Here is a 72,089-nt window from a genome sequence, read left to right on the forward strand (position 1 = left end):
GTATGGCCTAGCATGATTAGCCTTTTGCTTTTTACATAGGATTACATAGAATATACGGCACAGAAACAAGCCATTCGGCCAAACCGGTCCATGCTGGTGTTTATGCTCCACTCGAGCCTCCTCCCGTCTTTCCTCATCTAAATCTATCAGCATAACCCTCTATTCCCTTCTCCCTCATATGCTTGTCTAACCTCCCCTTAAATGCATCCATACTATTCGCTTCAACCACTCCCTGTGGTAGCGAGTTCCAAATTCTCACCACTCTTTGGGTAAAGAATTTTCTTCTGAATTCCCTATTGGGTTTCTTGGTGACTATCTTATATTGATGGCCTCTAGTTATGCTCTTCCCCACAAGTGGAAACATTCTCACTGTATCCACTCTATCAAAGTTTTTCATAATTTTAAAGACCTCTATTAGGTCACCCCTCAGCCTTCTTTTTTCAAGAGAAAAGAGACCCAGCCTGTTCATCCTTTCCTGATATGTATACCCTTGCCTTTCTGGTATCATCCTTGTAAATCTTCTCTGCACCCTCTCCAGTGCCTCTATATCCTTTTTATAATATGGCGACCAGAAATGTACGCAGTACTCAAAGTGTGGTCTAACCAAGGTTCGATACAAGTTTAGCATAACTTCCCTACTTTTCAATTCTGTCCCTCTAGAAATAAATCCTAGTGCTTGGTTGGCTTTTTTTTATGGCCTTGCTAACCTGTGTCGCAACTTTTAGTGATTTGTGTATTTGTACTCCTAGATCCCTTTGTTCCTCTACCCCACCTAGACTCGCAACCTCCAAGTGATAAGTGACCTCCCTATTCTCCCTACCAAAATGTAATACCTCACATTTATCTGTGTTGAACTTCATTTGCCAATTATATGCCCATTCTGCATGTTTATTAATGTCCTCCTGTAACTCTTTCTCTCAGTGGGCTCTGTGCCTTCCAATGGCAGCATGGTTGAAACTGAGCAGTCAACATGTGGGGACTCACGGGTCCTTTCTCTTTGTGGCTCACGAATTTGGAGTGTCCATTAATACTCATGATACCTTTTTGCCAAGTATTCTTCTCCCAGTTACCCAGGTGTGGCTGTGTAAGGGAAATGGGTGTTGCCTAGGGCAAGGCGTGGCCCTGCTATCCTCCAGCAGCCAATTGCTCTCAGTGATAAATGTTTCTGGCATGTGTTCATAATATCTGAAACAGGACCTGCCCCTAATGTCCTCCTCTTGAATCTATCTCACAGTTACAGAGGATGACACCAGTCTATTCTGACTAATGGTAAACCGGTTTGATCCTTAGCTTTTGTGATCCTTTCCTAATTTAGATGATTTGAAAAGACCATTGTCTCTGGGGCTCTTCTTTTTATTTCCTATATTTCCAGATGTATATTGTAAGCCAGTTTATGGAATCATTTTATAAAAAGAGGAACCAAAGAAAAATTGATTAAACTGTTTCTGGCATTCAGGAAATAAATCTGCCACTGTAAATGAGTGTGCACAGGTTTCCATATTAGATTATCCTCATGGCTCAATCTTACCGAAATAGATGATACCTTCATTGTAAATATAGTCATAAAAGTAGCTGTATATTGACTTTGATTCATTTCACGAATATAAGTAAGCCAAGTTCACACAGTTTTTGATTTAATTTGTATTAAAGGGACTAATTTTTAATAGTCGCAAAAATGGCTTTCTCATCATTGAAACCAAAAGCTCGACAGACCGAATCAATAAGCACATGACCTCACCGTGCTCTGATTTATGAGGGTGTGAGTGATAACATTGGCAAACAGTTTATATTGCAGCTCCCGGATTATGTTGTCACACAAAGGTTTCATTTATTATTGCCAATCCACAGTTCAGAACTGAAGGCAATGAAATTGACCCAGAAAATATGATAATTTTTGAAATACAAAAGTTGTCTCATTATTATTTCATAAAAAGAAAAAAACCTCTCCCCTGCACCTTTGAAAGGTATGTCAGTAAAACAGCAAATGTATTTCTTTCTTTCCCTGTCATTTATGAGAGTGCTCCAATGTCACAGCAGCAGACATTTACAACGCATAATGAATGGTTTAGAACAGATTAGTCATTCTAAACACAATAGATGGAGTGTTAGTGTGCTGGTTAAAAATAAGAGATAAAGGCCGAGAATTTCCACTTTCGGTGCAATTGGTGACCAGGTGCAAATTACGCTGAAAATTACACTAGTTTTGAGAAGTTTTTTTTCCTCCAGTTTCTGTTCCAACTCATTTGCATACTCCCAAATGTAAAATCTGCCATGAACAGCAATCGGGCAGCGTTTTAGAATGTAAGTTAAAAAAAATTGCATTTTAAGTATTACTTGATATATTTAAGAGCAGTAACCTGGTGCAGTTTTATTAATACAGCTGAAAATGGGTTTATCACAGAAAATGAACATTTTAATCACAGTGTCTAGTCCACCACCTGTGAGTAGCCCGATTTTAAATAACTGAAAATGACTTTAAAAAGCTACAGAATCATTTGCTAGTTACATTGGTGTACACTAGTCAGTTTCTTAGTAAATTAGAAAAAGGTTCATGTTTAAAAGATTTAAAAACGTGCATATTTGAGTTCCTGCGCCTAAAAAAAAAGCTTAACGTTAGGAGCCTCAGCGAAGGCCTGAAAATGAGCGCAGTTAGCGGAAACTCACCATGGTGATTAATTCAATCTGGGGCAGGGCCAGTTTTGTGGGCGGGGCCAGCTTCTAGCACGATGTTTTTTTAAACTAGTGCAAAAGATTGCGGAAACTCAACTTGCGCTGAAAGTAATTTGCGCTTAAAATTCCACAAACTTTTGCACTGGCTTAGCCGGTTTTGGGCAAATTGGGCTGAAAAAACCAACGCAACCTAGTGGAACCTCTTGGCTAAAATAAATAGAGAAAATCTTGGGACCAGAACATTTTTCCACCCAAGAATGCCAAAGAGGTAATGGCCTAGAAATGTGATCATGCCGTGCCCATTTCCAGGTACTAAATGGCCGCCAAAATGGCGGGCAGGAAGCGTGCGCTCATTTCGAGCCGGTAGTGTGCTGCCCGATATATTGGATTGGGCTTCTCCAAAAGCGTCCAGAGCGCATGCCAGAACTATTTAAAGCAATGAATAACATATGTAAATAAGGGTCCTATGCTTGTTGGAGGAACCTTTTCTGATTTTGGTACACTCCAGTGCCTGACTTGCCACGTGCTAAACTTGCCCAGCAACTCGTGGCGCTAACTGACAGGAAGAACCCTTCACCAGCAGAATTTAAAAGGATGCTGTAGTACTTACAGGTTTGCTGCTGGTTAACTTCTCGGTGTTTTTTGGCTTGTTATCTGACTCTGGAAAGTTAGGTTTGACTGCTTAGAATAAGATTTTGATCATGTTACATTGTTTTTGGCTACAGACATGGGTGGTCTGGTAGGGCTACTTTCAGGGCTGGAGGACAATGGGGAGTAGCAAGGCAGACAGCAGAGAGCAGCTGCGATAAGAGGGAGGAGGAGGAGGGCACTATGCAGGAGGCCATACTCACAGCGGGTATTCAGGGAGCACTTCTACACGAACTTCACTGAGCAGCAATGTCTGAGGCACCTTCGCTTCACAAAGGGGACTGTCACCGAGCTATGTCATCTGCTGCAGCCAAAACTTGAGCCTTGCACCAGGGAATGGACTGCACTGCCTTACCACCATCTGGGCAGCAAGAAGTGCAGCAGGAGCAGGAGGAGGAGCAGGAAGAGGAGGAAGAGCAGGAAAGGCATCGACCACCAGTGTCCCAACTGGCAGATCTTTCAGAGAGCAGCACATCGAAGAGTGCTTCTCCTGAACCATCCCTTCCATCCCCAATACACCAACAGTCCCATAATCCTTGCCACCATCCTTACTACCACCATCCAATTGCCTTCCTTCAGTCCAGTCTTAAGGGTCTTTCTCTCACTTCACTACAAATATAAACACCAACTCCATATCCAGAACAAAAAAACAAATATATCATGCAACTCAATTTTATCTCCGTCTAACAGTTAACAGAAATATTTATAAATCACCCTTGTGCAAGCCCTTAGTGCCTGTCTTCTGTGCTTGACTATCTATCCTAGTGCTCCTACAAAGTGTTTCCCTATCGTCTACAGCTTGGGAGGTGGAGGGCTGCTGATCTTCCATTGACCACACTTTAGATGGCCATGGTGGGTGACCTTGACGCAGCTCTGGGCTCTCATGGTCCGCTCCAAACTGCAGCATCTCCTCGTGTACTGGAGCAGTCTGGCCTGTCCACTTGGGTGGCACTAACAAGGGCACTGGCGGAGTGGCTGGCGGGGTAGCAGGCATGCTGTTGTCCTGAGAGATGACAGCAGGTGCCTCTCCCATGGAGCCAAGGCCACTCTCCTGGGATTGCACCTTTAGCACTCCTATGATTCTGTGTGAGAACATAGTTCAGGAGAGACATGGCACGCTGGAGGCCCCTGTCAACAGTGGCCCCCAAACCCAAGCTGGCAGCTCTCTGAGCTTCCATGGCAGCTGGAAGAGCTGTCAGGAGAGGTTCCATGATGGTGGGTGCCAGTGTCATGTTGATGGTCCATGTTGGACAGAATGGTTTCCATCCTCTGTGCAAAGCCTTGAGACAAGTTGGAGCTGCACTCCTCCATGCTCTGCGACATTGTGCGAAAGCTCGCTGGCAGGCTGCCCAGTGCACTGACATTTCTTGGTAAATGCCCACCCACCTTCTTTGGTAGGCTGGGCCCTCGAAGTCAGCACCTGTGTCCTCTGCAGCAGAGTTAATATGCAATCATGCCATCCAGTGAGCTGGCATCTATTGCATCCTATTCCCCTGCCCTAGCTCCTGCACACTTGTGCCCAATGATTCGCCATGTGAAGACCCCTGCTCTAGCCTAGCCTCTAAAATACATGTTGTGCCAATATCTGAGCTGGTGCTTGCGAGGATGAGATCAAGTGACGCTGCATCATCAGGAAGGCTGGCCTCCTTTTACTCAAGTGCCAGAGGTATGTTCACATCTGAAATGAAAGAGAGGAACGAGGGTTAACTTTTCGTGTAAAGGGAGAGCAGAGTGAGAGAAGTGTCTGGTGCACGCATCTGCAGTTTCGCATGCAGAGCGTGTCTTATTTTGCACACTTTGTACAAAAGTAATAAATTGCAGGACAACGGAGTATTACAGTTTAAACTCTTTTAATGAAGCATCAGGTCTATGAACTCGCACAGCACCGTGTGGACAATATGGAGTCAGGACCCCTGGGTCTTCTAAACAATAGCAGTCCTTACAGATGCCTGCAGGCCAATGACAACTCAGCATGTGATCACATGTGAATATAATAGGTTTCCTTACAGATGCCTGCGGGCCAATGATAATTCGATATGCAAATGTTACAGAGCGTATAGGGTGAGATAGATGTAATAAGAGAAAAAGAGGATAAGGTGTGAAGAAAGCCCGTTCAACGTCTGCTCCAGTGTTGCTAGTCGCCACAGTCATGACTCTTCCCCATGCTAGTGATAGCCAGCACGTTTTCTTTGAGGGGTGATGAGCTGTGCAGGTGAGCTCGGCTTCCTCCGCTGACTGCTTCCTGTCTCAAGTTATGCACAATCTTCTCCTGCGAGAAAGAAGGAAGTGTTTAGAGAATGTGCCTATCATGGTTGAATATCTGGTATACAGTGTATCAGCTGTGAGGTGTGGAGAAGTGAGGATTGCAATAGTGATGAGTGTGTGAGTCTGGGGAGAAGTAAATGTAGTGAAGTGTGGTGCAGTGCTTGTAGGAAAGTGAAGTGTAGCGTGGGAGGGGAGTAGTGAGGCTGGAGGTGGTGAAGGTGTGAGCAGAGAGTAAGAGAACAATATTCTTAACTTGACAACCCTGGTGAGCTCATTGAATTTTTATGGCATTGCAGCCATGTCCTTGCAGCTAAGCTCCTGGTATTGAACTCCTCAGCAACCTCTTCCCACTGGCAGCGGAGTTTTTGCCTGGAAGGCTTTCTCCTTCATGGGGGGAAGGGCATCTCCCTCCCCCTGTCCACTGCCTGCTCTATGGACTCCAAGGCAGTATTCCAGAACCTGGGAACCCGATCTGCAGGTCTTGCAGCCATTTCTCTCCTTACAAGCTTTCCCGGTTATCTGCAGCCAAAATGCACCTCCCCTTTAAGTGACGACAGAAACACTCGATATCCGACCTCCCAAACATGCGTGCAGCTTGTCGATTGGGCTTATACTCACTGGAGTTTAGAAGATTGAGAGGGGATCTCATCGAAACCTATAAAATTCTGTCAGGCTTGGACAGACTAGATGCTGGAAGGATGTTCCCGATGGTCGGGCAGTCCAGAACCAGGGGTCATAGTCTAAGGATAAGGGGTAGGACATTTAGGACTGAAATGAGGAGGAATTTCTTCACCCAGAGAGTGGTGAACCTGTGGAATTCTTTGCCACAGAGGGCGGTGGAGGCCAGTTCATTAAATATATTCAAGAAAGAGTTGTGTAGTGTCCACGTATCAATAATACACGGACTGCAGGAGAACAATAATAACAGGTATTTATTGAACAGAGGGTAAGCTTAAAACTGAAAGTACAGAAGCCTGCTATGGCTTTATATACAGGTGTGGTCACTGCCGGTACTACAGTATAAAATCAGTTCTCTCTTAAAGGTACATACACAACAATTCCTCCCCTTTTAGATAAACAGTACATAACATTCATTTAACAATTAAATAATAACTAATTACAATTACAATTTTCTCTGTACTATATACATCAACTGAAATAATCATTTATAAGTTCAGTCTTTGAGGAGGCTTCCTGATCCTGACTGGATAGCGCCTTTCTCGAGTATCCTGTTCTTGCGGCGGAGTCGATTCTGGCTCATTGTCATTGGTTGGTTCGTCAGCTTCCAATACCACTGATTCTGAGGTAGACGCAATCTGTACTTCGGGTTCATTACCAGGTGCACATTCTCGTGGTATGGGTTTGGCTTGTTCCTGTGACTCTAGAATCTGGTCAGCATGGCGTCTCACGATGCTCTCTCCAACGTCCACTGTGTACATTAGTGGTCCCTGCTGTGTGCATATCGTTCCTGGCTGCCATTTTTCTGTTCAGTAGTCGTGGGCCAAGACTGGTTGCCCTATCTTGAAGCTCCTGGTTGGCTTCTCATTGATGTGCTGGAATTGCTTATCCTCAACATCTCGTCTTATGTTCGGTTTGAGCAAATCCAGGCGACATCTTAGCCTTCGGTTGAAGAACATTATGGCTGGAGCTTGGTTGGTGACTGCATGTGTCGCATTTCGGTAAGCAAACAAGAAATTATCCATCTTGTGTTGTAGTGGTATGTCGTTGTTATACATCGCCTTTATTGCCTTTTTAAAGGTCGGAACAAACCTCTCAGCCAATCCATTTGTGGCTGGATGATATGGGGCAGATGTGTAATGTTTCACCCCATTATTCCTCAGAAACCTCCGGAAATCCTCGGACACAAACTGTGGTCCATTGTCGGAGCAAATCTGTTCTGGCAAGCCATTCCTGGCAAAGTTGGTCCGTAGGACTGCAATAGTTTTCTCCGTGGTGGTAGAGGACATTTTGATGACCTCTGGCCATTTCGAATGGGCACCCACGGCGATTAAAAACATTGAGTCCATAAATGGACCAGCAAAATCAATGTGTACCCGTTGCCATGGAGATGAGGGCCACTCTCATGGGTGTAGCGGGGCCTGTGGTGGAGCGTTTTGGACCTTCTGGCATCCTGTGCATCTCTTGGTCATATCCTCGATTTCTTTATTGATTCCCGGCCACCACACAAACGCCCTGGCTAGGCTCTTCATTTTTACCCCTCCCAGATGACCCTCATGAAGCTCATTGAGCACTCTATCTCTCAACTTGGGTGGAATTACCACTCGGGATCCACACATCAAGGTCCCCCGGCACACTGACAGCTGTTCTCTCCTTGGCGAGAATGCTGGCAACAGTGAGTCGCCATATGCTGGCCATCCCTTCACCGTCAAATCATAGACCCGAGAGAGTGTCGGGTCATTTCGGGTTTCCTTCTCCATACTTGAGTTTGTAACAGGTAGACATTCGACTATGGTCGCATGGAATATCTCAACAGGGTCCACTGCAGGTGTTTCCTCCACCGTAGGCAATGGTAGGCGCGACAGCCCATCAGCGTTTCCATGCTGTTTCGTACCCTTGTACTCTATGTCGTACTGATGTGCCCCTAGAAAAAGTGACCAACTTTGCAGCCGTTGCGCCGTCATCACCGGAACGCCCTTCTTTGGGTTAAAAATGGAGACCAGAGGCTGATGATCAGTCAGTAGGGTGAATTTCTGCCCGTGCAGATAGTGATTGAACTTCTTCACCCCCCACACCAGGCTGAGGGCCTCCCTGTCAATCTGGGCGTAGTTACGCTCGGCTGAGGTTAACGAGCGCCACGCAAAGCCTATTGGCCTCTCTGAACCGTCAAGGAATTTGTGTGACAGCACCGCTCCAATGCCGTAGGGAGACGCATCACATGCCAACCGAATCGGTAGTGTTGGATTGTAGTGGGCCAATACTTCTTTTGAAGTGATTAGGCATTTACATTTCTGAAAGGCACGCTTACACTCATCACTCCATTTCCATGTTACTCCAGTTTGCAGCAGGGCATTCAGTGGGTGCAGAATTGTAGATAAATTCGGTAAGAACTTATGGTAGTAGTTCACCAACCAGAGGAACGACCTCAGTTGCGACACATTTTCCGGTGCTGGAGCCTTGACTACTGCCTCAATCCTGTCTGGGGACTTATGCAACCCTTCCTCATCAATCATATGGCCACAATACGAGATTTGTCTCCTGAAGAACTCGCATTTGGGGCGGTTGGCTCGTAGCCCATATTCTTGTAATCTAGTGAGCACCTGCTCCAGGTTGGCAAGGTGTTCACTGTCATTTTCGCCCGTAACCAGGACGTCGTCCAAATAACACTGGGTCCCCGGGATCCCTTGCAGGACTTGTTCCATTGCCCTCTGCCAAATAGCCGGGGCTGGTGCTACCCCGAATACCAGTCGGTTGTACTGGTAAAGACCTTTGTGAGTGTTTATCGTGAGGTATTTCCTAGATGCTTCTTCCACCTCCATTTGTAGATATGCTTGGGCCAGATCAATCTTCATAAAGCGTTTCCCTCCAGATAGTGAGGTGAAAATATCTTCTATCCGTGGAAGCGGATATTGTACTGTGTGCAGGACTGGGTTCACAGTTACCTTGAAGTCCCCACAGATGCGAACCTTCTTCGGCTCCCCAGGCGTGTTGCTCAATGATTTCTTCATTACAGGAATGATGGGTGTGGCCCACTCGCTCCAGTCCACCTTGGACAGCACACCCAAACGCTCCAGACTCTCCAGCTCTGCTTCAACGGCTGGGCGGATCACGCACGGTACCAGTCTGGCCTTAAAAAATTTTGTGTTTGCGTTATCTTTGATTTTTATCGTTGCTGTTACTCCTTTTAGAGTCCCAAGTCCTTGTTGGGACACCTTTTTCACGTCAGTTAGAATTTTTGACAGTCGTCCAGGTGTGACGTCGTCATCCTTTTTGTCAGTCTCAGTTAGCGCCTGAATGGAATGCCAATCCAATTGTATTTTTCGGATCCATTCACGTCCCAATAATGGTGGTCCTCCATCTTGTAGTATATATAGATACAGTTTCTGTGTTTCCTTGCCGTTGTATTTAACTGGCACCCTTATTTTTCCTCTGGGGTAGACTTTTTGCCCCGTGTATATCTTCAATACAATGGACGTGTCCTTCATGTGTATGTGCGAGAATAGCCGCTCATAGTCTCGTCGATTCATGACAGTTAGGGCTGATCCTGTGTCCAATTCCATCTTTATTTGGGACCCTGCTATCGTGAGGGTGACCCAAATGGTTCGGTGATCCTCCTTTGCGATCATGTTGTGTAACTTTAGGCAACTTAGCCTCCTGCTCCCGGAGTCATTATCACTCTCCTGATCTTCTGAACTACTGCCTGTCATTTTTTTTACTTTCTTGTACTTTTCCTTAGTAGTTCTTTTAGTGTTGTTTTTTTTTCCCGACCTGCAGACTCTTGCTATGTGTCCCATTTTCCCACATTGCCTGCATACTTTGTCCTTAAACCAGCAGTCCTTCTGATCATGGGTTGTTCTGCCACAGCGATAGCACTTTCCTGCTCCATATGCCATTTCATTAGCGCTGTATTCTTGTGGTTTCTGTTGTATTTCCACAGCTCCCCGTGCTGCTGCTTCGTAGGATACTACCACGCTGAAAGCCTGTTCTAGGTCAGGTCCTTTTCCGAAAGTAGTCGTTTCTGGGTTCCTTCACTCTGGAGCCCGCAGACAAACTGATCCCTTAAGGTGTCTGCCAGTCCTGCTCCGAACTGGCAGTGCTTCGATAACTTGCATAGTTCCGTAAGATAGGCAACATTGCTCTCATCTTTGTGCTGGTTTCTTTTATGGAACTTGAATCTTTCTGCTATCAGCAGCGGTGTAGGGTTTAGGTGTTCCTGTAAGATATTAACAATCTCTTCAAAACTTTTCTCCATTGGTTTAGCTGGGGTAATTAAATTCCGCAATAGGCTGTACGTTCTTGCGCCCATCGAATTTAATAATACCGACGCCTTCTTTCCATCAGCCATCTCATTTGCCTTGCAGTACACTTCAATTCTTTCCACATACGTGGTCCAGTCTTCCAACTCGTTGTCGAAAGCAGTGATACTGCCACTCTTCGGCATCTTGGGTGGCTTAAAATGGCACCTCCCGCGCTTTTTCTTCTTCCCCAATGGATTAAAATGGCGCCTCCCGCGCTTTTCCTTCTTCCCCAATGGAATAAAATGGTGCCTCCCGCGCTTTTCCTTCTTCCCCTTGCTGCCACGCTGCTCCTAGCGTTCTACAGGGGAATGGCGGCGACCCGCGGCTTTGGCGCGTCTCACTTTTCCTTCCCCTCGTTTTATTTTCTCTACGCTGCCCGGTTCTTGAGCACCGACCGCGCCCTGTGTGCTCCACCCTCTCTCTCTCTTTTCCTCCCGACGACGCTGCACGACCCCTTTGCAGAGCTGCTCGATTGAGCTCGAGCCCGCCGCAGTCCGGAAGGGTCAGCGCACTAACTGCTACCAGCACGATTTGCTGGAACACCTTGACTGGGGAGCCAAGCCCAGCTCTCCACAGCCTCCCCTGCAATTCTCCGAACTCCGATGGATCACTGGGCGGTTGCCTGCGGTCGACGCCCGTTGCTCTGACTTCGACCTCCAAGAAGCTTCTTTCCAGGGAAAGATCCCCGTGAGGTGATGCAGTACTGCAGGTGAGTTCGAACCTGCTCGTCGCCAGTGTAGTGTCCGCGTATCAATAATACACGGACTGCAGGAGAACAATAATAACAGGTATTTACTGAACAGAGGGTAAGCTTAAACTGAAAGTACAGAAGCCTGCTATGGCTTTATATACAGGTGTGGTCACTGCCGATACTACAGTATAAAATCAGTTCTCTCTTAAAGGTACATACACAACAAGTTGGATATATTTCTTAAAGCTAAAGGGATCAGGGGATATGGGGAGAAGGCAGGGACAGGGTACTGAATTTGGATGATCAGCCATGATCTCATTGAATGGTAGAGCAGGCTCGAAGGGCCGAATGGCCTACTCCTGCTCCTATCTTCTATGTTTCTATGTTCCTAATGAATAGCACGAGTAGTGCTGCCTGGTCACCAGTAATGGGCATGTGTAGTGCCCCAAATGGCTGCGATCGAATTTCTAGTCCAATATATCGCTGACCACAAAAAAATCCATTTGCACAATATTTCTCATTTATTTGATGAGTGGCACACATACATATTACCGGTCAACCACTAAAGACTAAATTGGACTATGTCTCAGACTGAACGTTGGGGGGCACTGTACACAGATATTATTCCAAGAAACTATAGCAATATCATTAAGCAGCAGCTACCCAACAATGTGAATTATTTTTGTTTGTGCATTCAGCAACAAATGTAATTTTTTTGTGTATGCTCCAATTCACTGCTAATGAAAAAGAAGTTGTAACAGGGAAAGGTTCTGCTTACTGAGTATTATGTGGGATTGAACATGTCTGCAGAATTATAGAATGTCAGTTCATTTTCTATAGATATGTAGTAGGGTTATGTTACAAGTCTTTGAGATATGACAATACAGAAGATCCTCAGAGTCCAATAGACTACACAGAGGAGTAATGAATGGGTGCTTGAAAGGCTAAGGAACATGGGAATGGTGCTCACAAAGATAAAGAAAAGGAAGTTTTTTTGACAAAAAGCAATAGAGGAAGGAGTCCATCCAGGCAAAGCGATCATGCTGGGAGAACTGAAATGAAACGAAAGGTCAAAGTCCAAGAAATAGATAACTGGATGATTTAAAGTACTAGACAGGAATGCTAAGTAGATTGGTAAAAGCAACAACACATGACCGGCAACACTGGTGCAGGATTGTGCACATGGCTGTCTAATCTTCACGAAGGTCACACGTGAAAAAAGATGTAGATCACTGTCTTGTGTCCTTATTACTTCCCCTGCTCCAATGCCCAACTTCACTCCCTCAAGTCAGAAGAGCAGAGATCTGAGTTTACAAGGTGCAGAAATGGCCTGGTCATCAATCACCAGATCTGGTCTATTGTCACCTCCCCAGACTACTACTCTAACATCCTCCTTGCTCACCTCCCAGCCTTTGCCTCCCATCCTCCACAGACTTCAAATTGCCCAACTTCTGTGCAGCAAGTTCCCCTTGTCCAGCACCCATATCCTCACTGAGCTACACTGAGTCCCCATCCCCTAACATGTTAAATTCAAAACCCTTATGCTCGTCAATGAATCCCTCTGTGGCCTTGCTCACCTCTATTGCTGTATACTCCTGCAGCCCTATATTCCCTCCCGAATGTTGTGTTCCTCTGATCCCAGCCTTCGTTCCCACTGTTTCGCTCCACCATCGGTGCCAGAGTTTTAAGTTCCCTCAGTTCTACTCTTTGGAACTTCCCTCCTAAAAGCTTTCCACCTCTCCACTTTTTTAACACCTCCTGAACACCCATTTTATCAATCAAGCTCTCAGTCACTCCTCCGAATCTCTGCCTTCCTGGCTTGGCACCTATTTTCCTTATGCCTATTTGTGAAGTGTCTTAAGACATTTCTTTGCATTTAAGGTGCTATGCAAATGCAAGATGTTGTTACTTATGGTGGGATGATATAGAATGGTGAGAGAAGCCACTATTTTCTTTATAAATCACTAATTCACACTATGATTTTTTTCAGTTTAGATTATTCTAATTAAAAGATACCTCTTAAAATAGAATCTAGGATATTTCTATTTCATTAAAAAATATCTGAATTTGGTGAAAACATGGAAAAAGAAAAGCAATTATGTCCATCAAGCCCAGTCCTTCCACAAGGCTAGTCCAATCTAGCTTTTTTTGGACAGGACACTACCCATTTAATCTGCTAAGGGAAACAGCTGCATGAATACTCCATGATGCCCAGCAAAAGTCCAAAATATTCGTCCGTTCTTGTATCTTCACTATTCAATGCTGACCTGCTACCTTACACAGACAGCACTTCCCCCAGCTCCAGCAACACCGTGTGATGTATGTGATCATCATTGTATACCTCTCCGAACAACAACCTCCTATCTGAAATAACAACAGAAAACGCTGGAAAAACTCAGCAGGCCAGGCAGCATCCGTGGAGAGAGAAACAGAGTTAACGTTTCAGGTCAATGACCCTTCGTCAGAACTGGAAAAAAGCAGGTTTAGGGGCTGGGAAAAGGGGGAGGGGATGAAAGAACAAAAGGGAAGGTCAGTGATAGGATAGAAAGCAAGAGAGATTAAGAGAGATTAAGAGATATTCAAGGCAAGATGAGGTGGTAATGGGACAGGTTAAGGAACAAAGGATGGCTCTAGATGAGGTGTGAATTGCGCTGGCAGAATGAAGGACAGCTGCCATGTGGGAGGGGAAAAAAAAGGGGGCCAAACAAAAAGTGTGGATAACAAAAAGAAGAAAATATATATATGTGATAGGGGCCGAGGTTATGATCTGAAATTGTTGAACTCTATGTTGAGTCCAGAAGGCTGTAAAGTGCCTAATCGAAAGATGAGGTGCTGTTCCTCGAGCTTACGCTGAGCTTCCGTGGAACAATGCATGAGGTCGAGGGCAGTGAGGTCTGAGTGGGAATGGAGCGGTGAATTAAAGTGACAGGCCACCAGGAGCTCGGGGTCCCCCTTACGGACTGAACGGAGTTGTTCCGCAAAGCAGATACCCAATCTGCGTTTGGTCTCCCCAATGTAGAGGAGACCACATCGTGAGCAGCGAATACAGTATACTAAATTGCAAGAAGTACAAGTAAATTGCTGTTTCATCTGGAAGAGGTGTTTGGGACCCTGGACAGTGGGAAGGGGGGAGGTATAAGGGCATGTGTTGCATCTCCTGCGCTTGCACGGGAAGGTGCCGGGTGAAGGGGAAGGGGTGCTAGGGGTGGTAGAGGAGTGGACTAGGGTGTCGCGGAGGGAGCGGTCCCTATGGAATGATAAAAGGGGAGGTGAGGGGAAGATGTGTTTGGTGGTGATATCACACTGGAGGTGGCAGAAATGGCGGAGGATGATCCGTTGAATGTGGAGGCTGGTAGGGTGAAAGGTGAGGACAAGGGGAACTCTATCGTGGTTCCGGGAGGGAGAGGTAGGGGTGAGGGCAAAAGTGCGGGAGATAGAACGGACACGGTCGAGGGCCATGTCAACCACAGTAGAGGGGAATCCTCGGTTGAGGAAAAAGGAAGACATGTCGGAAGCACTGGTATGGAAGGTGGCATCTTCGGAGCAGATGTGGCGGAGACGGAGAAACTGGGAGAATGGAATAGAGTCCTTACAGGAGGCGGGGTGGGAGGAAGTGTAGTCCAAGTAGCTGTGGGAGTCAGTGGGCTTGTAGTGAATGTTTGTCAATAACCTATTCCCAGAGATGGAGACGGCGAAGTCGAGGAAGGGAAGGGAAGAGTCGGAGATGGACCATGTGAAGGTGAGGGAAGGGTGGAAATTGGAAGCAAAGTGAATGAAATTTTCTAGTTCAGGGCGAGAGTAGGATACAGTCATCAATGTACTGGAAAAAGAGGTGAGGGAGGGGACCCAACTAGGACTGGAACAAAGAGTGTTCCATATATCCCACATAAAGGCAGGCATAGCTAGGACCCATGTGGGTACCCATAGCAATACCTTTGATTTGGAGGAAATGAGTGGAGTCAAAGAAGAAGTTGTTCAATGTGAGAACAAGTTCAGCCAGGCAGAGGAGGGTGGTGGTGGATGGGGACTGGTTGGGCCTCTGTTCAAGGAAGAAGCGGAGCGCCCTCAGGCCATCCTGGTGGGGGATGGAGGTGTAGAGGGATTGGACGTCCATAGTGAAAAGGAGGCGGTTGGGACCGAGAAACTGGAAACTGTTAAAATGGCGTCGGGCGTCGGAAGAGTCGCAGATGTAGGTGGGAAGAGACTGGGCAAGGGGAGAAAAAATAGAGTCGAGATAGGAAGAGGTAAATTCCGTGGGGCAAGAACAGGCTGAAACGATGGGTCTACCAGGGCAGTCCTGTTTGTGGATCTTGGGAAGGAGGTAGAAGTGGGCTGTGCGGGGTTGGGGAACTATGAGGTTGGCGGCCGTGGGGGGAAGATCTCCAGAGGAGCTGAGGTCAGTGACAGTCTTGGAAACGGTGGCTTGATGTTTGGTAGTGGGGTCATGGTCCAGGTGGAGGTAGGAGGAGGTGTCGGAGACACTCCTATCTGAACATGTTAATCAAGTCAGCTTTAATTGTTTCTGCATATGGCTGGTCCATGTATGTACGCCTCAGTGAAAAAAGTTTCTTCTAAATCAGTTCGGCTCAGCAGGAGCACTCTCACCTCTAACTCAGAATGGTTGTGGGTTCAAGCCACACTTCAGGGACGAGTAAATAACCCAGGCTAACATTTCAGTGCAATACTGAGGAAGTGATGCCATCCTTCGAATTAGATGCTATGACAAGAACCCATCTTCCTGCTCAGGTGGACATAAGAGATCCCATGGCACTTTTTCAAAGAAAAAGTGTGAAGCCCTGACTAACAGTTATTCCCCCAATCAACACCACAAACAATTTAATGGTCATTCATATAATTGCAGTTTGTAGGACTTTGTTGTGTGCAAAATAGGTACCTCGTTGGTATACAAAACAGCAGTGACTACACTTCAAAAACAACTCATTGGATTTGAAGTGCTTTGGGATGTTCTGAGGACATGAAAAATGCTATATAAATGTAAGATCAGCCAAATAGCGTGCTCATGTGTACATTATTGGTGCCTGTCACTATAAAGACTTGCGTGTCAAAGCAATTCTTCCATATCTGTACAAACATACACAAAAGGGAAAAGTCTTTCAATAAGTTATCACACCATTTAATCCTCAAATTATGAATTTCCAAAATATATGGCTAGTACAATCATGGTATGTTGCATTCAAGCAGAAGGCAAGTATATCATGTGACTAGCAAGCGCCTCTCATGTGGACACAGAAAGCTTTGCATGGACTAGACTGCCACCTAGCACAGTCAGTGCAGAGTTGGATGAATTTTTTTTTAAAGTACAGATTCTTAATTCAACAAGAAATGGAGAGAAGTAGTTTTTGTGCTACGGCTGGAGTGGGATAAAAATGCTGTGTGCACCACTTAAATGTACAGCAAAACAATGAGGTAACTAAATAGTCTTTTCTCATTGATACCTTCTTACCCTTTACCCCATTTGATAATATGAGGAATGACTGATAGAGAATATTGTCTATTATTAGGTTATGCCCAGCAATGAAGAGAATTCCTTAACGGTGGCAAGACAGAGGCCATTGAGATGTAAAAAAATTAAGAAGTGAGTGGATTTCTATTAGGCGCACAGATGTTGGCCAGTTACAGTCTGTACAGATACTTGCCATTGCTAACCTAATCCTCCTTGCCCAATATATCTCATAAATAATGGCTTTAGGGGTTTTCACTCACTGGTAATCAATCATAGCTGCTAAAATTCTGGTAAGGGCACTAACAACATCATAATGACTTTTATATTTAGGTGTTTAAACAAGGCCTCTGGTTTCACTTCATACATATCTTCATTGCCATCACAATTGTTAACTAATGTTTCCCCTGTGTATATAAATAATAAAAAACACACAAATCACTATTAGAAGGACTGCGTCACTGGAATTCGGGGGTGGGGAGAATTGCAATTTTTCTAAGTTTTGTGAGTACATTTATGTGTCTTCTGAGTTGGGGCATTGGAGCTCGTTCAACTTTTTTATTGAAACTTGGGGCTTGCAGAAAGGATTGGTCACCTATGAATCAAACCATCAACACAAGGGAGTAGCCTCATATCAGCATTCATTCACTATATAAGTTTATTTAACAAACCAAGGCAGTGGATATTTGATGTTTCACAACATCTATAAATTTCCTTTCAAAAGTGTTGCTAACTATGAAGCTGCTTCCTCATTTTAATGTACAGCCCCCATCACTTACACCATCCACACTCATGTCGGGCAGTCGCCTATATCGGGCAAATAGCGCTAACCATTTTCCACTGCAGTCAATTACAAAGGCACCGCTTATAACACATTAAGCACATCGGCTATTTCAGACAATTCAATAAGCTTTTCACACCTTGTTAAAGTGCGACTAAGTACTGTTAACTATTCACCTGAGGAGATGAGTGCCTCAGTACTGCAGTGCCATTGTTTGTGTTGGGGGTGTGGTGAAATAGTGGTTGAGTGACAGGATTACATGTATTTACTGGCCATTGCTTAGGCTACAAGATTTAATTGTCTTTTAAAGTACTGTGTGTCATGAATCTTATCATTCATGAAGAAATGACTCATGAAGTACACTGGGCGGCCAGCTGGTGGCGCCGTCCAAGGAGTATAAATACTCGGGCGTGGGCCCAGCTTGCTCAGGACGTTTTTGTAACCAGGAGCTAGTGATGTAACTAGAATCTCATGGTTGTGAAACAGTTGATTAAAGCCTTGTTTTATACTCAAACCAAATGCTCAGTAGTCTTTTTACATCACTGTGTACCTAATTTTACATAGAATTTACAGCACAGAAACAGGCCATTCAGCCCAACTGATCTATGCCAGTGTTTATGCTCCTCCCATCCTACTTCATCTCTAGCATATCTATCTATTCCTTTCTCCCTCATGTACTTATCTAGCTCCACTTAAATGCATCTATGCTATTCACCTCAACTACTCCATGTGGTAGCAAGTTTCACATTCTAACCATTCTTATGGAAATGGAGTTCATAATAATAAGTTTGATAATGTATTACATTGATGGAAGAATGTTGTCACATATTTTAACAACTATTCCTCAATACATAGATGGGGGAAATAAAGACAATTGAAGGTTCCTTTCATCCTGAGTTAAAGCTGTCTACTGCTTTGTGCATTATACTGTAGCTAGATAAGTGAAGATTATTTTTTAATACTTTTCATAGAGTATACATCACAAAAGTGGCTACATTTTTGTTTTAGTTTATGTTGATGCTTGTTGGTACAGATTATTGGATAACTTAAATGAAGCAAGCTGTCCAACTGAAGTAAAATCAGCATTTTTATAATGACTTTATTTACTAATAGGACGTGTAATGTCCAGCATATTGCTTATGTTGCTTTAAGGATGTTCTGTGATGTTTGCAATCTGCCTACCTATTAAATCAGTAATCAAACTAAATTACATAACTAAGGAGGAGAGGATCAAACCAGGTTGTAGAGCAAGTGATGTATTTTTATTGTTATTTTTCTATTATATCTCTATTAAAACTATACATAGAAATTATGAGAACTAGAACTGAATTGGTCAAGACTGGTAACTTGCTTTGCATTTCTATCCCTATTTTCTCTCAAGAACTGTCATTTTCTCTCTTCCGACAACCTCTCTCCCAGTTTTTCTTTCTCTCTCTCCTTTTTCTTTCCACTAAAAGACCATAAGATCTGATAGTGGAGTACTCATGGATAATTAGATTATCAGGAAGTGGGAGAAAACAAAGAATGATGATCTAATTCAGACCATTCTTCCCCTTTCCTAGTGCCCATATAAATGGTGAATTTGATGACAGTTTACTCGCCAATCCTGTCAACCAAAGAATAATGCATAACATAAGAACATAAGAAATAGGAGCAGGAATAGACCACTTGGCCCCTCGAGCCTGCTCCACCATTCAATAAGATCATGGCTGATCTTGGGCTCAAAGCCACTTCCCTGCCCGCTCCCCATAACCCTTCACTCCCTTATCTTGCAAAAATCTGTTTATCTCCACCTTTAATGTATTTAATGACCCAGCCTCCACGGCTCTCTGGGGCAGAGAATTCCACAGATTTACGATCCTCTGAGAGAAGAAATTCCTCCTCATCTCAGTTCTAAAAGGGCGACCCTTTATTCTGAAACTATGCCCCCGAGTTCTAGAATACCCCACAAGGGGAAACATCCACTCTGCATCTACCTTGTCGAGCCCTCTCAGTATCTTATATGTTTTAATAAGATCACTTCTTATTCTTCTAAATTCCAATCGTCTCTGAACTGCCTCCAATGCAAATATATCCTTCCTTAAATAAGGAGACCAAAACTGTATGCAGTACTCAAGGTGTGGTCTCACCAATACCCTGTACAGTTGTAGCAGAACTTCCCTGCTTTTATACTCCAACCCCCTTGCAATAAAGGCCATAACACTGGGAAGGAGAGTGGGGAAAAATTTAGGAGAAAATAACATAATTAATTTAGGGATATAAAAAACCCCACAAGCACAGTGAATATATACTTGTAATTTATTTTGTTTTTGTAACAGAAGCAATTATAAAAGCAAAGGACTAAGAGCTATCTTTAGAAATGCTCTCTATCTAACAGCACATAGGATTTACAGTCACATATATGAAGCAAACAATGTTGACATTTTATAACAAGTGGGATACATTACAGATGTTCGGATGTTCCAGCACTCCTCTGGGTTCTGCTGCTGGAGGAAGAACATTCCTAAGATTCACTGCATCAGCAGCGCATGCTCATTAGCTCCATGAAACGTCCACTTGACGACCAGTTGGCAGTCTTGGTGCTACCAGTTAATATATGGAGATATATATATATATATAAATAACATTATACAATTTACAAGAGACAGGCTTTGCTAGATTACCGCACACACTTCACTAAAAACCTTGTCCACAAAGTTTCTATTAAATATTTAAGTGCACTCATCCATTTTATAAAGTAATTTACAAGTACCTTATATATGCATCAATCTACAACTACGGACCATCAACATGAAACCAATGTCAACCCTTTTATAGCCAAAAATATTCTAATTGCACAGTATATGTAACTAGACAGCTTTATTTGTCCAAACAGGCAACTGGTTTGCAAGACAGTTTATGGTGCACGGTCAGGTCGAGCCCAAATGCTGGAATCTCAGCCACCATGAATCAATTTTAAAATTATTGTAAAATTGTATGATTTGCTTTTCTCACAAATAAACAGGTTGAAAGGCTTTGAAGCTTTTCATGCACAACTAACCTCTGAATAAATTAATTTGAAATGAATTAGCTGTCACGATTTAAGAGCCAACATGTTTTTGAGTAATCATTTCAAATATAAAATCTAATTTATAGCCCACTCATGCTGACCAAGACATGCTGCACCAACAATACTAATATATATTTGATTTTAAATGCACAGATAGTTATAGATTTCATTCTTTAAAATGGTAAAAAGAATGAGGTGTACTACAAAAAGCAACTAGTGTATAAACTTACTTAATTGGATACATCAAGTAATTGAAGACCTACTGACATGTTTTTGACAAGATATTTATTCATTCTCAGTGATGTTGAAATCGTCAGTGTTATTTCTGTCTGAAATAAGCCTGTTTTGACAGTGCTGATGGTGGTTGCAGTTGCCCGGACAGAGCCTGAAATGACTACAGTGTGATGGTCACATCATCACACTACCTGAATATCACAACTTACAAGTCCATTTTCCTTTTAGCCCTATTTGTTCCCATTCATTCCTGTCCATTCTCTCTCATTCTTATTTGTTCCTATTCATTCTGGTGGGAAATGAGGCAGTCACTAGCCATCACTAGTTACCTGTTTTGTTATTTTTCTCCCCATTTCCTTTCTCGGAGGTACCCTGGTCCATGTACCATACTTAACTGAGTGAGCTGGGAAGGTGACTTTTCTCAGTCCTCTGCCAATTCTGCAGTCAACTTACTCACTAGATAAGATGTGCAAGTACGTTCCAGGATAATTCTCACTCTTATTTCCTTGGCCTCCTTGTGGCGAAGCCCCTTACTTTTATTCAATACTTTCCCACAATGACCCAACTGAGTTTAGTTACCTCATGTCATAGCCAAAGAGGTTTCTTTTGAGAATAAAAGACCCAAAGGCGAGAGGACAGATTTTCTTTTCCTTCTCTAATTTTCAAACCTAACCTCGCCTCCTCTTCCTTTTGCTATTCTTCATGTGTGGTTATTCTTCAACCATTAGGGAGTCCTTGACAAAGGCTCCCAATCTTTCCATACCCAATGGTCACTCATACCCATTTCCAATTGGCACCAGAAGATACCAATGACAAGTGGAAGCCCTGGCCAAAGTTTCCCAGTCTAATTATACTGAAGCCCATTTTAGTGGCACATTGTTGCTCCAGCTGAAACTGGCTAATTGCATGCAGACCAGGATTGAACCTCGGACCCCTTCTTGCCTGCATGGTTCAGTACCTCACCATATGGCGGATTCACTCACTGAGTAATCGAAGAAGTCCTGACGGATTGCCTTGTGACCAATTGTGATTAATATCTGTTAAATTCTCGATTTCTTTCTGCTTTAAAAAAAAATTGTATTTTCAGTGAGCTCTGCCATCACCATAAGGAGAGCTGCCTGGTGGAAATTACTGCGCACAAATTGTGCAGAAGTTGGATTAATGTGTCATCGTGTATATAAAAATAACCAGAAGCGCAAAACCTATGCTCATTTCCAAAATTTCTAAAAACGTTGCTCCAATCTGCCTGCAAGCACAACCAGCAGTAGATGGCACAGATACAAGAAAAACAGGCATTACGTTAAAAACAGAAACTACTGTAAACACACAGCATTTGTAAAGAGCAAAGACAGGTTAATGTTTAGGGTATGAACCCTTCAGCAGAACTAAAACTGGAAAATAAATGAGCCTTTTAATAGGATTAAACAGGACAGGGGCAGTACCCATTCTCTCTCCTCCTCCCATTCCCTCCTCTCCATTTTATTTTGTTCAGTTCCATTAAGTATTTCACTTATCTTCCAGTCTCCATTTCTGATGAAGGGTCCACAACAGAAACATTAAGTTGTCTCTTTTCTTTACAGATATTGGTGGACCTACTGTGTTTTTCAGCATTTTCTGTTTTTATTTCAGCTTTCCAGTATTTGCAGTTTCTTTCTTTTTCATTGCCAAGAGTTTTTTGGCTTGCAAGCTAGAAATTCCTGTATAGTGGCCATTTCAGGATATGATAGTGGCAATGCATTCCTCAGCACAGTGCATTTAAGCACAAATACACATGTGTAATAATGATATAAACATCTTCTTTTGAGGTTTGACATTTGCGACTGTTTGGAAATATCATTGTGCAGGATTTTCCACTGAATGGATGGGCTTCCTGTTGATGGTAAATATATGTTTTGGTGCCACATTGGCATTCATGAATGTTGATGTCAAGGACCAGGTTACAATCTGTAAATGTTCAACAGCCAAATGCCACCAGAAACACAGAGACACCAGAAACACAGGGAAGGGAAGTCTAACCCACCGGCTAAGAATAAACTGGATTGAATCAATTATAGAAACTTTGTGACAAGTCCCCCTCAGGCGGTCATTAAGCTGAACTGAGGCAGAATATTTTAATACGAAAGGGGAACTTTAATTAGTCACTGTTGAGTTACAAAACATAAACAGTAGCTGAACGATTATTCAGCTGACCTACCAGTTAATCTACTTCACCCCAAATGACTTTGTCGCAGCATCATCATATGTATGTCAATGGGACAATGTTTTTTGTCTGACAGTCACTATTGTACATTTTCAAATCAGGTGGTGCACTTGCCACCCAGTGGGAAATCCAGCCCACTGTTTTAAAATGTGGTGCCAAAAGAGTATTCCCAGTTCCACCACAGGATCTCAAGAATAATTTATAGTTTGGAAGCCAAACATTCCTGATGACAGTGAATCTTTAAATTAAATTATTATAACTGAAGTGCTCTTTGTTCATTTGTTAAGGAGAGAATTCAATTGACTCATGTTGTAGCTGTGCAAAGGCCCGAACTGTGAGCCTTGACATGCACTCACAGTTTGGATCTTAGTGCAGCCACAGTACTCCTGAAGTATCTGTATAACTGCCTTATCCTACCTTTGTTACATAATAGAGATCATATTTTCATTTTTAATTCTGACTTGTTTTGTTTAGTAAAATGTATTCACATTGTTGGTCTTTTAATCAGCTAGGGAGGCTGAGAATGGTATTGGCATGATAAAAAAAATAAGTAAAATAATGGAAAGCAAAATATGAGCATGCTTAGAGAAGATTAATTTTCATCATCTCTTTAAGATCATCTTGTGATCTCGCCAGTGTTGTGATATGTCCAATAGAGGGCGATCTTGATTTGCATTTTTCTTTATGTTGTACTTTCCAAACTCAAGTATTTATAAAAATATATTGCCTAGTACCATTTGTTTATGCTGTCTGTAACCACGGGACTAAGTATGGATTTGAGATATTGTAGCTGTATTATGCAACACCTTTAAAATATGAAAATTTTGAAGACTGCAATACAATTTCTTACACAATTGGAGGTTCTTCCCCTTGAGATTCGCTCCTAGAGCTGTACAGGTTAGCCATTCACACACAGGCAAGAGTTCAGTGATTACCCCATCAATGAGGAGGTAAAAATCTCTACTTGTGCTTCTAAACACACATAATTATAAATATACATAAAAATCGTCCGTCATTGCCTTTGAACATGTCATCGGGGAAGGAAAGTTAAATCAACCTGTTGCTTTACTTGGGAACTGACTGAAATGCAGTAGGCATTGCCACTGCTGGTGGTTGCCTGGGGTACCAGAACATGGAAACAATTCAAATTTATGGTGTGTTTTCCTTTAATAAAGTTTTATACAATCAATACGGTCTTTTCATGGATGTGAAAATCATTCCTGATTTGTCAGGAGTAATGATCTCATTCATGAGGAAATACGTTATCTTTGAATAATTGTATTACTTTTGTTGGTAAATATATCACACTGTACTTTGGTGAGACAGCACTAAGAGTTGTTTTTTTCCCAGTGTTATTCCTGATTATTGTTTGCACTGAACTGGTTGGTTTATAATTTAGTTGCAAATAAGAAACTGGACACTCATTATTAACCTCTCCTCACCTCCAACAAAGTGTACACAACATAAATTACTTGAATAGGGACAACTTATTTGACTTGACTCCTGGAACACATAGATTGTTACTACATGAGCCTCCATAGCTGGATGGGCAAGCTGAACATGGTTTTCCTGATTTGTATGGAGCTTCTCCAATCCAGTTTCCCCTGTGGTAGAAAAAGTATATAACATTGATCATTTTAATATGCTATAGTTTATACAATTATTGGAAATCATACCATGATCACTGCTCACTTTCATGCATCCTTCCTTCTGCTAAAACAATACCTTAGACAAAGTGCCAGCCCTTCACTGAAGTGAAAAACCTGGCTGTGATCTGATGAAGTGCATCACACAGAACTCTGTAATTTGTAGTATATGTCGAACTTAAGGGAAGAGGTTGCTAGCTGTGCTAATGTAAGTCTGAGTTGATAGTGTCCGTACTGTGCAATTCTAACGTCCAATTCTTAATAAGCCACGCAATTATTGAAGTAATTTTGTATCAATTCCAGAATGGAAATGATTCAGCAGTTTATTTCCAATAATTGACACAGCCTTTCATGCTTTACCATTTCATTTTAAAGTAGCACAGATGACGGTTCGTAGAAGATGCATCTCATTGATATCTAATCAGTTAATGTATAACTATATAAATATCCACATTGATGCTATTTCATTTAGTGACCCCAGGTCAACATTTACATGTAGTACATTATGTGATATTGGTGTTACCAGTCATATGATGGCCTTAAGCAGTTATGTAATACTGTAATGGTTGTTAATTTAGGCATCTGCTGCTAACCACAGGACTTTATATTACCATTTTGCATAACACCTCTGCTCAATTTATTTTTAATGTGTTTTAGACACATGTTTAAATGACCCTGTTGTGTTATGTTTACATCTGCTGTAATGAGCCATTCCTGCACATGCTCATACTGAATATAGTTTAAACTAAAACCGATACCTACTTTATAGAATAGTTGCACACTAGGAATGTAGTGCGACGCCATAAGGATCCCCAGACCTTCATGTTATTGCAGGTGTGGACAGCACACCCTATTCTGTTTGATGCAGCCCAGACCATCTGAAAAATAAGGTACAATCCTAATTTAAATTAATTTTAAAATTAATGCACTGAAAATAGTAACTGAGGTGCACCATTCACACTTCAATCTTTATTACCTTCTGTACAGATTATACGGATATAAGTGATTAAAAATACATATATATTATTAAGAAAATAGGTTCAAAAAATTCTGGTGTTGAAATATAAAAGACATTGGATGTAACTCTTGCCTGGTCCACATATCTTACTAATTCTCTTTAAAAAACTGATCCTATCAGATCAGACTCTTGACATTCCTCAATGCTTACAGCACCATTTATATTTGATCAGCAGAGAGCTAGAGTGGTAAATTTCAGAAATTAGTATCACAAGTCTGAAAAGAACAGCCTTTCAAGCATCATGAACAATGACCCTGAAAACGATATAACGGAATTTTACTGTAACAGGTCGATATTTTAAAAACAGAAAATACTGGAAATACGCAGCAGGCATTCAGCATCTGTAAAAAGAAAAGGCAGGTTAACGTTTCAGATGTGGGCCCTTCATCAGAGCTGGAAACTGAAAGATAAGTGAGATCCTTAATAGGACTGAACAAAGCAAAGGTGAAAGATATTAATTTGGAATTCCGCATCACAAAAAAGAGTTCATGGGCTGAACATCCAGCAAAACTTCTTTTCTAAACAGCTGGAAAGGGATGAAAACTAGTGAATCTCTTGCAATGATGTACCTGCCAAATATTTCCAGCATTTTCTGTTTTTGTTTCAGATTTCCAGCATATTAAAAAACGGTACTTGTTCGATGTCACAGAGGTAAATATTTATACGACTTTGTGACTCACTGATGAATATACAGTAATAGCACTCCATGAATTATTCCCATTGTAGCATTACATGAATTAATTCACTGAGGAGTAATAAGTGTCCTTTATTTAAATAAATTAATTGTATGGTACCTGTGTATAGTGGGAACAAACTGCTCCACTGCATTTATTGGGGCATTTTGGGTTGCATTCTTTAGGATAAGGATAGGAGTAATAGCGCCCTTCATCATACCAGGACCTCACAAGATCTATAATAGATCGATAGCTGAGGAAATAAGAAATGCGTTATTTTTTTACAAGCATAACTAGCACAAGATTCAACAATCCCTTCATTGACATAATTCAGTCTGTATGAATACAATGCCTCCAGAATGTAAACCAATAACATTTCACATCTATAAAGAACACATCAAATGAATAAAGACTTGAACAGAATTACCACATAAATTCAACAGAATAATAAAATTTTCCCCAAATTGGCCTGGGTTTTTTAACCTGGTTTTTCGCCTCTCCCAGGAGATCACATGGTTTTGGGTGGGGCGTAGAGTATTTATTGTGATACACATCACAATTGGGTGGGACAGGCTCGATGGACCAAAGGGTCTTTACCTGTCCATCATTGTTCGTATGTTCATTGTTCGTATTCTTCACCACTGCTGAAGGAGAATGCATGATGCTTTCTTTACTTCAGCTACTGAGGTTTCTTTTCAAAATCTTCTAAACTCAGTGGCAATAACCTGTGCCTGTGGTATTTCTTAATCTTTCCAATGAGCCTAGTGATGCTTACCTACTTCTGATCTGTACTGATGAAGCTGATCTCAGTGATTTCCAATGTTACTTTTGTAATATTAACTTTTAAAAACATGACATGGAAAAAACTGTAACACATTTAACATCATGTGCTTCCTTTTCATTCAGCATTTTACATGGTGAAGGAAAGACCAACATCTTTCCAGTTATCTCTCTATAGTAAATGGGAATATGCTGAGGTCACAGCCAGCTTTTACTGATACCGCATGTGGCTGGTCAGTAAAAGGTCCATCCCTCCAGGTATGAGGGTCATAAAATGCTGTACAAAGGTACAACTTATGTAAGCTTAGCCTATTCTCTTTTTGACAGACTTTGACATGAGCTCACAAAAGATTAGAGGAACAAGATGATATGATTTTTGTGGCTGCACTCCTTGCTGTGGAATCCATTGGTAATTCCTATCCTCAGAGAAGAAATCAAGGTAGCTCTCCACGCATTTTAAAAGTTACAGTTAAATAAGTTCTGAAAGCTTCAGTCTAATCTGAAGTCAGCCGCACAAATAGCCTTGAATTTGACTTGCATCTTATTACTGAAAGATTTCAGATTCAGGAAGTGGGAAAAAATTCCATTGGCATAGGTGAAGTTGATGTGTACTGTAGATGGAGTCCTGCACTGTTTCTGTCTAAGGAAGCCTGCACAATATTGAATCCTGGTAAATGCATAATTCACCAGGAAGCATTATGCCTTTAATTGGGAATTTTATACAAAAGAGTAAAAAGGAAAGGCACACTTAAATTCTATGTTTGAATCAATTGTTTCTGTTATCCTGACTCAACTGTAATGACACTGGGTGTAAACTGAAAGAGGTGTTCCATTTCCCCAATGTCCTCATTATCCTTCACCCTAACAAGCACTCTGAAAGGGGGGCTACAATCCAAATCTGCTCCCAGGCTAGGGAGAGGAAAAAAATCTGACAGTATCTCATCACTGTTCAATGCTGAAAAGTACACAGGTACGAATGCCAGGTGAAGACAGGGTTAAGCTTGAGTTTGATGCTCTCATGGTGAATAGCCTATTGACACTCACTGTTTAAGCTCACAGATAAAGAATGGCCATTTCAGTGAGATACTGGAGAAACCATACCACAAGTCAAGAACCTCATCTGAATTAACTTTAAAAAATGACACACAGAAACATTTAATTGCACAAGACTGTTAATTGGTCACAACATAATATGGGGGAATTCTCACTTTGGGCATGGCTGGAAAACTGACGGTTGTAGACCAGCCACACATTATACACTCTGTCCAATTTTCCTTTCCATTGAGCAAAGGAAACTCGGACGGGGTGTATAACAGGTAGATGATCTGTAACCACCAGTTTTCTGCTTGTGCCCAAACTGAAATGACCTTCCATATGTCCAATTGGTTCTTATTCTTAACTAGGGAATGGGCCTCCTTTACTTACCGGCTTGACTGAATAGACATATTTTGACCTACATATCTCATCAAGCTTGGCGGTCCATGATCCCATATACAATGAGCTGCCCAAGCTTCAGCAGATTTTGCTAGTCTGTCATCCCAGAGCTGTGAGAGAAGCAAAGTGAAATGGTAAACGTCATTTGATATACTGAATAAAGAAAGTATCCTGCCTGATCTAAAGCATAGCAGAACATGCTCCCAATGATCTGTAGTGTTTTCAGGTTTTTTGACTTGTAATACCATTATTGAAAAACCTGCACCAACATTTCCCAAATCCACCACTGAATGATGTTTGAAGTCAATCTCATCTGAACCTAGAGCATTCTAGAAATCCAAATATAGTCAAAACTTGTCAGAAACCTGGGGGAATTATAGAAATAGTTCTCCTCAAATTTCATCTTACTTGGGAGGTGTTCTATGGATTATAATAGAAATTCCTACATGACCGTGGAAACATAAGAACATAAGAATTAGGAGCAGGAGTAGGCCATACGGCCCTTCGAGCCTAAACTTTCCTGTAACAGGAACTTTGTGTAGTAAGTTGCTACTGTGAGTAACCACTATACTACTATAATGCCTCTATTCAGATCAATGTGGATTTTAAGGTGCCTTTGGTTTCCCACATCTCAGAGCTAATAAACATCTATCTTAAGCTCATTGAGAAGATTGCACTGAAATGGTTCATTAAAGTCGCACTTCCTCACACATGTGCAGACTACTCTATAAGCGGTCTGCATTGGTAGCATTTCAAATTAAACTACATCCCAGTTAGTGCAAGCATCTGAAGACTTGTCATAACAGAGATGTGAAGTTAATGTTCAGCAATCTAAAATATTCCAGAATAAAGTAAAAAATACCGTGCGTCTGCTGACTGGTCCAAACTCTCCAGTGAATAACTCAGCCTATCGTCATTGGTAAATATCGAATAGGTTTAAAAGATCTGAGTCTAACTTTAAAATGTGGGGCCCCAATTTTAAATCCGGGTGGATTTTGAATAGGTGGGTAACGTTGTAAGTTAGAAACTCACGCTTTGCTCCATAAATGCGACCCGGGCTATTAACTCCCAGGCCTCATTTAAAACACACCGACTGACTTTCTACCCATTCTGGGCGGGAGATCGTTGGGAAGTGGCGGAAAATCTCGTGGACCGGAGGCCACCCAGCAACACCAGGTAGATGACGGGATCAGCTACTGAGGCTGCCTCACAGGGGTTTCATAATTGGGAAGGAGGGAAGAGTCCGTGGTCGGGGATTCCTAAGCTTTCCTTATGGGGCCCGGAGTACTCTTGCTCCGCTTGGCCCCACAAGGAAATTAAAAAACGTACCCGTTTGGCCCTCTTCTGGTCTCAATCCTCCTCCCCACAGTTTTCACCTACTGGGAAAGCCACTGCAGCTTCCCACTCAGGCTGTTGAGTTAAAATTGCAGTTGGGTCCTTATGACGCCAATGCATGATGCTGCCTTTCAGGGCTTTTAGGATCTGATAGCTGCAAGTAGAGCAGCCATTCTGCTGCTCAGAGGGGACACAGATCAAGGACCCAGTGGAATGATGACGGCTAGAGTCGACCTGCCTGATACTGCCATCTCTCAGGATAGCAGCATATGTCATGCCTCCGGCCTTCCCCCTCAGAATACCACATCATTGAAATGTGAGAGGTGACACCAGGCTGCCGAAGAACAAGCTCCAGAAATGCAGCCGGCAGCGGCTGCCTGTCAGGAGCAAGCTGCCTTGAAGTGAGGGCCACCGCAGTCCCATGACCCTTTTGCAGCGCATGAACAGCCAACCACCTCTCGTAATACTGGCCCTCAGGTTGCACCTATGGAATTGACTAGAATAGGTGAAAGAAAGGCCCGTATAGGCACCAAGCGGAAACACTTTGTTAAGAAAGACTGGAGGCCCGATTTTAACTTGGGACAGGAGTTGACTAGGCAGGGACGAGGCGTGCGGCAAACTGTCCTGACTTCGACAGCATGAGGCCTAGCAGATTTTAACTCCCAGGCCTCATTTGCATCACCTCAGTCTCCTGCCCAAAACTGATGGGAAGTGACAGCTGGCCGGCAGGTGGGAGTGCAATGACGGGAGGCATGAGGCCACCACCAGGGACGCAAAGGAATGGTCCCCGGCACTCAGGTAAGTCGCGGAGAGAGGGTTCAGGAAGGCCATGTGTTGAGGGGAGGGGGGAAGCCTGGGCTCAGTCTTCCTTGTGGAGCCCGCTGGAGTCCTCCTGGCCTCACAAGGATAGTGAAAAAAGCCTTACCTTTTTGGGCCTCTTCCAGCCCCGACACCTCTTGCCAGTAGCTTAGCCTGGCGGGAAAGCTACAATGGCTTTGATGAGCCTGATCTGCTTATTTAAAGGACCCTGATGATGGTCATCCCTCTTGCCTGCTCAGAAGACCAGGTTAAAATCCGAACCTGCAGGATTGGTGTGGGTCGTTGGCGGGTGAGATCCACGGACTTTAATTGCAAGCCTGGTTTCTGCCGAGCGGGCAGAGTTAAAATTAATGCTGACTTATTCATTTAGGTGATAATTATTGGCAGGTTAATGTAGGGGCAAAGAGGCTGATGTCTTGTCATGTTCAGGATGGGTAGTAGATTAAAGGAATATCTCTTCATTTGAAAGTGGGGGAGAAGGAGCTACGGCGGTGGTGTCAAAGGTAGACTGTGCTACACAGAAGTGAAGACTTTAGTGATGAGATGTGCTATGATGACCCTGGCAGCAGTCACTGAGGAGTCCTCTGAGTGCAGGTCATCATGATGCTCTCTTCCATTAAGTTCTGGTTCCAATGGAGCCAATGCCTCCTTCCAGTATTGTCAAAGTCCAGCCCTTTTTGTATGGTGAAGTTGTGAAGGGCACAGCAGACTACAACTATTCCTGACATATGATCTGAATACTGCAGGTGCCCTCCTGACCACAAACGCAAGACCCCAATGGTCCACTCGATGACCAATCTTGTGAAGGCATGTGCCTCATTGTGGTGCTTCTCTGCTGCTGTTCGGGCCACTTTTACTGGGGTGCATCTATGGGTGGGTAGGCTATGTCACCTGGAAGCGATCTGTTGACCTGATTAAGGCCAAATTTCAAAGGATGAATGCATTATGACAACATCCAGCATATCAGGCATTGACATTGTAGATCCTCTGCAAGTTATCAAACACAATGGTCGGAATTTTCATTACCTGGGCGGGTTGGGAGCGGGCAGTCACGTGGCGGGTCGGGACCTCGTTCTTCGTTTCATCCCACTCCTCAGAGCGACTTTCCCTTTGCTGCCTATTAAAGCAGGCCTGCATGTTTCCCGGCCCTATAAAATGGTGTGGGTCCGATGGCGTCATCGATGACTCATTTCTAGCCGGGATATTTAAAGGAGCCTTGGCCACATTACATTTGAAGGTTCATCTAGGAATGTGCAGGCAGTACATTTCGGCATTTGGGTCTTGCTCAGCCTTGCACACATGGCTGCACAGAGATGGAGGGCTGCACCCAGGTTCTCAGATGACTCCCTACATATGCTTGTGGAGGGAGTCAGTGCACGCAGGGAGGTCCTCTTCCCTTCTGATGGATGCAAGAGACCTCCACAGGAGACCAAAAGAGCCTGGCTGGAGATAGCAGAGGGGGTCAACAGCAGGAATGTGGTGAGGCGGACCTGGGTGCAGTGCCAGAAGTGCTTCAGTGATCTCATTAGATCAGGAAAGGTTGAGTACAAAGCCACACTCACCTTCATCCTGCTGTGCCTCTCATCACATCCCCATCACTCTGCCTTCCCAACCCTACTATTGTACTGCACATCATTACTCACATCAACATACCTTGCACCTTCACCCATCCCTCTCTCTCTATCTACATACTCACATTCCCATCTGACTAACCACCCCTGACACTCACCCTCATCCTAATGCAATCATACCAACAGACAACACACAAGGAGGCCCCTTTGCATTGGCACTACACTCCTTCATAGTCTCCCTCTAAAGATGTAACCCACACATTCCTTACACTCATGCCATCACTCTCACTCAAACATCTCTTCTTTCCCTCCTTGTAGAAGAGAGCACACAATAAGAGGGAGAGGGAGAAAACTGGAGGTGGCCCTCTATCATTCGCCACGTTGACTCCAGCAGAGGAGGCCGCCCTGGAGGTCTCCGGAGTTGCAAAGCAGCTGGTGGTGGGAGACAGAGAGAGGGGGACATCTCAGCAACCTGGTGACGGAATTCCATCTCATACAGTCACATGGTATACAGCAGTCACTCATATGGGGACTGATCTCAGCAGCCAGTAAATGTTCATCATGTGCATAATGGTATCGTTACCCATTCTTGATATGACATTTCCAAATCATCTCTTTATTCTCCCACAGGTCCATCAAGAGCTCCTACCCCCCGCACTGTCCAGGCGGAAGAGGAAGACGCTCCTCAGAGGAGCCTCCAGTCTCTGAGGGCGCGCCGTCACAAGACCTAAGCACACCCAGCACCAGCGCAGATAAGCACACCTTGGTGGGTCCTACACGTGATAGAGTTGGGTTGTCACCTGGTGTTTCACAAGTCACAAGTGAGCAGGAGCAGATGGTGGAGACAGGGTCAGCAGTGGAGACTCATCGCCGGAGGGCGCAGGACGCTCCCAGCTCTGCTCAGCTGCATACAGACGCTGAGCCTCGGGAGCCATCCAGAAAGAGGGCGATCCTGGAGGTGCAGGAAGAAGTGCAGGAGGCTGTGACAGGTTTTGCAACTGCGATGTCTGCAAATGTTCAGAGAATGGAGGAATCCATCTCCAACATGAGCACCACCATGTCACAGATGATGGCGACTGTAGGCTCTTCCATGGAAAGGATGGCTACCTGCGTGGAGCAACTAATGCACCACTCACATGAGCACATGCTATCTATGAAGAACAGATGGCAGAGGCCCATAGACCTCCTCTCTAGGAGGGGTGTCAACGTAGACTTGGGTCCTCATGGCCCCACTGCTGTGCAGCAAGGTGCTTACCAGCTCCTTGCTAGCAGGGAAGTGCGGGTGGAACATGAGAGGGATGATGGTGAGAGGGGACATGGAAGTGGGGGCTCCTCTCAAAGCGCTCACACTTCTCCCCCATTGCCTCCTCCTCAGTCAGAGCCCCAGATGCCTCCTGGGATTGCCATGGCCGAGTCTGCTCCTGCACAGTTGCAGGAGGAGCAGACTTTGGCCAGGCCATCAGAGGCTCCAAAACCCAGAGGGCATCCGCCAAAAGTGTCTACACAGTCACAGCAGGGAAGTGAGCAGGCTGCCTCTACCTCTGCTGAAGCCACAGGGGTTGCACCTCGTAGAAGCATGCACAAGCGAAAGATGACACATTAGTAGATGCACAAGGGTAACCACATGGGTGTTTAAAGAAGTGTTTCTGTTAAGGTTCCATTACTCTTAAGTCACATATAAAACGACTTATTTTCACCACTTTTCAGTCATGCCCAATTCTGTCTGCTACTTTGGAAGTGGCTTAGTGCGTTGGAATGAATGGTGAGACATAATGTTATCTCCAGCAATAGGGGTCAGTATGAAAGGAATGGCTTGGTCATTGTAGGGGATGCTTTATGGTGTTGTTGGGGCAGTGGGGGGGAAACCTGGCACAGCATGTTGCAGCCATATGGGGATAATGCAGGAAGTTAAGTAAATCTGACCATGATGAGGCCATCCCTGGCCTCCCAGGCAGCAACATGCTCGGGTGCTGCTGGCATCTGGACCTCAGGTTCCTCCTGCTCCTCCTCCTCATCTTCCAGCTGATGCTCCTCCTCCTCCTGTTCCTCTGAAGAGGCTGTGCGTTCAGAGCCTTGCTTCTCATACAGTGCTAATCCTCGTTGCTGCACTATGTTGTGCAGGGTGCAGCAGTCAATGACGATTCTGGAGACCCTGGCTGGTGCGTACTGAAGGGCTCCTCCAGATCTGTCAAGGCATCTGAATCGCATCTTCAGCATGCCTATTGTTCACTCTATGACACATCTGGTGGACATGTGGCTTTCATTATATCTCTCCTGGGTCTCAGTACTTGGCTTCCTCAAGGGTGTCATGAGCCATGTCTGAAGTGGATAGCCCTTGTCTCCAAGCAGCCAACCGGAAAGTCTGTTTGGAGGTGCGAAGAGCTGAGGGAAGGTGGGCTGGCGCATGATGAAAGAGTCATGGCAGCTGCCAGGGACTTTGGCACACACATGCATGATGATCTTCCCATGGTTGCAGACGAGCTGCACATTGAGTGAGTGGAAACCCTTGAGGTTCACAAAGATTCCTGGGTGATGATGGGGTGCCCTGATGGCCACTTATGTGCAGTCGATGACGCCCTGCACCCGTGGGAAGCCAGCCAGAGCCACAAAGCCCAGTGTGGTGATTATTCCTTGATTAGTAAAAGTATTGTGATTCGTTGTTTGTTAACTGCCTTGGGATATGTGTTGTAATCTCATTGGTAGTTGATGATCACATGATGTGTTGTGGCTACCTTAAATTCAGTCCTTTTCTAGCTTTAGTTGGGACTGGATGTAGAAAGATATGCTGCCGATTTTAAAGTTAATAAAGCCTAACTTTGGAAGGCAAATCTATTCTTTATTTCAATTTATTAACTTTATGTTAGAATGGAGCGATATCTTCAACCAGAACGATTCAAGGCTGACCCCAATTCTGCTGGAGTGGATGATAAATGGAAACATTGGTATTGTACATTTAAAAACTTTTTGGGTGTGTTGGATCAAGAGGCTCTAAATAAGCTGAATATGCTGATCAACTACATTGACCCGGATGTATATAAATATATTTTGCACTGTAAAACTTATGAAGAGGCTACTTCTACATTGGAAAAGATTTTTGTTAAACCAAAGAATGAGGTATTTGCACGTCATCTTCTATCTGCCCGTAGGCAGCAGGTGGGAGAATCTTTGGATACTTATTTACAAGCACTTCGGTGCCTTAGTGTTGACTGTAATTATAAGGCTGTGACGGCTGAAGAATATAAGGACGAATCGGTACGGGATGCTTTTATTAATGGATTACTGTCTAGATCAATTCGTCAGCGGTTGTTAGAAAATAAGACTCTGGATCTTAAAAGTGCTTTTGAGCAAGCTTCTACATTGGATATGGCTCAGAGAAGTTCGGATTCTTATGCTCTTTTTAATCGGCCTGCGACTATGGTTTCGGCAGTTTCGGATGAAAAGGAATTATGTGGACTTAATGGGAGTGGTTTACTAGATTTTGAAACAGTTTCTACTTCGGCGGCCGTTGCCTCTAGGATTCAGAAGTGTTATTTTTGTGGGAATATCCGGCACCCTCGTCTGAAGTGTCCTGCTCGGGAGGCTGTGTGTAGTAAATGCGGCAAGAGAGGTCATTATGCACGTGTGTGCAAATCATCAGGTTCAATTACCTTCCCTTCTCCTGGTGTGGGAGGGTCTTCCTCCACTACCTCTTCTGTGACTATTCAGCCTTTAGATAGGGCATTTATTGCATCAATTTCTGCTGCATTTGCTCATGGCCTAAACAAAGCTATAGTTACGGCTCAAGTTAATGGGTTGGAAGTGAAGGCCCTTATAGATACGGGCAGTACTGAGAGTTTTATAAGTCTTCAGTTTGCGAAGGAGAAGCATTTGAAAATTTTGCCTGTTACGTATCAGGTGTGTATGGCTCAGACGACCCTTACTTCACAAATAGCTGGTTGTTGCTTTGTGAAAATGGTTCTTCTAGGTAATACGTATACTGATATACGCCTATCTGTTTTGCCTAATCTCTGTGCGGATATTTTGATTGGACATGATGTGCTTCAGTTACACGAGTCTCTTAGTCTTTCATTTGGAGGGACTAAGCCACCTTTATCTATTTGTGGATTAACCTCTTTATCTATTCCTCCATTATCACTTTTTTCCAATTTGATGTCGGATTGTAAGCCAATTGCTACCAAGTCAAGAAGATATAGTAGTCAGGATAGAGAATTTATTAATTCTGAAGTTCAACGTCTCTTATTGGAAGGAATCATTGAACCTAGTTGTTCGCCTTGGCAAGCACAGGTAGTTGTCACGACTAACGAGAGACACAAGAAACGAATGGTGATAGACTATTCCCAAACTATTAATAGGTATACTCAATTAGATGCGTACCCTTTGCCTAAGATTGATGAGCTTATCAATAAAGTATCTCAGTATAAAGTTTTTAGCACTATTGATTTAAAGAGTGCTTATCATCAGATTCCTATTGTTAAGAAGGATCAACCATATACGGCCTTTGAGGCTGGTGGAAAGCTGTATCAGTTTTGCCGAATACCATTTGGTGTTACTAATGGTGTTGCTTGTTTTCAACGGGCAATGGATGCTTTTATAAGTGATAACTCCCTCTCTGACACCTTTTCATACTTAGATGACATCACAGTGTGTGGCAAATCAAGGGTGGAGCATGATTCTAATTTAAAAAGATTCCTTCAAGCTGCGGAAAAAGTTGGTTTAACTTTTAACAAAGAGAAATGTGTCTTTTCGACTACTGAGGTAAATCTATTGGGGTATATTATTTCGGGAAATAAGATTAAACCAGATCCAGAACGTCTGCGACCATTGATCGATTTACCTTGTCCTACTAATTCTAAGGCTTTGCAACGAGTTGTTGGACTGTTTTCTTATTATTCTAATTGGATTGCAAATTTTTCACGGAAGATCCGGCCTCTTATTCGGGTTACGACATATCCTCTATCATGGGAGGCCAGGACATGTTTTGAGAATTTTAAAAAGGATATTTTAGGAGCAGTTGTGCATTCCATTGATGAGCAGGTTCCCTTTGTGATTGAGACGGATGCTTCGGATTTTGCAATTGGGGCTACTTTGAACCAAAATGGAAGACCTGTGGCCTTTTTCTCACGTACTTTGAATAATAGTGAAAAAAGACATTCCTCAATAGAAAAAGAGGCATACGCAATAGTAGAAGCATTGCGTAAATGGAGACATTATTTATCGGGGCGACATTTCACGTTGGTAACTGACCAAAAATCTGTGTCCTTTATGTTTGATGTTAAACATTTTGGAAAGATTAAAAATGATAAAATAATGAGATGGAGGATTGAGTTGGCATGTTACCATTTTGACATAGTTTATCGTCCGGGGAAGGATAATGTTGCTGCTGATGCACTGTTGAGGGCTTATTGTTCGGTGATTCACGGAGATACGCTTATTAATCTTCACAATGCCTTATGTCATCCTGGGGTTACGAAGATGATACACTTTGTACGCAGTAAGAACTTGCCTTTTTCAGTTGAAGACGTCAAGCGGATGACTTCATCATGTTCTATCTGTGCTCGGTGTAAACCGAATTTCTTTAAGCCTCAACGAGCTCATCTTATAAAGGCTACTTCTCCTTTTGAACGTTTGAGTGTTGATTTTAAGGGACCTCTTCCTTCAACTACTCAAAACCGATATATATTTACTGTTGTGGATGAGTTTTCAAGGTTCCCTTTTGCTTTTCCTTGTGCAGATGTATCAGCTGCTACAGTTATTAAATGTTTGACTCAACTTTTTGTCATCTTTGGGATGCCTGCGTATATCCATTCGGATCAGGGAAGTTCTTTTATGTCTTCCCAGTTGAAGGAATACCTTCAGAGTCGGGGAATTTCTACTAGTCGAACTACCCCGTATAATCCCCAGGGTAATGGACAGTGCGAACGATACAATGGGGTGATCTGGAAGGCAGTTATGTTGGCGTTGACATCCCGGAACCTTAAGAATACACAGTGGGAAATGGTACTGCCTGATGCCCTGCATTCCATTAGATCATTGCTTTCAACGGCTACTAATGTGACCCCCCATGAAAGGCTCTTTAACTATCCGCGGAGATCTACTACGGGATATTCGGTACCTTCATGGCTTACTATGCAGGGACCTGTGTTGCTTCAACGCCATGTTAGATTGTCAAAATATGACCCCTTGGTGGAGGAGGTGGAGCTGTTGGAGGCAAATTCCCAATATGCTCATATTCGATTCCAAGATGGGAAAGAAAGTACTGTTTCAATTAAAGACTTGGCTCCTTGTGGGGGCCAGCCCTCTTCTGAGGATAATAATAATGGTCATGATTCGGATAATGTGGATGCTGTTACAGATACTACGAATATTTCCAATCCGATTGCAGATAATCATACTTCTATTAGTTAGCCTTTGATAGATGTTTATAACTGTCCCAGTGCATCTTCTGATGGGATTTCTAATCCGGAAACCGTTGAGAATCGGGATATGGATAGCCTTCCTGTTGAAGATACTTCTGTGCCTTCTGGCGTGGGAGGGCAAGGAATTTCACCAAGGTTAAGAAGGTCGACACGAACAAGATATCCGGTCGACCGATTGAAAATGGACTTTTAAATTGATAGTAATGTTTTAAAAATTGTTGAAATATTATAGTATATTGTTTTAGTTGAGAGATACTTAATACTTATGCGTAATGTTATTATTTGTTGTTGTTCATTTAGTATTGTGTTATGTAAATAGTTTTATTCTCGTGCATAGTTTAGTTGTAAATAATTAATTGTAAATTGTAAAAGTTATTAGGTTAGAGTATATTTTAAAGGAGGGGTGAATGTGGTGATTATTCCTTGATTAGTAAAAGTATTGTGATTCGTTGTTTGTTAACTGCCTTGGGATATGTGTTGTAATCTCATTGGTAGTTGATGATCACATGATGTGTTGTGGCTACCTTAAATTCAGTCCTTTTCTAGCTTTAGTTGGGACTGGATGTAGAAAGATATGCTGCCGATTTTAAAGTTAATAAAGCCTAACTTTGGAAGGCAAATCTATTCTTTATTTCACCCAGCACCCGCTCAGTAATACTGGTGACATCAGTGGCAAAGTTGATATAATTGGCTGACTTGTCAAACAGGGCATCGGTGACCTGTGTGATGCATTTGTGGGTGGCGACTGCAAGATGCCGCAAATGTCTGCTGCAGATTCCTGGAAGGAGCCTGAGGTGAAGACGTTGAAGGTGCTGGTGATTTTGACAGCCACTGGTAAGGCATGTCCACCAGGGCCTCTGGGCTGCAGGTCTTCCTCCAGCAAGCTGCAAATGTCTGTGACGAACTGGCGCGATAGCCTGAGCCTCCTTTGGCACTGCTGCTCAGTCATGTTGAGGATGCTCATCCTCTGCCTGTATACTCTGTGTTGGGGGTATCGCCTATGGTGAGGCCATCCTTGGCCTCAATGTGCTCAGGTGCTGATGCCCTCTGTCCTGTGGAGCATCAGGTCATTGAAGAGAAGGTTGGTGGTGTTGTTGTTGGTGCTGTTGGTGTTGGGGCTCATCGTGGTCTGATTCTGAGGACCAAAGTGAGACAGTATAAACGGCACCCATGCTGATGTAATAGATGGCAGGTCAAGTAGAGATCAGAGAAGCAATCTGTCAATGGTGCGATAGGTAGTAACAATGAGGTGAGCGTGGTTTCTGAATTTGCAGAAAAGACTTGCAAACTGTAGACATCTAAATCAGTGCTGAAAATGCACTCACCAACAGCATTTCTCCTAGGAAAGTAAGCCGGTGTCAGGTGGCAGTATTTATTGTGCTTTCCATGCTCTGCAGTAATGACCTCACTCAATGACCACTGAACATCCACCTTAGGTTGACAGATGTGGTTCCCGAGCTGCATGATTCCTGTGGTCATGCAATGAAATTCAAAATGTCTGGTTAAAAACGCAGTTAAGGGTCTGACAACAAGGTAATAAATTAGGTCGCCCACCTCTGCCGTTTGGGTCCGTGCCGTGCTGGTAAACGCCCCTGAGTTAAAGGCGGGAGGAGGCGGGATGACGGCGGGTTCCCAAAGCGCTCCAATTTATTTCCACTTTTACTCCCGACCCGCCTCCAATCCCGCACACACGGCAGCGGGAAAATTACAGCCGATGTTTACATTGAAGGAGTGGAAGCCCTTCCCGCTGAGAGGACATTCTATGGGAGCACGCAAAGCAATGTGGTTGCCATTGATTGCACCAGGGACCTTGGAGGAGCCAGCAGCCCCGTAAAACTGAATGGCCGTTTCTTGCTGCTGCCTTGCTGCGATGCCAAAGGTGACAAATTCCCTAACTCTCCTGTAAAGAGCATCAGTGATCTGAGGAATGCATGAGCATACATGCAGGCCTGGTTGATTTTACAGAGCTCACCTGTGGCTGTTTGAAATGGGCCATTGTCATAAAGATTGCGTGTGCTGGTCATCTTCACAGGCATAGTTGTATGACACTACCGTTGTAGGCCTGATCACAGATGGCGACGAGACAGGCTACAGGGAGGAGGTAAGAGCCCTAGCAGAATGGTGCAAGTACAACAACCTCTCCCTCAACATCAGCAAAACAAAGGAGATGATCGTGGACGACAGGAAGCGGCAGGGGGAGGGACACACCCCAATCTACATCGAAGGGGCTGAGGTGGAGAGGGTTAGCAGCTTTAAATTCCTGGGTGTATTCATTACGGAGGACTTAACGTGGTCCAATCACATCGACGTCATAACCAAGAAGGCATGCCAACGCCTGTTCTTCCTCAGGAGACTGAAGAAATTTGGAATGGTCCCCCAGATTCTCACCAACTTCTACCGGTGCACCATCGAGAGTATCCTGTCTGGCTGCATCACTACCTGGTATGGCAACTGCACCGCCATAGACCGCAAGGCTCTACAGATGGTGGTGAAAGCTGCACAACATACTATAGGAATTAAACTACCTGCTGTGCAGGATATCTACCCTGGGAGGTGCCGGGGGAAGGCCCTGAGAATCATCAAAGACGCGAGCCACCCCAGCCACAACCTCTTCGCCCTGCTCCCGTCCGGTAAGAGATATCGAAGCATACGGTCTCGTACCAGCAGGTTTCGAAACAGCTTCTACCCCCAGGCCATAAGATTCATGAACGAATAATTCATTACAGTATTATTTATTACTGTTGTTTTATTTATTATTACTGTATTTCTATTAGTATTTTTATCATTGCTATGCCATATTTATTCCAATGTTGGGAGGATTCGTAAAAATCAACATTTCATTGTGCAGTACACACGTTTGCTGCATATATGACAAATAAAATTGAATTGAATTGAGAAACAATGTGAGCAGATGAGCATGGCAGTAAGTCGTCATGCAGTAGATGGCAGTGCTCCCCATTGCCTCTTTGGTGAAGCACAATCTTCTTATAAACAATCCCTCAGCAAGGACCTTATATGACCTTTGCTGCCTACATGCTCTAATGGGGGGCCGGGGGGGGGGTGGGGCGCGGTAATATCTGGTGGGCTGCAGGAGTCTCCTTGTTCCATCCTGTGCCGCTCCTCCTCCTTCAAGATAAATGTGCTGATGGTGTGAACCTGTCAGAAGCAGTGAGAAGCAAATCCGGGTGTTTAAAAGCAGAATGGCGAAATAAATGCTGCAAAAAGTGCTTCACAACTGCAGAAATCACCAGTCAAACGCTTCAGGCTCAGGAAGTCCTCACTTCTGGCTGCATCGGTTGACCCTGGCAGCAGCTGCACCTTATAAATCTCCGTCTAAGTGACCCTGAGTACATTGCAATTGTAAAAGCAGGAGATAGGAAGCTGCAGCACCATTGGCCCTCAATAACATATACTGAAATGAGGGCACTTGGGAGTTGGTGGGTGGATTGTGGAAAGGGCGGAAAAGTGTGGGGGAACTCGGGGAAGTGATTTAATGACGGAAAAGAGCTGGAAACGGCAGCTGCCCAATTTTCATGCAATAAAATTTTCTTCCCTTGTTCTACACTGCTGACCCACTGAACGGTATGGAAATTCACCCCACGGCCTCTCTGAGGGTATCAAAAACCGTGGCAGCCATAGTCAATCATCATTTTCAGAATAACGACACTTTAAATAGTTTTGAAGATGTTATTTATCCTATATGTAAGAAATTGTCCAAAAATAGCGGAGAATGACAGTAGAATTCATTGCTCTTGGACACTTCCCATTTGGCCTTCTGTTTTTATATGGGAACTCGCATTCTCCTTAACAGAATCTCCAGATGACAATGTACATTTAAATGGCTAAAAATCTCAGGCAGTTAGAAAGCAAATGCTGTTTTTACAATGAAAGGCACATAAACAAATTTTGCCAAAACATTTATTCAGAACTTAACACAGTCACGATAATCACCACTCTCAGCATTAGCAAATTAATTAGATATCTTCTTAATCATAGTACTGCAAGGAGGATATTTCAAGCATTAGAATATATTGTTTGTCAAATCTATGATCAGATCAATTTGTGTTTGCTGCCTCATTTTAAAGAATGGTTAATGGGCAGAAAATAAATACATAATATTCATGTTCGCTTAAATAAGTGTTAATGAAGTTTGACTGTATACAGTGTCTTGCATTCTGAGGCACTAACTAAACTGAGCTATCATTTGAGTCAACACAATTCTGGTCAAATTGAAGATATCCAAACATTTGGCTCAAATCATTGAATCTAGAGAATCTAGAGAAATCGTACTAGTCAGGAATGAAATTCACGAAGTGTGAATAGGGATACTCATTGTTGTAATAATTCCATATGATCTAGATATGTATATGGTGGATTTTTTATATAATGGATTGTATACCTTTGAAGGCTTTTTACTGATTGATTTTGATACCAGTGCAGATTGCATCCAACCAGAAACCCAAATGTCACATGACAAACATGTGCATCACACGGAATAAAATAATGGGCCAGAATTTACTGTCAAAATAAAGATGAGGCTAATGGCATTTACTGTTATTTATGCGCAAATCACACAACAGGTCCAGATGAGGGCAGGTGTGTGGTTAGATGCGAAAATCTGGAAGTTGCTGTCTGAGATGCGCTGCTCTGCCATTAGCTTCCCAAAAATGGCATCTCACTGTCTGACTCACCATTGAAATGCATTGAACAGCATCAAATTCCTGTACTTGCACTGTAGATATGAACTGAACTTGCCACAGAAAGTTAGGGCTTGACTATTTCAGTCTAAGTACTCTTTTAACAGCATGATAAATCTTAATTACTGCCAAACAACCTCTCTGGGGCTGAAAATTAACGTTTACAAGTGTGGCGCCTCATTCCTTCACCTTTTAATTGTTGTTGGAGATTTAAAATATATATATTAAAAAAATTTAACTTTTACTTTCTGTCTCTTAATCCAATCTTTCTTTTCCTCTCTTTATTTCACTTTCTGTAACTGTTGACATTGAATTCACTATTCTAACTTACACTTCTTGATCCAGACTCTGCGCTTCTCATTAACAATTCTTCAATCTGATTGGTTAAGGAGATACACAGTTGCTTGTCCTGTTCACACATATCCCAGATGCCCTGTAGAGGGCGCTGCACCATTTTGATCTCATGAAAATTAAATGGGAAAAGGCAAATCTAACTGATCCCCGGCTACTATAAATTCTGGCCCATAGTGTCCGCTGGATCGGTCTACTGCTATAGTTGGCATAATTCATAATTAATTGTTAGTTTGTATGAAATCAAAAAGATCAGATTCACCTAATCAACAGAACAGCAAAATCCAACAACATTATTTGACATGTGGACTTGGGATTTGTCACATTTCAGGATTTCTGACTATAGTGCCAGGGGTTATAATATATGTTAAAAATGCTACCACTGCACTAAACTTAGCTCTCATTGGTTAAATTCATATAATAGCAGGGCTTGGAACTGTACATCAGAATTCGGATGGGGTGTCAGAACTGGCTTGCTTCAGGCAATGAAAGCTAGTTTGGACATTTCAGTGATTGTTCACACCTACTCTCGTCACGGTACCTTGATTCATCTGAGCTTGGCAGGGGTAATAACCAAGGTAGCAACTAGGGTAGCCTGGTGAGATTCTGCTTCCTGGAGTCAAAATTATTAAAAAATAAGAGAAAAAAACATATCCAGGGCAGTCAGGTCCAGAGTGCAGGTGAGTAGTTAGAAATGATTTCATTTAAGTCAAACAAGGTGATCCACTAATGTGGGAAAGTATAGAACTTTTATTAATTTGCATTATTACGTGATGATAATCTGTGATCTAAAGTTGATGTGGGGTGCATTGTCAAGGTAGTAGAATGTGTATGTTTCATGTCACCCGTGTGTGCAAGGGTGAAAATATGTTCTGTTTTTTCACATTGCCATGCACAAATTCCAAAATACACAAACTATTTTTAGAATGGGAAAAAATGTAAATGGCAAATGTGAGCAACATATTGCTTATTTTATGGTTATTCAGCCAATTCATATTTAAACATTATGATCTGTTATAAAAGCTGTAATGAACACAATCAAAGCTTAATTAAATATCCTGCAGGGCCCTAAGACGCAGGAGGAATTTTCAATCCTATAAATACCCACTTTATTTCAGTTAATTCTTTTATTTTTAATCATAATACTTTTTTCCCATGCACATAAGTTTAGATTCTCATTTGCTTACTTAGTTACTGGTAAATTGTTGGCGAGCTGCACTTTATGCATCTGGCACCAGCTGTGACCTCAAAAATTCTTTAGAAGCTAAATTTTAACTTGGCTTGAAATGTAGCATTACACAGCCATGTTACATCAATGGCGATCACTCCTGTAATAGTCTGTTGTAAATTCTTTAATTGAAATAAGGGAAAATATTGGAATAAAGATAGAGGTGCATTCAGAGCTGAAATATCACATTTAACTAACTATAAGATAGTCACCTGAAGCAAAATTTCATTGAATGTTCAACCAAAAATGTATGTATAATTCCTTCACAGTAAGGGTTTTAAAAAAAGTAATCTTATAAAAATGACCTTTTTCTTTCAACATTCAGAAAGTGCTGTCATTTAATTTAATACCTGTATTATTAAAAGTCACCCTAAACTCTTCCCTGGAGTTTCCACTAGGTTGCGCTGGATTTTTCAACGCAATTCGCCAGAAATCGGCCAAACCAGCATGAAAGATCGAGGAATTTCAAGCGCAAATTACGTCCTGCACAAATCGAGTATCTTTTACGCTAGTTTAAAAAAACACCGCTGGAAGCCGGCCCTGCCCACAAAACTGGCCACGCCCCCAGATTGAATTTATCACCATGGCAACGTTTCCGCTAATTGGACCTGTTTGCGGGCCTTTGAGGAGGCGCTTAAAATTACATTTTTTCCAGGCACAAAGACACTATTAAGCACCTTTTAAAAGCTTTTATATATTTTTAAATATTTAATGTACTCAGAAACTGACTACTGTACACCAATGAAACTAATAAATGGTTCTGTATAATTTTTTTAGTCATTTTTAATTATTTCAAATCAGGTTATTCACAGGTGGTGGACTAGACACTGATTAAAAATGCTTATTTTTTGTGATAAAGCCATTTGCAGCTGTACTAATAAAACTGCACCAGTTTAGCACTCTTAAATATATCAAGGAATATTTTTAATGCAAATTTTAAAAAAAATACGTTCTAAAATGCTGCCCGATTGTGCTGGTTCATGGAAAATGTTATATTTGGCAATATGCAAATGAGTTTGAGCAGAAACGTGAGCTTATTGCCCATCCCTAATTACCCTGCGAAGGTGGTGGGTTCTTTACTTGAACCATTGGGTGATGTGTTGAAACAACTGAGTGACTTGTAGACTCAGAGGGCACACCGTGGTGTGGGACGGGAGTCACATATAGGCCAGACTGGGTAAGGACGGCAGGTTTCCTTCACTAAAGGGCATTGATGAACCAGTTGGGTTTTTACGACAATCCAACAGCTACATGGTCACTTTTACTGTTACCAGCTTTTCATTTCAATATTAAAAAAAAACTGAATTCAAATTCTCAAACTGCCATGGTGGGATTTGTACTCACATTCTTTGGATTACTGGTCCAGTAACATAATCAATAGACTATCGTATCCTGATAAAAGTTAACTGCTGCTCTTTAACATTAAAATGTAACTAATGTTTGATGGTGAGTGAATCTCGGCAAAAGTGGTGCCACAAATATGTCCAGAGAGTGCTGCCAAACTGACAAGAGTTCCAGCCAGGCAGCACCACATTTACACTGCTTAGATCCTGCCTGGAGGTGTAACAGGAGAGAGCCGTGTGCAGGTTTGGATTCAGGCGGGGGGTGGAGCTCTCTCCCAACAGTTCACTTTGAAATATTTAGACGGTGGAGAATTCCTGCTCTCTAAACATTTAGATTAAGCTTAGGTTGGTTTACAGATCTGTGAGCACTTTGTAAAGCAGGGTTGGCACTGCAGGGGATTTAAAGTCCAGGCCGTGTCAAACTGAAGTGGCGGGAGACGACCTCCTTCTCAGGAGTCTCATTCCCTTCCCCAGAGTCAGGTTGTACCCGGAATCCGGATTGCGGATTCGCACTTCCAGTTTACAGCTGATGCAGTGAGGAGCGCGACTGCCGCTCTGCTAACCTGTGTTCCTCTAAGTCAGTACTGGGGGTCAAAGCGGAACCTGCACTGTGACAGCACTCCCAAATATGGAATAAACAAAGCAGCAAGGTTTTCCCCAATCGTATTTACTTTTACTACCTCTCGTGATATCCGATTTATTAACAAGTTATCGATTGAGTCAGATTCCCACTCACCATGTACTCCATGTTGGCGGCGGGCGGGAATACCTGCGACCTCACCCTGTTGTGATAATCCAGGATCACCTTGCGGTCTCCCTGGGAGATCTGCCGCTTGCGTCTACTGCGGGGGCCGCCGTCAGCAGAGGGGAACTTTCTTAAATCAGGGTCGGTCCCGGCAGCTGGGTTCACCGTCAGTTCGGTGACATTAGATAGCACAAAGGCGCCAGACTTCGGAATGATCCACAATAGCAAGCTTGTCAAACAGAGGCGGGTGTGTAGAACAGTCATGACACCTTCTGAGTACCAAATCTGTGCTTGCAGAGTAATATCTAAATCAAATATAAAAAGGAAAGACCTCTGAGTTTAATTTTAATACTTGTGCATTCAATAAGTTTGCAATACAAAAATGTCATATCACGCTTGACTTTTGGATGGAACATTGCAAAATAAAGAACGCAGGATTAATTCTCCAGTAGCAATAAAATGCCTCGACTAACTCTAATCGGCGAGTAAATAGAATGGTCCCCTCAGTGCCTCATACCTGAATCCTTTGGCCAAGAACAGCAAAGACCCAAACTGAAGCCTGTCGCTTGCAAACACCCTCAGGTCCAACATGTGGTCAGGAAATCGAATCCAGTCAGTTTCAGCACGCTTGTGCCGCGGTCTAACAGACGGACCTGTATAAAGTTCCCCGGGGAAACGTCAAAGTGTTTGAAGACCTGTGATAGGCTATGGAGGTATTTAGTGTTTCCTGTGCCCAGCACATCACCAGCTCAATGCAACTCCTTTGATCATTTATATATTCAGTATTCACATTGCATAATGTAAAGGACATTGGGGGTAAACAAAATCCTGCAATAGCATATATAGTCCTAAACTAACGCCTCCATGTCGATTTGAGATCGAATCCGCAATTAATTTCGTTGAGGCACTGGGCCTGAACTCGCAACTGGACTTACATTTTTAAATATGTCATTATTTCTAAAGGTAAAATAAGCCGAACATAAGCGGCATCCAATGTACTCCGGTGTGTCCGTTAGGAGGTTATAACATGCTGATTTGTACCAGTACATATTGTTTTAGTCATTTACTTTCTACCATATTCCCTGAATTATCTGCTTAGCTTTTATATCATCTAATGGGAACCTTCGTAAGTGGGCAGCGTTCATTTAGCAGTACAGTACAATTTGAAGGTGCATATACTCTATGGGTAAATGTTCCTGGTCCTGCGCGTGTTGTATTGTCTGATCACAGCTAATGCAGGAAAATCGAGTGTAAGCTCCCACACGCACACGCACTCCTCACCACCTGAATTTCCTCTGTTTGCTGTGCTTGGTGATCCAATATGCCCCAGTGCAGCACCAGGAAAATGCACCTCACTATAACGTCAGCATTGGGGCAAAATGGTTTCATGTGGCGACGATGCTCCATTATAGTTTAAATGCAGCCTCAATCCGGAGTCAGTACCCGACCTAACCAGAGCCAAGTGCAATGAGACTCACCAGAGGAGGAAGCTTCCTCCAGAGTCCAGTCAGACCTTAACACCTGACTTAGATTACACTATCCTGAAATTCTGCAGGGGTTCCCCTGATGTTCCACCATACCTTTGGTGGTAACTGGGGGGTTCCGCCGTTCTCCTATCGTAGTTATGGTGAGAGACATGGGAAATGACAAGTAATTTCAGGACCATGCACATGCAAAGTGACACCACCAGTAAACTTCTATCAGCAGATGTTATGGTGTGGAGTTGCCGGTGTTGGACTGGGGTGAACAAATGTAAGAAGTCACACAACACCAGGTTATAGTCCAACAGTTTTATTTGAAATCACAAGCTTTCGGAGTGCTGCTCCTTCGTCAGGTGAAGTGGAGAGATGCATAAAGACACAGCTTATATAGTCAGAGAATAATGCCAGATGATTACAGGTAATCGTTCTCCGGATTACTGTCCTCCGGAGGGTCGCTGCCCTAAGCTTGACATGTATGCTCAAGCTGTCAGGAGATGCATCAACGCCAGATTCATCAGCCGCACTCACAAGACAGTCCAGAATGTCATCCGAGCACAACGTAACGCCATCCATGCTCTCAAGACCAACCGCAGCATCGTCATCAAACCAGCAGACAAAGGAGGAGCCATCGTCATACAGAACAGAACGGACTATTGCAAAGAAGCATACCAACAACTGGACAACCAGGAACACTACAGACAGTTACCCGCAGATCCGACCAAAGAACACACCTGCCAACTCAACAGACTGATCAAGACCTTCGATCCAGACCTTCAAAGCATCCTACGCGCTCTCATCCCACGTACTCCCCGCGTGGGAGACTTCTACTGCCTCCCAAAGATACACAAAGCCAACACACCCGGACGTCCTATCGTATCAGGCAACAGAACCCTGTGTGAGAACCTCTCTGGATATGTCAGGGCATCCTAAAACCCATTGTACAGGGAACCCCCAGCTTCTGTCACGACACTACAGACTTCATACAGAAACTCAGCACCCACGGACCAGTTGAACCAGGAACACTCCTCGCCACGATGGACGTCTCGGCACTCTACACCAGTATCCCCCATGATGACGGCATCGCTGCGACAGCCTCAGTACTCAACACCAACAACAGCCAATCTCCAGACGCCATCCTACAACTCACCCGCTTCATCCTTGACCACAATGTCTTCACCTTCGACAACCAGTTCTTTACCCAAACACATGGAACAGCCATGGGGACCAAATTCGCACCCCAATACACCAACAGCTTCATGCACAAGTTCGAGCAAGACTTCTTCGCTGCACAGGACCTCCAACCAATGCTATACACCAGATACATCGACGACATTTTCTTCCTATGGACCCACGGTGAAGAATCACTGAAAAGACTACACGATAACATCAATAAGTTCCATCCCACCATCAAACTCACCATGGACTACTCCTCAGAATCGGTTTCATTCTTGGACACATAAATCTCCATCAAAGACGGACACCTCAGCACTTCACTCTACCGCAAGCCCACGGACAACCTTAGGATGCTCCACTTCTCCAGCTTCCACCCTAACCACATTAAAGAAGCCATCCCCTATGGACAAGCCCTGCGAATACACAGGATCTGCTCAGACGAGGAGGAACGCGATGGACACCTACAGACGCTGAAAGACGCCCTTGTAAGAACAGGATATGACGCTCGACTCGTCAATCGACAGTTCCGACGGGCCACAGCAAAAAATCGCATAGATCTCCTCAGAAGACAAACACGGGACACAACCAACAGAGTACCCTTCGTCGCCCAGTACTTCCCTGAAGCGGAGAAACTACGCCATGTTCTTCGCAGCCTTCAACATGTCATCAATGATGACGAACACCTCGCTAAGGCCATCCCCACACCTCCACTACTCGCCTTCAAACAGCCGCCGAACCTCAAACAGACCATCATTCGCAGCAAATTACCCAGCTTTCAGGAGAACAGCGACCACGACACCACACAACCCTGCCACGGCAACCTCTGCAAGACATGCCAGATCATCAACACAGATACCATCATCACACGTGAGGACACCACCCACCAGGTACATGGTACATACTCATGTGACTCGGCCAACGTTGTCTACCTCATACGTTGCAGGAAAGGATGCCACGGAGCATGGTACATCGGCGAGACCATGCAGACACTGCGACAACGGATGAACGGACACCGTGCAACAATCGCCAGGCAGGAGTGTTCCCTCCCAGTCGGGGAACACTTCAGCAGTCAAGGACATTCAGCCTCCGATCTTCGGGTAAGCATTCTCTAAGGCGGCCTTCGAGACACACGACAACGCAAAATCGTAGAGCAGAAACTGATAGCCAAGTTCCGCACTCATGAGGACGGCCTCAACCGGGATCTTGGGTTCATGTCACGCTACATGTAACCCCACCTGACGTAGGGTCATCCAGACTCGAGTCGTCATTGGCTGGTTCTCTCTACACAGATGCGGCCGGACCTGCTGTGATTTCCAGCAAAAAAAATGATTTTTGTTTTTCATACAGACCCCAGCATCTGCAACATTTGACCCCTTGTGACCCCACCTCATTGTTCTTTGATGTAATGTTTTCCTGACTGACCTGTTTGGACACCATTCACACCTTTGATTGCTGTGATTATCTCTCTGCCGAGGTGTGATAAATGGCAGTTAGAACGATTACCTGTAATCATCTGGCATTATTCTCTGACTATATAAGCTGTGTCTTTATGCATCTCTCCACTTCACCTGACGAAGGAGCAGCGGTCCAAAAGCTTGTGATTTCAAATAAAACTGTTGGACTATAACCTGGTGTTGTGTGACTTCTAGCAGATGTTATGTGTGTGTTATTTCCCGTGAACTTTCACCTGCCAGGAGTACGTATGGTGAATTTACATACGCACTGCTCATGATTTCCTGTCCAATGATTTTAATATCACGGGCATAATTTCCTGACATGTGATATAAAATTTACCCTGTAGTGTAAATGACTGTAAGACGTTTGGTAGAGTTTCTGCTTTGGGTGCAATTGGCGATCCGGGCACATATTGTGCCCAAAATTGCACTAGCTCTGAGAAGAGTTTCCGCTCAAACTCATTTGCAAATCGCCGAACGCAAAATCTGCCATGAACCAGCACAATCGGGCAGCGTTTTAAAATGTAATTTAAAAATAAAATTTGCTTTAAAAAATATTCCTTGGTATATTTAAGAGAGGTAACCTGGTTCAGTTTGATTAATACAGCTGAAAATAGGCTTATCACAAATATTAAACATTTTTAATCACAATGTCAATCCACCACCTGTGAGTAACCCAATTTTAAATTACTGAAAATTACTTTTAAAAAAAAGAACCATTTGCTAGTTAGATTGAGGTACAGTAACCTTAGTTTCTTAGCAAATTAAAAAAATTACATTCAATAGCTTTTAAAATGTGCCTATTAGTGTCCTTGTGCCCAAAAGAACCAGCTTAATTGTTACAGCCTCCTCGAAGGCCCGCAAACAAGCGCAATTAGTGGAAACTCCCAATAGTGATTAATTCATCGTGGAGGCGATCAGACTAGCGCAAAAGATTGCAGAAACTTGATTTGCGCTGAACGTAATTTGCGCTTAAAATTACACAATCGTTTGCACGGGTTATGCCGATTTCAGGAGAATTGTGTTGAAAAACTCTACCCCATGATACGTATGTATCCTGAGTTTTAATATTAAGTATCCAAAAACTGCTAGAGAGTCAAATATGTGGCTCATTTGTTGACACCACCAAGGATTAAAAAAAAGTAGAAGAGATGAGATAAATCAGGAAGTACCGATTAGGTGACACCAAATTTGGATGAGAATTAAAATAATCCCTTAAATATAGGTGGGGTTAAGAAATTTCCCAACAGTATAGAACCACCTGAGTAGATCTGAGGACCTGTTAAAATACTTTTTTTCTCAACAGCTAACTCATCACAGACTGAGGATCAAGCCTGTGACCTTCGTGGTCTGTATTGTTGTTACTCACTGGATCATCTTGCTGAGTCCTTGAAGCAGGGCTAAGCATTTTTCAAAGTTTGATGTAAACTATGACACATATTTGAATCCTGCTTTAGGGTTGCTATAGTTAACTTTGGATAGAATATATTGCTGTTGTATCCATTTGAATTAATTTAAAAATCACTGTGATTTTATGCCAAAATGCAGGAAAAGGTTTTTATGAAATGGGGATGATATATCACGATGGATAATGTAACCCATTGTACAAACCTACAGGGTACATCTCCAAAATTATATTTTTATAAATTTATGTATAGAGTATTGAACTAATATTGGGCATTAAAAGGATATATGGCAAAGTGAAAATAGGAATGGGCATGAGTAACTGATATGAGTGAAAGAACTTCCTTAGCACACTGTCAGTAGTGTAATCCTCATGAATTATATAGGTGTCTTAGCCTGCTGAATAAACTAAAACGCAATATAGAACATCAAAGGCTTGACAAGTGCTGTAAGAGTTCAAATACATTCCAGAATATGTCAGTCAGTGTACACCATTTCTATATTCACCACAACTGAGTAGCAAATATAAATTAACATCCAAAATATTGTTTTAGAAATACAAGATTAAACTTCAGAACCTTTAGCAGTACGTATACACAGTAAACCTATCTTTAATGAACACCTTTGGAATTAACTTCAACCAGTCCTTTTAGATAGTTGACCTGCTTTCTTAATTTATGATGGGAACGGAGATTAGGTTGTCATCTTTGAGAGGTGTTCCTTAATCTCAAGAATGCTACGGACAAGATAACTCTATTGCATTATCCACTCCATGGAGATGCCAATGAATTATCTTGTTAAGTGTCTCCTGATTCAATTCCAAAAAAGTGTCAGAAGATTTATCTACTTGCTTCAATGATGTGACTATATCCTGAGCTTCGTGGAGCTGAAAATCCATCTAGGATTTGATGGTCAGCCAATCAAAGGTCATTTGAAGATATGGGTCTTTGCTTCTAAATGGACAGTGTCAGCGAGGCTGTCGAAGTCGAGGGAATTATGCAAATGTTGTGTTTAAAGTTTAAAAAGAGAATAAGAAAAAAAATACAAACATAAAAATATTGAGCATTAGTTAAAAGCAATTTAAAATTAAACTTATGTTAACAAAATTATAGAGGATGGGAAGACAGAGACCGGAAGAAAAAAATAAGGACATGGGCCTCGATATTAATCCCCCACGACAGGCGGGAGAGGGGGTTAAACCGTCAAATGCATGAAATGCGACCCGACCTGCCATGCACACGCCTGTTGCCATTGTTTTTTAAAAAAATTTGAACATTTTATTTACAGTTAATGGCCCAGAAATTTGGGTCAGGGGCTTCCCGCGGGTGTAAGCTCCCGACCTACACTTACCTTGCGTGCCGGCCGTTGAGCTGTGGGCCCCATGGAATTCCGATCCGGGGCCTGGTCCAGCTGCCGGCCGCAGTGTTTGCATATCCCAGGGGTGCAGTTAGTTCGACACATCCCCTGGGATCACGTGGGCCATGGGGAGCCAATCAGAGCAGGGAATGCTTCATTCATAAGTCTGACAGGAAGTGATGTCAAGACTTATAAATACTATGGCCCCAAAATAGCACTAAATCTTCAAATAAATTTTTTTAAATCACATTTTTTAAATAAACTCTAAATTAAATGAAATAACTATTTTAAACAATAATTTTAACTTTTTGAAAAAAATAATTTTATTTTCTAACAGGGCTAAAAAATAAACTTACCTTGCTTTAAAGTATTTAAAAATAATAAACCTGTGGAAAAAATGTTTTAATTTTAATTAATTCACCACTTACCTTCTAAAAAGCAGGCCTTACGCCTGCTTTTTACATTTCTAAATTCTGCAGGCTTACGTTCCCGGGAAAACCTGTAAAAAAAACCTGAAGTTCAATGCGCACACGCAGCCCCTCCTGCGCACACATTCGACCTCTGAACCCCTTCGTTCAGAGGAACGGAAGTGCCAGTTTCCCACGCATGCGCAGTGCATGCAGGAAACCGGCACTTCCATCGGGCCTACGGGTGAGTACCCCGTGCGTACTCACCCGTGGAGACCCGAATTTCTGGGCCATTGAAATTACAGAGCTATAGCGCTCAGCTCTTTGTACAAAGTCACAAGCCATCATTCCCTGCAAGGCAGGGGTCCCAGTCTCTTCAAGTTGGTGATGTGATCTCCAAGCTTCTTGATCATCTTCACTTGTTCATCCAGATAGTGGGTCTCCAGGAATTCACACAAATGAGGGTCGGCGCTCCCAGCGGAGAACTTAGGGCGGTGGGATACGTGGCGTCCGAGTGCTTGCCCCCAGCCCCTCAAAGAAGGTTTTAGTTTCCCAACCCCCGCTGATCATGGCCTCTCGCTCCACCCTCTGCTCCTTTGTCTGACCTTCCATCCCTGCCACGATGTCCGAACTCCACCACCACCCCAATTGCCAGGGACCGTCTCCAAGGGCTCCGCTGTTCCATGGGCTTCATTAGCAGGAGATTGGTGGAATGCTTGGAGAAATGGTGCCAATGGTTAACAATAGATATTACAATAGGAGATGGAGAGAACCCTGAGGAAATTCAGCGCCAAACATTTAGAATAGTATAACTTCTCCTGAGCTACAATGTAATCAAATTTCACCAAGTTTCACCTTTAAAGGACATCAGTATTTTTCTCTATGCAATCTGTATAAATTCTATCAACCCTGTAGTCCAAAAAAGGCTGTGAAGTGAATCCCTCTCAATGTGAAGGAATTCATATTCTTCCATCATGGAGCTACCTGTATTTGTATTTTGTAATAGTTTAGTAACAGTAGTGATTCCCAGCATACACTAAAAAGTCACATCAGTAAGACTATAGCGGGTCACTGTTAAGCAAGATTTAGCTGTGAAAGTGTGATTTTATGCCACTATTTGCATTTGCTTAATCACATTTCCAAACACCCATGCACAAAGAATTGGAACAACGCTTTGTCCTTGAGCCAGGTGTAATGTACTGTACCCAGACTACAACTTGTGCCAAAGTACACTCCATGTATTGGCAGAGAAAAGAATCTGAAACTCTTAAGCCAAAATAAAAACTGTAGATACAGAGAAATCAGAGACAGATGCACTGTTCATTAAAAGAGTAGAAGAGCGATACATTTATTTTTTGTTGAAGTGAGTTTCACATTCTATCCATTTGTAAAATGAAAAGCTGACCTTTGGACTGCAATGTGTCTTCTAGTTGATATAATATTCCTAACTTGACATTAAGAGTAGCATTCTCCAATGTATTTATATGTTGTTCATTAATATGGGAGGTAGGTATCTATTTCTTCCCAGAAGATCCCATTCCTCATTTGGTTTTCAGTGTTTTAAAGGGGAGGTAGCTTCATTAAAACATTTTGTCAAACATGTTCTTATTTGGTGAGAGAGAGAAGTGAGAATGTAATTTTTGGCATGCTGATGTTTCATACAAATAACACACCGATGAGTTTTAAGACAGTTCATACAATTACACAATGGGGGAGAAATTCAGTTGTTAGCGCCACCCGTTAGCACCTTAAGAGGGTGATAAGTGGGGTGCGATGTGGCTAGCGCCCGGGCGCGGCGAGACCTGCGCCTCTCGCGAAATTGAGCGGACATTTAGCGGCGGCGCAAAACCGCAACGCCCGCTCAGCTGCGCGCGCAGGTCCTGACGTCATTTCATGGTGCAACGCCCTTGGGGCGCCCCGAACTGGAACTTCAGTGGCGCCCCCCTTCTTTCCGCCTGGCGCTTCCAGCGACTGGTTGACTGGAATGGTTCCCAGTCGCTGTGGGGCTGGGGGGGCGCTATTTAAAGGGGGCTCTTCCTGGCTTCGTTGTGGTAGCCATTTTTGTGAGAGAGAGAGAGATTTGCAGAGAGACAAAGGGAGAGAGCTTTCTGCATTGAGTCAGCGCTCGCACAGGTACTTTTGGCTTTGGGCCAGAACTTTGTAGTTGGTTTGACTTTTCACTGGCATAACCTTGAGTGGCCACATACTATGGGGGCTGCAATGGATGGAAACGTTGGGTTTCTCCATTGCATTGAGAGGGTTCAGAGACGCCGAGAGAGAGTGCCAATCATGGCCAGATGGAGGAGGGCCAATAGGTGTCGGCACAAGAGGCCTTACCCTCCCAGGGTATTCTGCCAACAGTTCTCATGCCTCAACATGTCTGAGGAGCAGTGTTTTCAGAGGCTTCGATTTAGCAGGGAGGTGGTCACTGAGCTCTGCCACCTGCTTCAGCCAGATCTGCAGCCTCAACTGAGGAGCAGGACGTCTCTGTCGGTGGCAGTGAAGGTGACAGTGGCTCTCAACTTCTATGCCACCGGCTCCTTCCAATCTGCTACTGGGGACATTGCCAATGTCTCCCAGTTTGCGGTGCATTGCTGCATCCGCCAAGTCACGAATGCCCTCTTTAAAAGGAGACGTCAGTACATTTCCTTCCCCATGACCCTGGACAAGCAGCAAGAGCGTGCAATGGGATTTGCAAGAATAGCGGGCTTCCCCATGGTCCAGGGCGCCATTGACTGCATGCATGTGGCTTTGCGGGCGCCGCAAGAAAATGCCGAGGATTACCGCAACCGGAAGGGGTTCCATTCGTTGAACGTCCAGTTGGTGTGTGACCACAGACAGCTGATACTAGCTGTCAATGACCGCTTTCCAGGCAGCAGCCATGACACCTTCATCCTGCGCCAGACTTCTGTGGCAGACCTTTTCGAAGCCCCGGCTCACCCAGGAGGCTGGCTTCTCGGGGACAAGGGCTATCCTCTGTGCACCTGGCTGATGACCCCGCTCCATGCGCCCAGCACCCCTGCTGAAGAACGATACAATGAGAGCCATCAAGCGACCAGGAACATCATTGAGCACACAATCGGCATGCTAAAGCAACGGTTCTGCTGTCTGGACCATTCCGGGGGAGCCCTTCAGTACTCACCTGAGCGAGTCTCCCATTTCGTTGTAGTGTGCTGCATGCTGCATAACCTGGCAATCCTCAGGACTCAGCCACTGCCACCAGACATTGGAGCACCAGCAGAGGAGGAGGAGGAGGAGGAGGAGGAGGAGGAGCACCAAGACGGGGGGGGGGGGGAGGCACAAAGTACAAGGGCCGTCCGTCAGCAGCTTATTGCAAGTCAGTTCTAGGCCCCCTCTGAGGGAATGGCTTGTGCCATTGAAAGAACATGAATGGAACCATTCCGCAACCCCTGAGCCGGTCAAGGCAACAAATAGTTCAAAGAGCAAACATGCACAATCTGAATAAAGACACTTCTTTATTTAACAAACTGTGTGCCCTTCCCGCATGACAAAGTAATAGAGAGAATCCCCCAAAAAAGCAGTCAGGCACATAACTGGCTCTCACAACCTGGAGACAATGAACAGAAGAGTAAACAAAAAATGACCATGATCCTCGGTCTTCAGTAAAAAAATTAACAGCATTTTGCCACACCTCCTACTTTTTGCCCTTCGAGGGTGATCTGCTTCGCTTGCGAGATTGGCCCCTTCCCACCCTGCAGCTCCTCCACAATGGGACCCCAGTGGCTGCAGCAAGGCTGGGGGAAGGCTGCTGAGTGTCAGAAACTGAGTCAGCAGATGCCCTTGAGGGACGGCCTGGACCAGCTCTGGGCCTGGAGGGCCCGGCTGCTGACTGCTCCAACTCTGCATGGGAGAAGTGACAGTGTTGGCAGCAGGAAGGCTGCCATCCTGACAGAGGACAGGCACTCCCTGGTCGGACGACACACTGGCACTCCCACAGGGCAGCTCTGCAGCATGCGGAGCAATCTGCTGAAGCACAGACTGCTGGCCTGCTGCGGCGCGGCGAGGGCCCTGGCGATTCGTGCCCGATCCAGCGAGGGTGGCAGCAGTCAGTGCTCGTGTGGCCTCAATCTGCGTCTGCATCAGACCAGCCACTGACTGCATTGCACCACTAAGCACTTGCGTAGAAGCCGCCTGTGCTGCACCGAAGTCCTGCAGACTCCTTGCTTGTGCTGCACCGAAGTCCTGCAGGCTCTTGCCAGTGCTGCACCGAAGTCCTGCAGACTCCTTGCCTGTGCTGCACCGAAGTCCTGGACATTCAGGCATCCTTGCCACTGCAGCCATGAGCTCAGTGTGCCTCTGCTCCGCCTGGGCGCCCATTTCAGCGAGGAGCCGCACCTCTTCTGCGCTCACTGTAGCAGGACTGGAGGCCAGACTCTCCCTCCGGGGAGAAGGCCACCGAGCTTCCCTATCCCCCCCCGCGTTGCTGCAGCCCGCTGGGCCCCGGAGCTTCACCCTCCTCAGACCCTTCCCACCTGCTCCCCTCCAGGGAAGACATGTCCCCATTATGGCCATGGGCTGCCTCGGCTGAGGGTGGCACTGATGGTCCGGTTTCCTCTTCCTCCTCGCCTTCAGAATCACTCACAGTGGCAGTTTGAGGGCCCGCCTCTTCACCTGGTGAATCAGCATCTGAAAGCAGGGAGGTACAAGAGTTGCTTTAGCGTGAGGACAGGGCGGCAGCGAGGGAGGCATGAGTGCTGCAATGCACTGTATTGGTTCAATAGTGGCAAAGGATGTTGGTGTGAGGCACAAGTAGAAGGAGAGAGGTCAAAAAGGTGATGACCTTACCATTGCTGTCGGCATCTCCAGTGGTGACGGGGCCAATCATCCGGCCTGCCATAATACGCTGGACTCACTGCTCCAGATCGCTGAGGTCTTGAAGGTGAGGCCGGCCCCCCCCGGTCTGTTGCTGTTGCCTCCTGTTATGGGCCAGCTTGCCCTTCAAGAGAAAGGACGGGCTCTGAGTACAGTGTGAAGCCCTGATCTTGGCTGCACTGCCTCCCATGGTGGAATAGCCCTTACAGTGTGAAGCCCTGATCTTGGCTGCACTGCCTCCCATGGTGGAATAGCCCTTACAGTGTGAAGCCCTGATCTTGGCTGCACTGCCTCCCATGATCGAATAGCCCTTACAGTGTGTAAAGTGCTGAATGTGTGTGTGAGTTTCATGAAAGTCCCATAGGTGTTGGATGAGGGCTGGGCATTGGGGTTTTCAGGACCCTTTGGCCATAAAGTGAGGTGCGCATGCAGGGATGAAGAGGATACTGAAAAGGGTACTCACCCTGACGACCCGAGTGAGGTCGTTGAACTTCTTCCTGCATTGCACAGGGGTCCTAGGCACCATGCTGCTGGAGGTCACTCTGTGAGCCACCTCCCTCCAAGCTTTGCGATAGTCGGTGGGCAGCAGCCTCCTGCCACTGTCCGGAAACAGGATAGATCGCCTGCGCTTCACCGCGCCAACCAGAACCTGCAGGGCCCCCTCACTGAACCGCTGCGCTCGCTCCCTGGCCCCCTCCATGGTCCTAGGCATTAGAATGTGGCAGCAGGTCTGTCCAGGCCGAGAATCAGGGCTCCGATGTGCAGGGTGTGGCTGCAATCCAAGATCGACCCTCCCCTTTAAGAGCTGACCGGCGCCAGCGTGTCTGCGTGCAATCGCTAACTGGCCGCACCTGCACTGCGCCCGCCCTCGGTGGTAGCGCCTCGCTTCTCCGGTTTAGCGCCTTAGGACAGTCGTGCAGCGCCTGTTTTAGCGCTCCAAGCACCTCCTGGGGTGAAGCAGGTCAATTTAGCAGTAGGTGGCGATAATTTGCGCCAGGCACTAAATTTCGCGCCCGCTCGAGTATAATGCCCCAAACGTGGCGATACTGAATTTCTCCCCCAATATGTTTACAAACATAAAAAAGTTTTCAAACACATTTCCTAAAAATAGTGCCCTTTTATGTATCAAACAATTAGTGGCGCCAACCGTTTTATACTGAAATACAAAAGATTGTATGATTTGGTGAGGGAATTGTTTATATTTTCAGCATTGGCAATACGTGTATTTTTGTTAATTATTTATTGGTTTTGCACTATTGTATTTTATGTACAATTTACCAGGATAGAAGGGAGATCTCTCCCTCTCTCACTCTTCTATCCTGATGAATTGTTATTAATTTAAGATACAAATGTACGGGGACTATCGTAAAAGTCTTTGATGTCAAAAGCAACAAGTTCTTACCAACTTAAAATATAAGTACTGTATTATGCATGGACCTCCAGTTCATTAAACACACATTTTGGCTAACGAGAACCTTTAAAACAGAATGTAAATAGATAAAAAAGGTGAGGTCAGCTTACACGACCTTCATGGTTCACATGATAACCACAAAATTCCACCTTCAAACTCTTCAATGAGTAAGGTCATATACCATATGACACACTGCAAGGAGTTTTTGTTAGGATTAAATGGACATGCAGAGTATTATGTCATTCATAAATAAACAGTTGTCTGATACCTTTGTAGAATGTATCTTTGAAGTTAGCCCAAAATATGTATATTTTTCTAAGCCAATGGTAAAGAAGCAGCGAACCTTGAGTTTGACGTTAAAGGGGTGAGAGAGTGCAGGGCAGTCGGCTGACCTCCGATGGAAGGGATTCAGGAAAACAAGGACCATGTTCATTGACATGACTGCATTCTGCACCAGAACAGATTGCTCACATAAGGTCAAATTGGGAAGGCAAGAACGAGTTGGAATAAATATGAGCAGCTAGAACAATTTTATTTTTTGGCCAGTACAACAGAAGGGATTATTGTGCATTACATTTGAGTCACAGACCAAGTTTTAGAGATAGCACCATAAAAATATTTTATTCTAATATTAATCTAGCTGCTTTTTAAAAAAAAAAACAACTCAAATTGCACATTTGGGTCTGTATTCCGTCAGCCGTTCCACTAGACTTCTGCCATAACTCCAGTGAGAGTCCAGCAGAATGGCTCAAATAAAGACCAGGACCTGGATTCACCGGGTCCTGACTTTAGTTGGAAATTTGCAGTCAATCTTGATGGGGAGGAGCCTCTGCCTGTCCCTTAAAGAAAGAAGAAAAAAAGACTTGCATTTATATAGCGCCTTTCACAACCTCAGGATGTTCCAAAACGCTTTACAGACAATGAGGTACTTTTTGAAGTGTAGTCACTGTTGTAATGTGTTATGTTCATTAATAAATAGACATTCTTATTATGAACACAGCTAGCTTCTAGCTAGTCATTTATTCAGTACACGTTCTCTAGGTACAGTATCTGTAGAGATGCTGCATGTGTGCTCCTGTGTGCAGGCTGCCATCTTTACTGTTGCCTTGTGGGTAGCCTAGCCTCATGGGTAATGTAGTCTTAATGTATGTATAGCTGGGTAGTGTAGTTTTATACATACAGCTATATACAGCTCTACTGCTCCACCTAGTGTCCACCACAGAATGACATGTTATTGATCACTACATAATGTAGGAAATGCGGCAGCCAATTTGCGCACAGCAAGGTCTCACAAGCAGCAATGTGATAATGACCAAGATAATGGGGGAGAAATTGGGTGGAGCCGCAAACGGGGCGCCAAGCTCGCCTGGGCGCCGGATTTAGCGCAGCGTTTGGAGCAGCAGTGACCACCGGAAATTCAGCTTGAGCGCCCCAAGAGGGACACGGGGCGAGGCTCGAGGCGCTCTGCGTCCCTCTTAGGGCGCTGAAACTGAATATCGCAGCGCAACGTGCCGCAGCGCCACACGCTGCGGCACGGCGCGCTGCGGTACTGCAGGCCTTCCTCCCATTCTTAAGGGGGCGGGGCCTGCACCAGCGCAATCGGAGATCGCAAGTGCCAGCAAAATAGCCCGGCACCGAGGAGAAGTGCCGGGCTCTCGGAAAACAGCTGGCAATGCCTCGGGGGGCGATCAGGAGGCCGGGGACGGAGGTGCTGGCAGGCGGCTGCCGAAAAAAACGGCCGCCCCGCACCTCCACCTTAATTTGCGCCACTGCCGCCACAGGAAGGCCCCGTGAACCGGGTGCCATTTGCGAACGGTGCTACAGAGGCGGTCGCTGCCAAATATCGAGATCGGGGCGGTAGCGGGGTGCTGCGCACACCGATGACGTCATCGGAGGCAGTGCGGCGCAACAGGTTAACGCCGCCATTAGCGCCCCAGCTAAATATCGCGGGAGGCGCGGCCAGTGGCGCTAAAGCCACTGAGTGCCCTCTTTAGGCGCTAACTGGTGGCACAGCCCACCGAATTTCTAGGCCAATGTGTTTTAGTGATGTCGATTGAGGGATAAATATTGGCCAGGACACAGGGGATAGCTCCCCTGCTCTTCTTCAAATTAGTGTCATGGGCTCTTTTACATCCACCTTAGAGGGCAGGCCTTGGGTCAACGTCTCATCTGAAAGACGGCACCTCCAACAGCGCAGCACTCCCTCAGTACTGCACTGGAGTGTCAGCCTAGGTCTGAATGAATGGTCCACAATACCAAGACAAGGGCAAGGGGTTTTTGGAGGGTCTCAGGTTTGGAAAAGAGGGGCGTCCAGGGAAGGAGAGGCTTACAAATTCTTTGTTGGGTCCGGAGGAGTCTGCCTCACAAGGAAAGTAAAAAAAACTTATCTGTTTGGACCTTTTTTGGCCCCGGGTCCTCTTACCGCTAACTTCACCTGGTGGGAATGCCATAGCGGCTTCCCTGCTCAGGCCAGCAGTTAAAATAGCAGAAGAACAGGTTAAAATAGAGGCCAGCGGGAGCAGAGTGGCAGGTAAGTTTCCTGGCCGATTTTAACTTCCCGCCCACTCAGTTTCCACCTGGTGGCTTACGGTAAAATTGCCTCCAAAGACTCTGTAGGGGTGTACATCCCTACCACTCTGTTTGTAGCTAAACATGGGGTGGTAGTGGGGCCAAAATTGCGAGTTCCTGATCCTGCCCACAAACCATAGCTGTAACAAATTGGGAGGTGGCCATTTTGAATGATATTTAAGGGGATCCTCAGTTGCTCTCAGATAAAACATTAGGAAGTTTTAGGAAATATTTTGCCTGTGTTACAGAGTGGTTTCTTTTACTATTTAAGACAATTTCAAAGTGCTTGTAGTTGTTGTTGAATGTTCTATACGCTTACTGGACTTCTGGAGATGCACTTTTTTCTTCATATGGGGTCCTTCTGGCAAATTCCACTCTGGCAAGAGGAGGAGGTGGAGGAGCGGCAGCAGGACGAAGGGTCAACCAGAGATGCAGCTGCAGGGAGAGCAAATAGAAAGAGGCATGTTTGCAGGAATCTTTACTCTCCTAATAGAATCCATAGACACAGGACAATATACCTACAATTCGCTGAAGAACAGTGCCTAATCAGGCTTTGTTTTTCTAGCTGCCTACAGAGAGCACATTGTGCACTGTCAGCTCGCCAATTTAGTTTGTTATGCCCGGTCATGAAAATGGCATGGGTCCCACACCGATTCCTCCAGGCATGAAGAGCACACACCCCACCCACTACCTGTCCAATTGATGCTTTATATAAAAATAGCCCCTCTACCTGAGTTACATTTTTAATTTCCCAGTTATGGTCTAGTCTAGTCTGGTCTGCCACCCTCACCCCATGCTCTTATACAAGCTGGTCAGGTCCACCGCTGTCTGCTCTCTGCTGCTTTTTCTGTCGCTTTTTGGTGTCTTCTTTGCTACTGCTGCTGCGGCTTCTGAATCCACTGCCATTGGTGTCCCCGCCACTGCTGCTGATGCTGCACTTGCTTCAGCTAGGACCACTGTTGGGTTGATGTGTCTACCATTGGATTGGACCCACAGTTTGCAAGTTGGAAGTTCTTTCAGCTGTTTTATACTTCCCAGGACTGGAAACTGCTTCTTGATTGGTGCGAAAATTCTGCTGCCTCATTGGTGTAAGTGCGTCAATCAGAACACAGCTTTTATATCTGCAAGACCTGATCAATTTGAACTGCTTAAGGAAGTGTTCATTGCACACAAGTGCACAAATGGAAGTAAAGGAACTGCAGATCAGTTTGAAGGAGGTTGCGGGCTATGTTTTGCACACCACCATTTTGAAGAGTATTGCAGGAAAGCAAATGTTATACTCTAAATTAGCAGAAAATTTATTTCAAATGTTTCCATAGCTTAAAATAACTTTGCAGAATTAAAATTTTCTGGTTGTTCACATGTACTCCAATCAAAACAGTTTGCACTGATGGGAATATCACTACATTTTGTCAGAATGGGAAGAATTTCTCAGGTAAGTGGGAACAAGAACTTGCAAGACTCTAGATCATTTGCAATAGCTGCTTATAAAAATATATTTTGTGGACTTGTGTCATGTGGGCCATTGGAAATTCATGAATAAACACCCTTGTAAGATGTTGAAACATTGCTTTAAGTGTTAGCTTGGCTCAGTAAGGTAGCACTCTTGGCTCTGAGTCAGAAGGTTGTTCATTGAAGCTCCACTGTAGACTTGAACATATAATCTGGGCTCCCACTTTAGTGCAGTATTAAGGGAGTCCTGCATTGCCAGAGGTTCCTCCTTTCATTAAACTGAGGCCTCATCTGCCTACTCAGATGATGGAAAAGATCCCATGGCACTATTTGAAGCCAGAGCAGAGAGTTGTCCTGTTGTCTTGGACAACCTTCGTCCCTCCAAAAACAAATTATCTGGTCATTCATATGTTTGTGAGACCTTGCTGTGCACAAAAATGTCTGCCAGGTTTGCTTACATAACAACAGTGTTACACTTACATTTCAAAAGTCATTTATTGGTTGTAAAACATTTTGGAACATCCCGAGAATGTGAAAAGAGCTATATGAGTGAAATTATTTATTTATTTCTGAACTACTTGAGGGTGATGATGGTATTTTGTCCCAAAGAAGTGCTCTAATTTGTCTGTATGTTTACTCAGAAACTACTCTGGCTAAAGAAATATTTTGCATTTCTGTCCCAGTCCCTTTTTGTTTTGTAGCAGTCAGAATTAGATTTTTTTTGCATATATTTTGTGATTCAGAATATCTATTGCATCTGGAAAGGACATTCAGTACTCAAAGGGTTAAACTTGCAGTGTATGGTTTTATTTTCCCCATGTATAGGTGTTCCCATGGTCGGCTGCTTTTGATGATATTTTACTTTTTGTAGCAAAGCTTAATGATCAGTAATGTAGGGGTCGATTTTAACTCGGGTGCGGGGAATTGTCAGGTTCCCCGAATTTGGTGTTTCCCACACGAATCTAAATGGGTCTGTGAGATTGATGCAATTTTAACTCAATTTTGGCCAATTGATTTCCAACGTGTGGGAAGCCTTGGCAATTGAGTATTTCCAATCAGAAAGTTGCAGAATATGACGTCATCATTGCTGCTGCTTTTAAGGACCACAGCAAGCCTTGCTTCTTCTGCAGGCTTCCAAGCTTCACCATTAAGATGGCACAGGAGCCTGCAGGAGCAACAGCCAGCGGGAGGGCAAGAGCTGCCCCCAAATTTGATGAGGCTTCACTCCAGGCATTGCTGGATGGTGCTAGGGCCCACAGGGAGGTCCTGTTCCCTTCTTCAGGGAGGAAGAGGCCTCCCAGTCAGACCAAGGCTGTGTGGCTACAGGTGGCTGGTGAAGTCAACTCCTTGGGGCTTACACGGCGCACCTGGATGCAGTGCAGGAAAAGATTCCATGACCTTCATCGCACTGGAAAAGTAAGTACTGTATGAAGTTTCCATCACCCTCAATCTGATCCCCATTGCCTTTCCTCACTAGCACTCAGCTTTAGCAATCTCTTCCTCCACATCCCACTAGACACTCACATTCATGCACCCTTACCCATTCCCTCTCTCTCTATGCTCACAATCACATAACTATTCCACCATGCAGCCCTCACACTCCCTCTCACTCTGATGCTTTGAACACAACTGACAACACACAGGGAGGGGCCTTGGTCTTGCAACCTCACTCCATCTTTGTCTCCTTCTAAGTATCTATGCTATGCAATCTCTGCACTCACTCCTTCATTCTCACTCAACCTCCACTTGTCTCCCTCATTGCAGGAAAAGAGAGCTCACAACAGGAGAGAGCGAGCCAGGACAGGAGGGCCGTCCTCATTAGCCCAACTCACCCCCTGGGAGGAAGGCGTCCTGGAGATTGTTGGGGCTGACATAGATGCGGAAGTTGGGGAAGGAGAGACAGGTGCATCCTGGCAAGCTGGTGACAGAATAGTTTTCCATCTCTCTCATTGGCATTGCATGAGTCGCTGATAATGATTCTGAAGCTACATCATATGGACTTACGATCATCTGCAAAATGCAATGTGCATGTAACCTTGGCATCACATCTCTAACTTTTTCCTTGACTCCCCCACAGGACCATCGAGAGCCCCCGTCCCCAGTGTGCAGGAGGAAGAGCCTGAGATGCCAGACTCCTCAGAGGAATCTGCAACCTCTGAGGGCACAGCGTCAGCAGAAAAAAGCGCACCCAGCACCAGCACAGACACTCACACCTCGGTGGAACCTTTGGGACATAGAGCAGAGTTGTCACCTGGTGTATCACAGCTCACAAGTGAGCATCAGCAGATTGTGAAGACAGGGACAGCAGTGGAGAGTCCTCGTCGGAGGGGGCAGGACTCTGCCAGCTCGGCTCAGCTGCATGTCGACCCTCTGCCTTTGGGTCCATCCGTAAGATCAGAGGTGATGGAACTCCAGGCACAGATGTAGGAGTCTCTGGCAGGTTTTGTCTCTAGGGTCGCTGCAAGTGTGGAGCGAATGGAGGAGTCCATCGCAAACATGAGCAGAGCCTTTGTGGAGCCATTGGCACATGAACGCATTAACAAGGAAAGGATGGCTACCTACGTGGAAATGATTGCTGCCTCCTTGGTAAGGCTGGCTACGGTAGAGGAGAGGAGGGCTACGGCCATGGAGGAGGTTAGTCGCCAGGGTATGGAAAACATGGTGAGTGTTCAGAATAGAATGACATCTCTTGAGGAGCGATGGGCATCTATTGAACAGAGAAACCAGACCTTTATGGAAGTCCTTCTGAATAGGACTGCCATTGTAGATACGGGTCCCCATAGTCCCCCTGATGTGCAGCAAGGTGCTCTCAAGCCACTTGCAGGCACTGAGGGGGACCTGACCCATGAGAGGGAGGTTGGTGGCAGACCTCAAGGAAGTGGGGGCTCCTCTCCAAGCGCTCACACTTCCATGCCACTACAGAGCCCTCGGTCAGAGCCCCGCCGGAGTCCACACCCAACCGAGATAGACGTCTCAACTCCTGCACAGCCGCAGGAGCAGCAGACTGCTGACGAGCCCTCACAGGCTCGCCACCCAAGAGGACGCCCGCCAAAGGTGTCGAGACAGGAGCAGCAGGAAAGTGAGCAAGGGGCCTCCACATCTGCTGAAGCTACAGGGGAACCACTATGTAGGAGCACGAGTAAGAGGAAATTAAAGCACAAATAGTCACAAGGGTAGTCACTTGGGTGAAATGTTGTGTATTCTGTAAAAATGCCATCAGTTGTTTATTTTGCATAAAAATTCTGATGGCAACTTCTGCAGTTGTGGCGTGTGTCATTTCGCGAATGGGGCTGGAGGTCCTCTAATGCCAAGAAGGGAAGGAATAAAAGGCCTTCCATGCTTCTGGTAGATGCCTCAGTTGAGGAAGCGCTGAGTGAGGGTGGCGAGAGGGGTCTCACAGGAGCTCACACTGGAGAAGTGTGTGAGGCTCCAACCTTCCACAGGTGTGGTTAAGCCTGGTAAAAGTTGCCCCAGGCCTGAAACAACAAAGTCCTGCCACCTGCAAATGATGACTGATCAAATCTCCTCTTTAATGGTTGACCTGCAGCTGATAGCCAGCAAGCCAATAGTGCTCACGCCAGGTTTCACAGGCGTGATCCCCACCAGACGTGTTTTACATGGGAAAAGGGTTAAACAGGCAAGGGCCTGTTAAAATGGGATTATAAAGGCCAATGAGTGCTGTTTAAGGGCCCTAATGACCAGTCCCGCCTGTTGCAGGCGAGACTGATTCGGGACCATCAGACACGCCTGGGTTAAAATGGCTAGGTGTCGGGAACCAGGCAGGGGGGTTCCCAACCCCCAGGTTTTGCGATTTTAACCCCCCACATGCCTCAAAGCCCGCCTGGCGGCTGAGTTAAAATTAAGCCCGTACGGTTTATATACTTAGACCAATGACTTCTACTCTTTGCTTATGGGTCCTTGTCAACAAGACTTGGAAACTTAGTGTGAAGGCAGAGGTCAGCAGGTTAAGGACACCGATCACAAGCTTGTAGTCTTGAACTCCACAGGAAGAAAGTTAAATAACATGCGGGGAGGGGGGAGAGGGGAGGGGGGAGGACAGTGCTGGTGCTCTTTAATTAGATGCAACTTGCCATACGAACTGTAAGAAGAAAATTGTAAGGATAACTTTATGAAATCAAGTTCCTGCACAGAGCTGCCTCTCTTCAGAGCACAGATGAAAAATTTGGCTGCGCTCCACCCTCTGCCCCCGCACCCCCACCCCCCCTCCACCCCATGATTTTCTGTCCATTCATTTTAATGGATGGAAAATCTTTGGGATCATGCCTGCACTTCTGATATATGCTCCTGGTGGATGAGGTTGTATGAAGGGAGCATGATTTTTAAAGATCACTCCTTGTCTCTCAAAGCACAATTTGTAGGATGACTTGTTCGCCTCCTGGAGTTTGTGAGTTCAAGTTCTGTGGAACTGTTTTCCTTCAGATTGCATGGATTTTGACAATTATTATTTGAGCTGTTAGACATAAAACTGCTTGATAAATGGAAAAAAAATAACTTTTCTGAATCCACTTGAACATTCATGTTTAAACAGGATGAAAGTCATCTCTCACTGTAACTATTCAAGAGCCCAGTTCACTGATTTTAGTTGGTCCCAATCAAATTCTAATGGATATTTGAATTTTCAGCAAAATAAACCTGTAACTGTGATACTTATATTCATTCAGCACTCATTTGACTTTCCCACTCAGAGGCCGCAAGGATGGGCAGTTTGGGAAATGCAAGGTCACAGTAATTTAATACAAAGCATTCTCATGCTGGGGCTAATGATGTTATCAGAAGATTTATGCAAATATTGTGAATTGCCTATTTATTCATGCTGTATTTGAACTTGGAGGGCCAATTTGTCATTCAAGGCCATATTTTCCTCTTTTCTTGATAAATGTTGAATATTATTTACCCACTAACAAAATTAATTCAAAAGCAAGAAAGTGATGTTGCATTCGCATAAGACATTGGTTAGGCTACAGTTGGAGCCTGTCGTTATGGGAATCCCAGGATAGGAAGGATAGTAGAGCCTAATTACAGCAAAACATCACCAGAATGGTACAAAGAATGAAAAGTTATAATTATAAAGAAAGATTACTGCAACAGAGAGATTTTAAGGGGGAAATCTAATAGAAATTGGTTCCATTAGTTCCTGGGGTCAGAATTAACAAAAAGGAGAGAAAAACTAAAGATGCTCAGGGTCAATCAGATCTAACGTAGATAGGACAAGGAAGACGGTTCTGTTCTGTTCTGTTAAAGGAGTATGAGCAGCTAGGGGTCAAATTAAAAAACAGAACCTCAAGGGTAATAATCTCTGGGTTATTACCTGAGCCACGAGCGAATTTGGCTAGGATAAATAAAATTAAATTAAAGAGTTAAATGCGTGGCTCAAAGACTGGTGTGGGAGAAATGGGTTTTGCTTCTTGGGACACTGGCACCAGTACTGGGACAGGAGGGAGCTGTTCTGTTGGGACGGACTCCACTTGGCCAGTGCTGGGACTAGAGTCCTGGCGAATCATATAACTAGGGCTGTAGAGAGGGCTTTAAACTAATTAGTGGGGGGGAGGTTTCTAGAGAGCAAATAATAGAAATGACAAAGAAGAAGGTCATAGACTTAGGTAGCAGTGGGGGAATTAAAAAACAGAACGTGTCAGGAAGGGACAGAAGGTATGGAGTAAAAAGTAAAGTACTAAAAGGGGAAAAAACAGGAACTAAGTGTTACAAAACATATTTGAAACTTCTTTATCTGAATGCACGTAGCATTCGTAACAAAATGAATGAGTTAACAGCACAAATAACGACATATGGGTATGATCTTGTGGCCATTACAGAAACATGGCTGCAGGGTGACCATGACTGGGAATTAAACATACCAGGTTATTTAACAATCAGGAAGGACAGGCAGGAAGGGAGGGGAGGTGGGGTGGCTATGTTAATAAAGGAAGGAATCACTATAATACAGAGAAATGATATTGGGTCAAAGGAGCAGGATAGTGAAACAGTTTGGGTGGAGATAAGGAATAATAAGGGGAAGAAAACACTAGTAGGTGTAGTCTATAGGCCTCCGAACAGTTGCAACTCTGTTGGACGGAGTATTAATCAGGAAATAGTTGAGGCTTGTAATAAGGGAACAGCTATAATTATGGGGGATTTTAATTATCATATTAACTGGACAAATCAAATTGGGTAGAGTAGCCTTGAGGATGAGTTCATTGAGTGTATTAGGGATGGGTTTCTTGAGCAGTATGTAACTGAACCGACCAGGGGGCAAGCAACCTTAGATTTGGTCCAGTGTAATGAGACAGGATTAATTAAAAATGTCCTAGTAAAGGATCCCCTTGGAATGAGTGACCATAACATGGTTGAATTCCATATTCAATTAGAGGGTGAGAAGGTTGGATCTCAAACAAGCGTGCTGAGCTTGAATAAAGGAGACTATGAAGGTATGAGAGCGGAATTGATTAGAGTGGACTGGTAAAATAGATTAAAGGGTAAGACGGTACATGATCAGTGGTGTACATTTAAGGAGTTATTTTACAACTTCCAAAAAATATATATTCCACTGAGGAAAAAAGGGTGTAAAAGAAAAGATAGCCATCCGTGGCTAAGTAAAGTAATTAAGGATAGTATCCGACTAAAAACAAGGGCATATAAGGTAGCCAAATCTAGTGGGAGGATAGAAGATTGGGAAGTCTTTAAAAGACAGCAAAAAATAACTAAAAGATTGATTAAGAAAGGGAAGATAGATTATGAAAGTAAATTAGCAAAAAATATAAAAACAGATAGCAAAAGTTTCTGTAGTTATATAAAAAGAAAAAGGGTGGCTAAAGTAAATGTTGGTCCCTTAGAGGATGAGACCGGGAAATTAATGGTGGGAAACATGGAGATGGCAAAAACGCTGAACAATTATTTTGTATCAGTCTTTACAGTAGAGGACACTAAGAATATCCCAACACTGGACAAACAGGGGGCTCTAGGGGGGGGGAGGAGCTAAATACGATTAAAATCACTAAGGAAGTGGTACTTGGTAAAATAATGGGACTCAAGGCGGATAAATCCCCTGGACCTGATGGCTTGCATCCTAGGGTCTTGAGGGAAGTGGCGGTAGGGATTGTGGATGCATTGGTAATAATTTTCCAAAACTCCCTGGACTCAGCAAAGGTCCCGGCAGATTGGAAAACTGCTAATGTAACACCCTTATTTAAAAAGGGTTGTAGGCAGAAGGCTGGAAACAATAGACCTGTTAGCCTAACATCTGTGGTTGGTAAAATGTTAGAGTCCATTATTAAGGAGACAGTAACGGGACATTTGGATAAACATAATTTAATAGGACAAACTCAGCATGGTTTCATGAAGGGGAAGTCATGTTTGACAAATTTGCTTGAGTTCTTTGAGGAAGTAACATACAGGGTGGATAAAGGGGAACCAGTGGACGTAGTGTATTTAGACTTCCAAAAGGCATTTGACAAGGTGCCACACAAAAGATTATTGTTCAAGATAAAAAATCACGGGATT

The 72,089-nt window shown here is 44.2% G+C and overlaps 1 protein-coding gene across 1 annotated transcript; it reads right to left on the reverse strand.

Moving 5' to 3' along the window:
• Positions 1 to 19,679: 19,679 nt before the first annotated feature.
• On the reverse strand, positions 19,680 to 47,370 carry LOC147108669 (peptidase inhibitor 15-like). Its single transcript, XM_086005365.1, has 5 exons — positions 47,024 to 47,370; positions 28,519 to 28,637; positions 26,434 to 26,566; positions 25,384 to 25,499; positions 19,680 to 24,579 (listed from the first exon to the last, which is right to left on the reverse strand). The coding sequence occupies exons 1-5, from the start codon at positions 47,294 to 47,296 to the stop codon at positions 24,444 to 24,446; spliced, it is 777 nt and encodes a 258-aa protein (XP_085861491.1). The 5' UTR covers positions 47,297 to 47,370; the 3' UTR covers positions 19,680 to 24,443.
• Positions 47,371 to 72,089: the final 24,719 nt, after the last annotated feature.

This window comes from Somniosus microcephalus, chromosome 13 (genome assembly GCF_052327205.1).
Source record: "Somniosus microcephalus isolate GS21.2 chromosome 13, FLI_Smic_1.0, whole genome shotgun sequence".
NCBI classification, from domain to species: domain Eukaryota; kingdom Metazoa; phylum Chordata; class Chondrichthyes; order Squaliformes; family Somniosidae; genus Somniosus; species Somniosus microcephalus.

Excerpts from the sequence above, each read along its gene's own strand:
- LOC147108669 (XM_086005365.1), bottom strand. The coding sequence starts at position 47,296 with ATGACTGTTCTACACACCCGCCTCTGTTTGACAAGCTTGCTATTGTGG. Across the intron at positions 28,638-47,023 it reads CCGCCAACATGGAGTACATG|CTCTGGGATGACAGACTAGC; the intron begins GTGAGTGGGAAT and ends CTTCTCTCACAG. Across the intron at positions 24,580-25,383 it reads GTGTGCAACTATTCTATAAA|GGGAAACTGGATTGGAGAAG; the intron begins GTAGGTATCGGT and ends TTTCTACCACAG.